Source organism: Phoxinus phoxinus, assembly GCF_949152265.1.
Source record: "Phoxinus phoxinus genome assembly, chromosome: 5".
Classification (NCBI taxonomy): domain Eukaryota; kingdom Metazoa; phylum Chordata; class Actinopteri; order Cypriniformes; family Leuciscidae; genus Phoxinus; species Phoxinus phoxinus.
Window position 1 is genome coordinate 10,218,672 of NC_136880.1, and position 72,089 is coordinate 10,290,760.

Genomic DNA, 72,089 nt, shown 5'->3' on the forward strand with positions numbered 1-72,089 from the left:
GTAGTTTTTTTTAAATGCTTTTGCAACAACTATAACGTTATTAAAACTACAACACCACACCGGATCTAGCTAGACCAGAAACAAAACAACAGACACGCCGCACACACTTGTTTGGGCTTGCGATCCGACCAAACGAGAAGCGCAGCGCCGAGCTGCGTCTAGGACAACTGAGCGCGTCTAGCATATCGGACGCGCACTTTCTCAGTTTATGGCCAACAATAAAAACGCTGAATGGCGCCGCCGGTGTGTGTACACTCAGAGAATGTGTTCGAATTTTAAATACGAGGTGCTGCGCGACGCGGCGCTTCTCGTCTGAACGTTACGTTTTGAGTGGATGAATGATGAGCGTGAGACGCCGAAATGGATGCCAATAAGATTCTGAATGGAAAGTTTACTTTTAAAAAGATGCCAAATGGTTCAATTGACAAGACCAAAGTGATCTGAGTGTTTTGTCGTTGTGAACTGAGCTATCATCGCAGCACGTCCAGTCTGAACTTGATGGCCAAGCACACACAAACAGCTGATGCGTTTCTACATCAGTAACGTTACCTCAGTTTTTCTTGCACCCTTTTATTGATGGACATTGTTACATTGTGTGAGAGATTATTTGCTCCAAGTGAGAATGTTAGTGTGAAATTGAACACAGTATATGCCAATGTTGTTTTCAATAAAAAAAAAACATTTGCACAAAGCAAGCCGATCCACTTTTCCATGTTGATAAGAGCATTAAAATGAGAAAAAATAATGGGACAAAAAGAAATCAAGAGACATTTAGAATAGATAAAAATGTGCGATTAATCGCGAGTTAACTATGACATTAATGCGATTAATCGCGATTAAATATTTTAATCGTTTGACAGCCCTAGTAAATACACATGTAGCGGATAGGGTGGAACAGACGGGAAGTGTAGCTTGAAGGCCTGCTCACTGGCACTGATTATTTGGATCAGGTGGCATAAGTGGCGCTTCTCTTTAACCATCAGCTCAAAGATGCCAGCAAAGATGCAGTGGGACTCCCGGGAGACTTGGGATGTCTGAAATAATCCACACATTCAGATCGTTATGGATGTGTGGAGTGGCAGCCTGTTATTGAAGGTACAGATTAACTAAAATCTAAACAAGATGAATTGTAAAGTGCCTTTATATCCCATGATCTTCAGGAGTCCTGCATTAGAAAAATGATGGGTGAAACATATTGCATCCAGCGTGCAACCATCAACAAAGGAAGCACTGTAAAAACTGTAATGGAAGAGTTGCCTTTCCTTTTTGAACCCGTTAACCTGTTTGATCACACATGTACAATCGTTGGCTTTCCGGTAAAAATAAAGCTGCCTGAGGGATTAACAAAAAAAGGAAATACCATCAAAGACTTCCTTAATTCATTTATTTATGTATATTGTTGTACATTTAAACCACATATCTGTGCTTATCTCCCCCCTCTAGACATTTCTTTACCACCTCCCTTCCCATTAGTTTTTTGATTGGTCTGACTGAGTCTGCTGGACACAACAGACAAAAAAATAAAATAAAATTTGAGAAAAAAAAATTGCCCCTTGTATCAATCACCTTCAGTGGTCCCTCTCTAGACTCTGTAATGAAAATTGAGCTTGCGACTTTTAAGCATATTGTAATTACTGTAACAAATTTAAAGGCATATGTGGCAGGTGGAATACAATTAACAGGGCTTAGGCCCAGGCAGTTAGCAGACTACGCCACGATGGGATTTACACCCAAATAATTCGTTATTTTGTTCTAACAAGGCACACAAGTTCGTTGATGGATCAGCCAGAGACAGTGGTCCAGTACAAAAATATAATTAAAAAATTTTCACATTCAGACTCAATAAACACACACAAAACAAAGTTACACACACAAATTACAATAAACAGTTGGCTAGTAAACCACCCGTTCTACAGCCCAAGGTGGTACTAGGGTTAGTAATAGAGACTACCAATCACACAATAAATCAAAATAAACAATTAAACAGGGACAAAACATCATAAATCATCCACAAAGATGGAACAAAGGCGCCCTCTGGATCGACCACGTCCAAGGTCTTCAGTCAGTGTGGACAAATCACAAAAACAAAAGGAAAATCACAAAGTCACTCTTGGATATCAGCAGCAAGAAAAGGCCTCCATACAAGACTTCAAGGAAAATAAATAAACAATTAGATAAGAACAAAAACAATTAAAGTGGTGTCAGTCCATCAAACACACTCTACACTCAAACAAGTTCACAACAATCAATGACCGCAAGAATGATCAAACGGAGTTAAACAGACACAGGCGTAACACGCCAGCCAGCCACCTGTTAACTTGAGCTAACCACAGGTCCAATAGATCTCAGGTCCCGTGGGAAAAGAGAGCCGGGTACGACGAAAATCCGTGAACAAAACGTAACAGGAAAAGCACAAGCAAAGCAGCAGATGTTCAGCACCGATGTCGCCAATTGGTGGCTGCACCCCGGCTAGATAGCACTCCCTATGATTAACAGCGTTGAGTCACAGCCTTCAGTTTTAATCGTCAATAACAGGTGCACACTCAGCTGGTAAAAGGGCTACTACCGCACCAGGGATTCTGCGGCGCTATGATAGAATGGATGACCAAGGCAGACATCAGATAGTGAAGCAGGTAAGCAACACAGTTGCGTGCCGGTGACGTCACTTATCAAAAGAAAAGTCCCGGTTTATAAAGGGGCTTTGGCCATCGCGGTTGGCTCACAGTTAACTGCCCAGAGCCACTCACAGCACAGTAAATTAAATACCACTTGGGGAGGCATGAGCCAGACAACTGCATCCTGCTACACAGTTCACCCAAAAATGAAAAGTTCCTGTTGATTTACACACCCTCAGGACATCTGAGATGTTGGTGGCTTTTTTTTCTTCAGTGGAACAGTGAAGAAGATTTTTGCATATGAGCAGAGATTAAATAGTCTAGATTAAATTGTGGTCCTTGCTGGTTTACAGTATATAATGCATGCCAATGTGTGCCGTCACTTTGAGGCTAAAAAAAACATTTATAGATCAAACAAAATGAACACCCGTGACTTCTGACGATACATTGAGGTCTAATGATTGCGTGGATTTTACTGTTCACACGGTCATGACAAAAACATCATGCATATGATGTAATATACATATGTATAATATGTGCATCAGCATACAGGTATTAAAAAAAGGAGAAAACAAAACATATAGGTTTTAAGTGGTCTTGTAGTTTCAGTCTACGTTCAAAGTAAACTGCACGTAAATCTGGATCAAATCCGATTTCTCTGCTGTTTCTACATGTGACTCTGTGACTATGTCTTGTATTCGTTGGATTGCCTTTTGATTTCGACCCTTGCCTGGACTGATTGTGAGTACGGATTACCCTTAAATAAACACTGCATCTTTGGATCTTCTCGTCTTGTGTGTGTTCATGAGACGTACATGAGCAACAGGAACGGAAGTGTGGGGACTAAATACAAGGACTGCGTCACCAAGTGATCAAACAGACAGGGTATAAATAGACAGACACTAACAAGGTGAGTGGGAACAGCTGAGTGTGATGATGACTAATGAGTCCAACAAGAGTGATGGGGATTGTAGTCCAACAGTGACTGACACCTGTGGGGGAAGAGGACCTCTAGTGGACATACACCAACCCGACACTGTGACATTACCAAACTCGGTCCTGTAGGGCCGCGGTCCTGCAGAGTTTAGTGTAGTTCACGGTGACACATATGGATGCATGCCATGTCCAGTGCTACTACAGCTTATACCAAAAGACATGGAGCTAACAAGACTCCAGTGGTGAGTGGAAAGTCGACCAGCTCATCCAGTTTCTGCAAAACGAGGTTGAGAGCAGAGAGAGCACTCCAGCTGAGCAAACCAGGTAACAAAAGCCGTGTTTCCACCGCAGGAACTTTACCCAGGAACTAGGAACTTTGGGCATTCTATGCGAGTGAATGTGGGGCTGAAAACCCTTAGCTCCTCAGGTCGACGCTATTACGCAAACATGTTGCAACTTTGTCACAGATCTTGAACCTCAAGAATCATGAGTTGGACCAGGTTGCTGACTTCCTTGGCCAAGATATTCGCGTTCATCGGGAATATTACCGACTTCCAGAGGCTACTACCCAGCTGGCCAAAATCTCCAAACCACTGCTTGCCATGGAGAAAGGGTCTCTCAGAAGCCTTAATGGCAAAAGGATGAGGCAATGGAGATGTTCACCTCGTGCTTAACATAATACTTTTTGTGCCAGGACTCGTAGCAAACTAGACAAAGAAAATGAAGAATTAATAAAAGAAGATAGTTAATGATGTCATGGTAAGTACTTAAAGTAAGTGCAGCTGCAAATGGCTTATCTTGAACATATAGCAGTTACACATGGAACTTTTTTTTTAATTGTTCCTCTGGCATCATGTTCAAAAGATATGGATGGACTCCCCCCTTCCATTCTCAAAAAATTACCTTTACACCTCACACCTGACCATTTCAGAGGTGAAAAGGGTCCTCCACATGTGACACATTTTTCTAAACTTGACAATTCTTCAGGGACGAGATCATGATCACAGTCCTGTTGATCAAAAATCAGTGTAATCACAAGATAAGAATTTGATCCTAACTGACACTTGTGTGATGTAGAATATCAAAACCAATTAATTGTTTGTATTCTGTTCCTCTTTGAAAATGAGTAAAATATATATTTTTTGTTATTAACCCTGTTATGAATGAAATAGTTTAGAAATTAAAGGACAAGTTCGGTATTTTACACTTAAAGCCCTGTTTACAGATCGTATCTGATGAAATAGAACAGTTAAGATTAAAATTTGGACACATGCTGCTGTCGCGAGAATTTTAGGTTTATTTCGCGTTTGTGGACCTATTTTGCCAAACGTGTCACACCCGTGATTCTTCCGTTGAGAGCTTGAATAATAGACACTCCAGTGGCGGAGTAATACCGCACCTCACACAGCACATTCAATACAAGTCATGGAGTTGGACAAAAACTACGATAAAACCTGTTGGAATGCATCTTTTTCAGCGATTTTTTTTTGGGACCGTATCAGTGAACACCCCTGACCACTCGGTGAGTTTCACGTCTTTGTAAACGAAAGTTTAATGTGTTTTAGGAAGGAATCTTCCAGTGCACATAGACTGCCATTGTGGGGGTGGGAGAGGAAAGCGATATAAACCTAAAATTCTCGCGACAGCAGCATCTGTCCAAAGTTTAATCTTAACCGTTCTATTTCATCAGATACGATCTGTAAACAGGGCTTTAAGTGTAAAATACCGAACTTGTCCTTTAACTTAAAACTTTTAAATCTAGATTTATAACTTTTTGCATAGTAAAAAAAAAAAAGTTTATTTCAGAGGAAAAAAATATATATACATGGTGTATAAAAATCTAGTCTCAACACAGCCTGTTCTTCAACAGTACACAGTATGATAAATGTTACAAAAACAAACAAAATAAAAGGGTACACTCACTGGGGACTTATAGAAAGGCATTGTATAGAACCATGAACATATGGTGTCAGTCCATCAAGAATATTAATACAGATAGGAAAAGATTCTTCACACCACAACTGTGTGGGGGCATTTTGAAGGGGGTCACCACAATCACATTTCAAAAAAGTGACAGAAGAAATATTGTGATAAATCAAGCAAAAAAAAAAAAAAAAAACATCTTAGAATACAGACCTTCAGAAGACTAGACTGGATTTACTCAATCCTCCTAGCGTCTTTAACTTGTCAATTTGAAGATTACACAGGACCTGTGTGTCTCAATGCTACTTAATATCATTCTCATGAGTTCATACGTCTACAGTAAAGTCATTGGAGACTAAAGTTACCTCTGGTATGATGACTGCAAAGGAACCGCATTCGTCCACATCAGCAGCCTGACACGGCATCTCTTTGGAAGGCTAAAATGAAGAGACGAACACTCAATGAGAATTTGTAACTAACAGACCTGCTAATGTCTGAACCTTACATGGTGAGGATTACACAGAACCTGTGTGTCTCGGGGTCCACAGTGTTTTTGGGGTCCTTGAGATGTTTTGACATGCCCTGATATTTGTATTTTTTTCAGTTGCTTATAAACATATTAATGGCAAAGGTGTAATTACACTATTTAGCACGAACATGGCTATCATAATATGTGAGCAACATGTACATGTTTGCATTTTTGAGAGAATATTATTTATGCATAGTTATTCAAAAAAATCAAACTTAAATTTTCTGATATAAGACCACATACGACCAACTTCACATATTCCCACAATACTTTTGACTAATGGAAGTTGTCGCCTAGAGTTTTTACTTCAAAATTATCTGAAAATCATCCGGGCTAATCGTTCATATTAAACAATAGATTGATTTAAATTTTGTAAGACACTTTTTGTTTGGAAAGGCAATATGCAGGTGGACGTGAATGATCTAACACGTACATGAATAATGACCCTGATTTCTCATTCACACCTGAGAAGACAAAGACCTGCATACGAATGAGCCGTTCATTCAGGTGTTACTGAGCCACAAGAAAGAATATTACTACAGAATTGGTTCAGAGTTGGAAACATCTTGAAAAAAAAGTGTATTTTCCCACAAACTGTGTATGCTTGCAAATTGTATAATATCCAAAGTAAACATTTCTAGTAATAGTGCAGTTAATTCTCATTCGTATTTTCAGAAAGTTTTTGAATATGTAGGCCACGGGTCGGCAACAGGCGGCCCGCGGGCCAAAACTGGCCCGCCAGCAATATTTTCTGGCCCGCCGGATTATTTTGGAAGTCCGTTTTTTTTTTTTTTTTTTTTTTTTTTTTTTTTACTATAACGGTTTACAAATAGTGTATCATTATTATCATTCGTTCAATCGTTTTTTTCTTCTAATTAAAATAAAAAAATGAAAAACAACTTGTTTTTGAGATTCTGAAAACGAGATCTAAATTTTTAAAGCAGGTGAACACAGAGTGTATTTTAAGCGGTTGCTGAATAGAACCTTGTGGGAGCGGGACGAAAAAAAAACAGTCCCGCGCAGACCTGCTTAGGTGTGTAGCCTAGCTATGTGTGTCCCGAATAAATAATAATTTTAAAAAAAGGAATAAAGTTCAAAAGTTGGACTGTAAGCGAATGAGGCATGATTGCTATTCACACCTTTATTAAAATGGCTGTAATCTGTTACCACAATAGTAGGCCTACTACTTGATCTGTTTAAAATGATTTCATTGATATATATGGCATGCTTATTACTAAGGTGTTAAATTAAAAAGCAAAATTAAAATTAAAATTTGACTAATCCAGTAATTAATTTTTTCTATTTTTGATCTGAGCACACAATCAGAAAATCATAAAACCCGTCGTTATTCGTTTTTTCGTTTTAGTTCAGGAAATAAATAATGGAAAAACAAGTCGTTTTTTTATTTTATTTTTATTTTATTTTATTTGAAAAAATTATTGAACGAATAAAAAATGAACGAATGATGAACGAATGATACACGGACACATCATATTCCACGATTATAGGCCTACTGCGGGCGCAAACAGACAAAGAAACACCAGAACAACCATTTTTGTAGCAATTTTTAATGTCGTCTTTTAAATCTGAAATAAAGACAATGTTGCTTGACAAAAGATTGGATAGCCTATACTAGGCTAATTCAAAAGTTGGGGTAATTATTGAACGAATAAGACACGTATGTGTGGCAACAGCAGCTTAACAGTAGCACATATTTTGGCCACGGCGCGACACACATGAACAGAAACAAAACTATTCGGCCTAAAAAAACGGAACATGGATTATCCAGGTCTATCCACCTGAAACGACATAAGGAATAATATTTCAGAACAATTATAGTGACATTTCAAAATGCAATCTGACAATTAAATATAATTTGCTATCGATAGTTATGGTGCGTTCACACCGGACGCGAATAGCGCGTCAGGCGCGAGTGATTTCAATGTTAAGTCAATGCAAAGACGCGTTACGCGCGTAAAACGCCTGACGCGCTATTCGCGTCCGGTGTGTAGGGACCGTTATGGTGCGTTCACACCGGACGCGAATAGCGCGTCAGGCGCGAGTCATTTCAATGTTAAGTCAATGCAAAGACGCGTTACGCGCGTAAAACGCGTGTAACGCGTCTTTGCATTGACTTAACATTGAAATCACTCGCGCCTGACGCGCTATTCGCGTCCGGTGTGTGGGTGCAGTCAGGCTACTCACTTAATGTGAAAACTGGCATCCTTGCCTGGCATTCGTCACAATGCTTCGGATGTCTGGTGTTACAGTTGTCACTGAAATCCGCAGGCAGTTCTCGAGGTTTTTGTGCGTCAGTCGATTCCTCTCATACGTCTTTATTGCATTCATTGATGAGAAGGCAGACTCGCATGTATAGGTGGAAGGGAACATTGTCAACACATAAAACGCAAGGTTCTTGATTGTGCTGTACTCCTCTGAGCATGCCACCCAAAAGGCACTCAGGGACTCTGCCGATCTGAATGCATCTTTGATCAGAGAGGTTGTTTGGAAATCAATTAACTCCATCTCAAATTTAGCCTCATCCAAGGAAGGGACGATTGTTTTGACCAGGGTGGAGAGTTCTCCGCTAGATCGGGTTGTGAGAGGGTCACGCACAAAAGCAATTACTTCATTCGGGACGGAGAAGTCCTCCAACCTAGAAGAGAAGTTGGCTCGGAGTTGCTTGATGAAGTCTACCATCAGTCCCGTCACTCGTCTTGCCTGTGTTTTTAGAGTACTAAAATGTAGGAGCCTGCCAGTTGATATGTCGGTCTCTAACAACCCCAGCTTGACGGTGAATGCTTGGAGCTTTTCAACCATGTCCACGATGGTTTTGTCTTTTCCCTGTAGCTGCATGTTAAGGTTGTTTAAATGGCCAAATATGTCAGCTAAAAATGCAACATTGGACATGAACTTCTCGTCCTCCAGAAAGGCAAGGTGATCTGCTGCTGCCTTACTCTTGCTAGATATAAGGAATGCCTTCACCTCACCCAGTAGCGCACAGAAGCGCTCCAACGCTTTGCCCTTGCTTAGCCAGCGCACGTCATTGTGCAGCAGCAGGTCGTCGTGGGTGGCCTCCTCTGAATCTGCCACAAGCTGTCGGAAAAGCCGATGCTGGGTGCTTGATGTACCCCTGACAAAATTGATGACACGCATCACTTTATCCATAACTACCTTCAGCTCACCACTGAGCTTTGCACAAAGTACACTCTGGTGGATAAGACAATGCAGCCCATGCATTTGGGGGGCGATCTCCTTTAACCTGCTCACCAAACCTCTGTGTTTACCCACCATAGCAGGGGCCCCATCTGTCACGAGTAGGTTGACTTTCTCAAATGACAATGAAAGCCGTTCAAACACTTTTGACAGTTCAGTGAATATAATATCTCCAGTGGTGTTCCCCTCCAAAGGAATAAGAGACAGCAAATCTTCTCTAAACTGCTTCCCATCAAAATACCTGACAAAGACACACATCTGGGCAACATCTGTGTTGTCAGTGCTCTCGTCTACCGCTAAGGAGAAGTAATTAGCCTTATTGAGATCACTGATAACGACTCCCTGCACAGCATCAGACAACGCCTCTATGCGGCGGGTAGCGGACCTTGCAGAAAGGGGCACCTGTTTGACAGAGGCAATGATTCCATCCATGGACTTGTCAACAGCCAATTCTTCCAACACTGCAACCATGACTTCTTTAAAAAGCTCTGCGTCGGTGAAAGGCTTGTTGTTTTTTGCGAGCAACCAAGACGCTTTTAGAGACGCACTTGTCGCTTTTTGTTGCGAGGTGAAACCTCGCAATAGGATCCTGCTGCCCTGAGCATAGCCTTGTGCCAGCGCTTCGATTTTGCGCTTTCGTGCCTCTGTTTGAAGTGGATAGGCAACCTTGAAGCTGCCATGCTTTGTCTCATGGTGCCGTCTTATGTTATATTCTTTGCAAACAGCGACAACTTCTTTGCAAATCAGACACACCGGCTTTGCATTTTTGAAATCCGGTAAAACGAACGCAAAACTCTCTTTCCATTCCTCTCTAAAGACTCTATTTTCATCGTCAACTTTCCTCTTAAGACTTTTGGACAAAGACATTTTATCCCAGCTACCTCTTAGCTAACTTGCCTACGTAACAACCAGGGTTCGAATTATAATATAATCTTTGTGGGGGTCTCTTTTAAAAAAAGAGAAAAAAGTAGCCTATGAGCAGGCGCGGTGTGTGTGAAAAAATAAATTACTTAACACTGACGTAACTTTGTTTTAAAAAGTGAGTGAGTGAGTGGGGGTTGGTAATACAATGCTAAATCAGATATATGTACAATAACATGTCCAACAATCGATTTAAATAATACATGGGGTTTAATTTATCGTTAATGAGATGTATTTGTGGCATTTTCCGCGGCATTTTCTCGTGTGCTTAAATGGGTCAGTGGTAGAACTTTCGTCAAGTGTTTAAAAGGTTCAGGGTTCTAATCTGCATTCATATAGTTTTTTTTTTTTTTTCATCAAAACCGATTATGCTCATCAGTGGTTGTATATCAAGTAGTAGGGACACGTTTGTGTGCATTATATTTTGTGCTTTCACCGTAACGAATAGGCCTATTCCATATAGCTGGCCCGCCATCTACTGGATAAAAAAAATATTGGCCCGCGGCCAAAGTTACTTGCCGACCCCTGATGTAGGCTATCCTCTCCCCAAATTTGTCACTAATAAAACAAAAATAATTTAAAGAGAAGGCTTGACCTTTTAAGATTTTGTTTGCATCTACCTTGTAAATATAGGTTTTGATGTGGCAGTAGTCTATTTTACAGTAAAAACTTTATAATCTATCGAAATGTTGATCTTTTATATTTCGTCTGTAACATAGTTTGATATATTAGGGCATGTAAATGTTCATTTGCAGTTTAATACGTTGCTAATTCAAAGACATTTTATTTCAACATATTTCAGTCGATTTTTACTCATCTCAGTAAGCAATATAGTTGGTGAAAGCTAAACTAAAAGTTAATTCATTCAGACACAGACACGCAATCCATATTTAAAGAGTCTTTTTGCAAGCTGTAGTAAACAACAGCGTGCATCGCTGCCGTTCATTCATTCACACACAGAAACGCGATTCAAATTCAAACAGTCTTTTGCGGTCTACGCGATTATAACAAAGCACTTAATCTGCAGCTCCATCCATTGTTACTCCAGCACTTTTGAGGTAAAATTTCCAGGATTATTATCACGATAGTATTATTCCTCAGAGCGTCTAGTAGGCTAAACGTAAAGTGTTTACAGTGGCTACAGTGTTTTTTCCAGCTGTTGTGGGCGTTGACTGGTTTGCATGGATCGCCTCAGGTCATCTGCGTTTGAATAGTGCGCGCTCTCCATGGGCGTGGCTCATTAACAGAATAATGGTAATGACTAATATCTATCTCTTTTCATACAGATTACATAAACAGAAAATATTTGCTTTAGTTTTGAATTAGATTACTTAAAAGCAGACATTTAAATGATTATAGAGATATATAACTCATGTCTGAGTTAGTATTCGCTGAGTTGTTTAATTTTAAAGACGTGCACCAAAAAAAGCCAGAACGCACACCCTGTTTATTTTCTTTATTTTACAAAAGCACAATGTTTTGTTTCGCTTGTAAGTGGACACATAAAAAAATAGACATTTAACAGTAACAATTTTCAGAATTCTTAAGCCTGTATGACAAAAAATGATGGAGTATTTCAAGTCCATTTTGCTGCTATGTGAAAAAGCACGAGGAATTTACACAGGACCTGTGTGTCTCAATACTACTTAATATCATTCTCAAGAGTTCATACGTCTACAGTAAAGCCATTGGACAGCAAAATTACCTCTGGTATGATGACTGCAAAGGAACCGCATTCGTCCACATCAGCAGCCTGACACGGCATCTCTTTGGAAGGCTAAAATGAAGGGACGAGAGTTAGTTTCTAATGCACAAAACTAACAGACCTGCAGGGAACTACACTAACCTTTTCCACTGGTGGCACTTGCGCTACTAACTTTTTCAGTTACTGGCGCAAAACATGATTTGGTCGCACAAATTATTTATAGTAAGCCGCTCTGGATAATAATGAACAATAATGAAACTATTGCATACAGATGTGCTTTTTATTTTACTTGCCATCTTTTACACCACATGCCTTCTTGTTTTCTTTAACATTGGTTGGGATAGATTTACTGCAATAGAAAATACAGTGCAAAATTAATTTCTTTTGGATTTCAACATGCTATGGTTGGCACAGATGGGCAGACTCCTGAACTCTTAAGGAAAAATAAAATGCATATAATCCATTAAATAATAATATAATAATATAATTTCAGCAGCTATTGACTTTTACACTTCGCATCCTTCATACTGTCATAGCTAAGTTTACATGGACACCTTTTGGTTCAATCGGAATGAAATCAATATGATTGATGAATCCGAACATGGTGTTTACATGAACGATAAATAAAGTAATCGGGTTGATGTGCGCGTTTCTATGTCACAAGTTTCAAATCGGAATTGATTTTTTGACATGCGCACACTGCACAAATATATGCTGTTCGCGCATAACTATTCTCCTCTATTGGCTCTTTATTTGTTTTAAACAGCAGACGTAATATTAATCTTTCTCTGGTCATGATTTGGAGACAATGAGCATTGAACCGTTTTGCCGTGCTGCTTATCACGCAGTAAAAATGCCCCTCACCGCGGCCAAAACCAGTCGTCTGTGGATGAGAATCCAAAACAAGGACTGGTGGGACGTTGTCCGGCTTCATTTCACAGAGGCTGAGTGAAATGAGAATTTTAGAATGACGGGTCACGGTACACTTATTTATATGACACTTTATTCATTCAACAGGAAGAACAGCTCGTTCCGCGCGTCATCCATCATTGCGCTATTTAACGTCATTGCACATGCGCAGTCCTTTCAGTTTCGGTTTTCAATCCGATCAAGTGTTTATATGTTCTCATGTAAACACTCTCATGTACATCGCATTACAAAAGGAATAAACCACCCCTTTCAATCCGATCGAAATTTCATTTGGATCAAGTAAGGTGTTTATGAAGTTTTTTTAGTCCGATTGAGCCTCAATGATTTGTGTTTGAATTGTTTTGATGCAGTTACAAATTTGGACAGTCCTGCAATTGAAGGCCCACAGAATTTACAGTAACGTTACACACAGTACATTGCTCCGTCTTGGTACCTTAACCACTGGTATTCTTTGAGCCACTGGTGTTGAAATTCATATGTCCGTATTGTTTTTCCCGCGTGTGCTTTTCCTGACGAATCCTTCTCAGCCTCATCATTCTCACTCACAGGCTCCGTTTGACATATCGAATCAACATCAAGTGATGGTTCTGTTACACTTGAACTTCCCTTCTTAAAAAATGTTTGTCCGCTTCATTTCAACATGTGCAGATTGTAGGCTATGTTGAGATATATACGATTGCTGCATGTCTTAACGAGAGGTTTTTTTTTTTTTTTCGGGAGGGGGCAGGGGGTCGCGGGGCTGAAGCCAACTTGATGTGTTGAATGCTCAGAGCACGTTATAAAACATATTCTTAAAATACACATTTCTGTTTTAATAAATGCTCAGAGTAGGCTAAATCATAGCATATTGCCTAAAACATAAGGTAGGTACAAAAATAATCAGTGATACATTTGCGACCCATTAAAAATTAGGGTCGCAATGGCATTTCAAAAGGTCGCATATGCGACCATTTTGGTCGCAGTGTAGTTCCCTGACCTGCTAATGTCCGAATCTCATATTAGTTTATATTCATAAAAATAAGGTCAACAAAACTATTTACTTGTCATAGTTTCTAACATTTTGAATATGACTGAACAAGTTGAAATAGTCAAGTCTAATTAAGGGCCCTATCTTGCACCCAGCGCAATTGACTTTGTACACCGACGCATGTATCATTCCTATTTTGCACCCGCGCACAGCGGACTTTTCCCTCCACAGACGCACGTCGGTAAATTAGAGAATGAACTTGCGCTCGCGGGGGCGGTTCGGCGAAAAGAGGAGGCGTGTTCCGACGCAAAAGTTCCCTGGTACTATTTTCCTGTTTTAGAAAGCAACTGCTCCACTGACCAGGAAAAACCCAGTCTAAAGACAGTGGCGCGTTGCGTGTTAGTCATATGGTATTTTAAGGGCACGTGCTTGGCCATAATGTAGCGTGTTAACGCGCATACACTTTGATTCTCTAATATAAACTGACGCAGCAGTTTTCATTTTTGCAAATCATACATTATTACAAAGAAAAATATTAACACACGAAGGAAATCATTGTTGTGTCCGTTAAGATGTGAAAAAAAATCTATCTAGATAAAAAAATTAACAAATCTAGATTAAGCTACACATTTACCCAAATTATACGCCTGTTTAAAGCTGCCGTCGGCAAGTCTGGCAGATTGAGTGGACTTAGACAAAATTTTGAATGTTTACAACTCTCATGCCCCTCCCCCACTACCAACGAGCACCCACCCATCGTCAGTGCGTGTGTACCTGATTTTCTGTGAACGCGTCCGTCTTCAGCGTCGATCAACACCATATACTCGGAGGTAGGCTGCCCTGGCTAATCTATCCATAGATAGCAATAACCGAGGAATTGGAAGCTTGTTATTAGATTTTCTCTCTGCCATCACACTTCGTACAATCTTCAGGCGAACTTCAGGCGTGTCGTGTGTATGTGATATTGTAACGTCCGAGTCTGCGCGAGGGAGGGGGATATGTGATTTGTGCACGACCTGTGATTGACAGTCAGATCTCACACCCCCCTGCGCTGATTAGACCCGATGAACCGGGAGCGGTGGATTTTTGCAAAACAAAATAACACGCTCCAGGTGGAGTTAGAAGCTCAGGTTTTTTCTAAAACCACCTTATTTATGTTGTTCTGTCGGATTATAGTGTCAATTTCACTGAATTTGATCAAAAAAATGTTGCCGACGGCAGCTTTAACCGAAGCTAATTTGGGTGGGTTTCTCCCATCATCCCCAATGTCACTTCTCTGTGTTTTACGGCCCTGACGAGAACGTCACTCGTGCCGGGATCCGCCCACAAAGTTACATGGCTTTGACACTTGTGTTTCAGATCGTTAAAATAGGGCCCCTAGTCTCATCTTGCAAAATCTGCTCTCTTAAGCACTCTATGCTGCTATTTCTAACTACCTTGCTTCTCCATGACCAGTCGGAATCACCATAATTATAAGTGATTTCTTCCCCTGGACCAATATCTTTGAGTGCAAATAAACACAGATGGGGTCTTCCATCCACTCTTGTAACTTTCATTTTGCTGTTTGGGTCCACTTCTTCGTCATTAACCAGTCTCTCTAGCGATGTGTCCTCTCTGGTAGCATCAACACGAAAATATCAAGTATACAATAACAATGATACCTTGGACTGTAAGGGAACAGATTGAGCATTTTTTGTGTTAGCATGAAAATACACCTTAAAACAGTTAGGCTACATACCATAACTGTTGTCCATTGAACTGGAAATCAATCATAAAAACTTTGAGTGTGTCATGGTAAACTTTCACTCGGTTTTCTTGTTCCTTTTTAGAAATGACTTCCCCTCTGTACTCAATGAGGAAATCTCTTTTTTTCAAAGGGCCGGCAGCTGAACACCCCCCTACCTAAAGACACATGATAAGCAAAGGAGAGTAATAAACTCTTAACAATGCAGAGCTGTCAAATAAAAGCAAATGAAATTATTAACTTTTTTGGAACAGTTAATTAATTTAATTTGATGTTTTTTGTGGTTATTTAACCCTCTGGGGTCTGAGGGGTTTTTGGGGCCCTTGAGATGTTTTGACATGTCCTGACATTTGTGCTTATTTCAGCTACTTACAACATACCTTTGGCCAACTCATAATTCTGCTGTATTCAGCACAAACTCTGCTACAATAATATGTGAGCAAAATGGAAGTTACATGTTTGCATGTTAGTAAGTTTTGGGAAAAAAATTGTCACTGCAATGAGCCCATATAACTCATACTGAATAGTTTGGCACAAGACTTTTGAGTTACCATTCTTGTAGGCTAGAATGTTTACTACAAAATGATGTGAAAATCATTCTGATCACTCTTTCACAAAACAACAATATAATGATTTAAACTTTGTAAGTCTGTTTTTGTGCCAGCACTGCTGTATGCGTAGGCGTGTTGATGGCCATGAATATGAATGAGGGGAGACAATAGACACTCCCCCAATGGCTAATGCCCCATCACGGTGCTGTGAGGCAGAGAGGAGAATCTGAGAATGAGAGGAGATTCAAAGGTTTTGTTTTTCAATCTGTTTTTATTGTAATTCCTCTATGTGGAGGAACTAAATGTTGTGCCTCACAAGACCACAGTGCTACCGTACATATATAAACATATAATACCAGTCAAACGTTTAGACACATAACCATTTTTAATATTTTTGATAGAAGGCTGCATTTATTTGATCAAAAATACAGAAACAACAGTAATATTGTGAAATATTATTACAATTTAAAATTATGATCTTCTATTTTAATATACTTTAAAATATAATTTATTTCTTTGATCAAAGCTGAATTTTCAGCATCCTTACTCCAGTCTTCAGTGTCACATGATCCTTCAGAAATCATTCTAATATCATGATTTGATAATCAGGTATTATCAATTGTAGTGAGTGGGTGACGTAGATGTCACTCATTGGTTATGTCCAATCAGGAAACGCGTATTTAAATAGGCTGCGCCCGTGTTGTGATGTGATCGGTTGTAACATCCGCCCTATTGTGTTGTCATTCCGGCTCTACGTGCTGTAGGAAAAAGGTATGCGTAAGCGTTCACGGGTGATCTATTTTCCTAGGATATGACTATTAAATATTCTCTGTTGGCGCTGGTCTAGACTGGGAGGTAGCAAGCAAATCAGTAGGACCACTTGGTACAGGAGCAGATAGGAGGGAGTTGGCTGGCTGTTTATTCAGGTGAGTGGCGTTCACGTGGGCTTAATGTTGGTATGCGTACGTTTATAATGTGTATTATTGCAGCGTTTTGTGGCGCGGGTCGTTTAGTGACGTCTGTGTACCAGCTGCAGTTCACCTAAGTGAACAGAATTATCATCCTCGTGGCGTCTGTGCACCAGTTATAGTTCACAGAGGTAAACAGAATCGCCATCGTCGGTATGTATTGAACATTTATTCCATTAGCATTTATTTTACTATATTCTGACCCTTGATTCCTTCGTGTTGGATAGGTTGGGCATGATGTGCTGCAATATGTGGCAGTAGTGCGAGCGGCCCGGCCAGCGCTGTTGTCTCGCTCGGATTTTTTATTTTATTTTCCTTTGTTTCCAGTTAATCTGGTTTGTGTTGTCTGTCTGAAAGGTGCAATGGTGAATTGATGTGTAGTTTCCTTTTTTTCTTGCCTTTAAGATACTTTGTCTGGTCGTTATTGTATGTGTTTGTGACTTAAGTTGATTGATTTTTGGTTTTTTTTGTTAAAGACTAAAAGGAGTTATTCTCCTTTGTTCGTATGTTCATTATTGTGATTTATTTTTTGATATGTGATTTTCATGACATTATTGGGGACGCTGGATTTTTGGGCTGTGTAAGTCCAGCTAACTGTTCCATTCTGACCCCATTTATTGTTGTTTTGTATTAGCCTACACCGCTAGTGGTGTAAAATTGTCTATTGTATTTGTATTCATTATTTTCTTGTATTTCCATACAGGAGCTGAGGGCCACTTACGAAGGTGTCCCGGGGCATGGTAGTGGGTCTCCCGTTCACTTGAGTGCTTTATTTCACTTTTGTGGTGTGGTGAGGTGTGAGTATGAAGTGAGCTTTTATTTTTTGCTTTCCTTATAGGCCACTTCCAGCCGGGGGTGCCCAACGTAGATGTCCTCCAGCCCTGTATGGTCACGTTGATGAATGTGTTTTCTTTTGTAATTTACTGTTGCCGTTATTGACATCTCAACTTTTCTATCTATTTCTTTGTAAATTATTGTGGGTATGTTAATTAGTATTTTGTCTAATGCTCCGTTGAAGGGTGGTTTTAGAGTGTGACTGAGTGTTATAATAAAATATCCTTTTGTAGAACCCATGACTCTGCCCATTTACTTGCTGATAACGAACCTGTGTGCTCTGAGTAGATAAAAGTCGGTGGCTTGTAATTCATTCTTAGGGTGCAAGTCCCTAGGTGGCGTAGTTGACAACCAAAAATGATATTAAGAATCATTCTTTAGGTTAGGCTGACTTCCGCCGTGTCGGTAACCTTCCGGTCACAATGTTGGAAACCGTTGTGCTGCTTAATATTTTTTTATAACCTGTGATACTTTTTTTTGGATTCACTGATTAAAAAGAAAAGCATTTATTCAAAATAGAAATCTTTCCTAACAATATAACTTAACACATCCTTTCAAAAAAAGAAATAAAGGTAGTGTATACTGTTACAATCAGACTCATGGGCGAATGTGAGTCAACAGAGGTCAGTTGCAGTCCAGTTTCCCGTGTGGGCAGGAATCGTGTAGTCTGTGGAACCATGTCAACATCAGTCTCGGTTTTCCATGACAGATAAAAGAAACTGTATTATCATTATCAATCACTAATGGCCATGGATTTAAAAAAAGACAACCGCTTTTGTAATTTCACACAAGAATAGGTAGGCCCTACTTGTATATTATGACGATGTAAACACAATTACATTTCATCAGTAAAATATTACGTCTGTGCACTTACTATGATTCTCGATTGAGAACTGAACGACACCTGCGTGTCCCTCTGCCGTGCTGGAGAAGGAGAACGTGATGCAGACACATTCCTAAAATAATAAAAACAACTGTTAGCATACATTAGCATACAACATAGGACGGAGAAATATCTATTTATGGGCCATAGATCGCGTCACCGCGAGCTGTTAATGGTCATATAGACAGCACGCATTTAGAGCATTTCAAACATTTACACCTGTATTCACAATCATCTGTGGCAATATTTTAGCAAGATAAGTGTGATAGGCGAACCAAAACCGAACATTTATATATAATGTCTAGTATTTAGACAGTATCACATTTTACCGGAGGCTGAAATATATTTGCATGAAATTATATTTACACCTAAGCAGATATTCGCAAATAAGCTACATTACGCAAAAGTCAGTATTTTTAGCATGATAATCAGTGTTATAAGCTAATCAAAACGGAGTGAAATATAATACAAATATGTTTAGAGAGTAATATCACCTTGAAACAGTTTACACGACCATATACACGAATGTTAGGGATATTGTAAGGCAATCTTTCCTGTAAGATGTCAAAAGCTAACAAAACTAAGCAAAATATAGTCTGAAAATTCATATGAGTTCTATATAATCAGAAAAAGAATTATATAACACTAAACAACTTACTCGAACTTGTATCTTCGGCTGGATCAATTCGCTCTTGAAAATGGAGCCGTTCGTCGTCTGAGATGCGATCTTTCTCTGAGGAAAAGGTGAATTCTTCCTCGCTATCCAGAATCATCTGGAGGACGACTTTACCGGAGAAGCGTGCCATCCTCAAAACGCGATGAACTATCAGGTGGTGTGCGCTAAAAGCACAGGTTGGGCTTCCCACTGATGCCGCAGTCGCGAAGATTCTACTAGACAGGTAAAGTTTGTCATGCTATTTGGAAAAATCCATTTAACCCCCTGGGGTCTGAGGTGTTTTCTGGGTCCTGGAGGTGTTCTGACATGCTTTGATAATTGTGCTTATTTCTGTTACTTGTGATATTTTCATGGCTAAGGTCTTATTACACTGCATTCATCAAAAACTCTGCTACAATAATATGTCAGCAGCATGTATGTAAAAGTTTGTAGTTTTGAGATAATAACATTTATGCGTGGTTTGTGAAAATGACACAAAAAAAGTCACTGAAATGAGGTTATGAAACCCAAACTGATTATTTATTCACAAGACTTTTGAAAATTGTATCACGTAGCCTAGAATATTTGCTCCAAAACTATGTGAAAATCACCTTGACTACTCATTCAGATAAGACAATATATTGATTTAAAATTTGTATGACATGACTTGTGTAAGAAAGCTTTATGCGAGGAGGCGTTAACCACCATGAATATTGAGTGTTTCACACCTGAGAGAGACAAAGACCCTCCCATAATGGCCCTATTAGGAGCTCTCAGGGCCTATGAGGAACTGTGAACAAAGAATGAGGAGATTTTAAAAAGAACGGCTTTTTGATTGTTTGGATTTATTTACAACACAACATAATCCAAAGATACACAACAAATGGCAAAAAAGCACATTATTTAACACACTGAACTAAAGACAGAGACTTAACCAGTCACACACCTTTGTGCCATTCCTGAAACATAGTACATACCTGTAATTTCCCAGATGTTTGATTTTTCACTTTACCATGTTCTGCTCGTGTTGAAGTCAGCAGGACTATACCTAAATAAAAAAATAAAAAAAAACCTGTGAACATGCTGATATCAAGAGAAACTAGGGCTGCACGATTTTGGGAATACATTTTAGATTTGTTCTGGTTAAAATTGCTTTTTAAAATGTATAAAATACACACACACACATATATACACACACACACACATATATATATATATATATATATACATATACATATATATATATATATATATATATATATATAAAATGAACACCAGGCATACGTGCAGGACTGCATAAAATAATAACAATAGTAGGCTATAGCAGGCATCGTTAAAAAGGAACACTTCAGTAACACTACACTAGAGAAAAATATATTTATTATCATATGTTACTTCAAATGTTTACATCGATATGACGTTACATCAATATGACGTTATGAAATGAGATTGGAGTAAAAACTTGAAGCCTATGTTTGGGGCGTTTTGCGGATTTTTCTGTCCAAGCCCGGCCCGCGTCCGATAGGCATAAATATATATTTTTCTCATACTAATTACACATGTACGTTTGTTTGTGTGGAAATTATTCGGAAATGTCAACAGATGAGCGCAGCAGCGCACAGAGCAACAAGGCTCTTAACACCGGCGCGCATTCACGTGTCTCGTTGTCACGGCTACATAAACAAATTTCCGCACACAGGAAGACAGATGTTATGGTAATATTTTACATGTATTTTAATCACAAAAACGAACGTTGCATCAAGTGAAAGCATCAGGCACATTGGCTACCTACATAATAAGATAAAATGTTCAATGCCGCGCTGATGTGGGCTCGGGTCGAACTATTTCAAACACACAGCGCGACTGAGAACATTCACTGAAGCATCGAGCAACAGTTCGACTGCAATGTGAAGTTTATGCAACAATACTAACTAATATAATTCAGAATTATTTCTTACCTTAAAATCTTTCTTGTCTTCAAATCGCGTTCTTCTTCTTCGGTAAATCCAATAATCTCACAGCATGTCTTCCAAACTCGACGACTGCAGGACTGATGAATTTTGGCGGCGCTTTGTTGTTGATGTAATGGGCGCGGTCGCGCGACGCGTGGACGATTTGCATCTCTATATGTTTTGCGCGTGTGGGTGTGGTCACATTAAAACTAATGAGGAAGGATTAGAGAACTTGGATATCTTGTTGGTTTTATACAAATTACTTAAACAGAGAATATTTGTTTTCGTTTTGAATCAGATCATTTAAAACTACACACTTAAATGTTTATAAATATATAGAGCTCACAAATGTGTGACAAGTATTCGCTGAGTTTTGTTTATGTTTAGAGATGTGCTCAAGAAAAAAAAAGTTCACGAGACGGAGAGACAGAAAGCACACCCTGTTTAATTTCTTTATTTTACAAAAGCACAACGTTTTGTTTTGATTGTAAGTGGACACATACAAAAGTAGACATCTCACAGATTATTTTTTCATATTTATTAAGTCTGTATGACCATATATGACGGAGTATTTTAAGTTTATTTAGCTGCTGTGTAAAAAAAATCGCGCAAATCACGCCGGCGTGATTGCCGACCCCAGGGGGTTAAAATCACTGCTAGTAGGCGTTCCCTCTCGGGAGCAAATAGAGTGTTGCGCATGTGCATTTTTAAAAAAATTGGAGAGGGCGGGTCTTTTCTAAAATTAGGAAAGATCCTCCGCTATACCTTTAAGTTATCCAAATCTGCATCATGCTTCTTATGAACAGGCGTTACAGCAGCAGTTTTCAATGCTGCTGGAACAACTCCAGTACGCAAAGAATCATTAACAATGCCAAGAACAGCTGGGCACAGTGAGTCAAAACAGGATTTAAACAAGCTTGTAGGGAGGGGATCAACTAAACAAGTGGTAACTTTCATACGTGATACCTCCCTAGTGAGCATAGTGCAGAAGAGGAAACAGGTATTGAATTAATAATTTTATAAACATTGTCAATTTTAGAGCTAAAGAAATGTAGAAAATCATTACACAACTGACTTGAGACAGGCAGAGAGGTACCAACGTTAACTTTGAGAAGACGGTTTATAGTACGAAAGAGATGCCTAGGATTATTTTTATTATTATCTATTATCTGATAAAAATAAAGAGATCTGGCAGACTCAATTGCAGCTCTATATTCCCCCAGCTGGACTTTCCAAGCTTGATATAATACATTCAAGCCTGAGTCCAGTTGGGTGATTGGGTGATCTTTTAAAAAACGTGTTGTTTGAAAATTTGCAGCAGGCGTAATGATCTGGACTACTGGACTAATCAGAATCAATGATCTATGCTAAGCTATGCTAAAAGTGGTACCGTCAGACCCGGAGTTCGGCTGAATGGATTCGAAAACGGTATAACTCAACTGTTTTACTCTGGGGGAGTTGTAAAATGAGCCTATTTCCAAAAAAAGTGGAGTATCCCTTTAACTTAAATTGGACAGGTTCTGTCATGTTAAGCTTGGATTTACAATGGTCTTTCGTCATGTATGGAGATTGAATAGCTTTTGAGGCCTCATCAAATAAATCATTGGACTGTATAACCCTTTTCAGTTCTGGACTTTTGTGACATATCAAAACCACTTTTCTGCAGGTGGTAAGCTATAAAACCATCATAGTTTTCCTTAAAAAAACACAGCAAGAAATTAACATAATCAACAATTTCTTCTTGATCTGACAATGGTAGGTGATTTTTCTCTCTACATTTCAGACTGAACTTGAAAAGACTTTCTTTATAATTCTTTAACAGCTCATCCATACATGGAGGATTTTCAGTGACAGTGTGTGTCCTAGGCTGATCAAAATCTTCATCGACTACCTCAGTATTTCCATCGTCATCATCATTGTCAGGACGTAAAACACGGTCTGGGTGTTTTCGATATACATGTCGCCTAAAAGATATATTTTGTAAATGTTGACTGGCAGTCATTAAGTCCACATGTAATAGTGAAATTGGCTTCATGGGAATGAATGAGTCCTATATACTGAATTAGTTTCATCAAGGTGAATGTCCTCCTGGAGCATTTGAAGCACTATATGGATGAGGCATGGTGGAGTCAGTAGAGGAGATTTATTTGCCTAGTGATAGTTATTGGCAGAGGCTGGTCACCATCCACAACTATTTTGGCAATGTACCTTTGGAGAAACATCAGAGTGTTCTTCAGATGTCTTGGATATGCAAGATTGAACATGGAACTATGTGCAGAAGGCTGAGATGATTCCTTCGTCGATTCCTGAGTTGTGAAACACCTCGATGTGGTCCACTTTCAGAATGTTTGGAGCTCTCCTGGCAAAGGCCATTTTCCAGTCTCGGTCGGTCAACTGAATAGTTGGGTACGGGTTTGTTAGAAATGAATTGACTCCAACAAAAGTGCCCCCAGTCTCTGTCTTTATTCAGGCAATGAATAAACAATCTTCCAGCGCTGGAGGAGAGAAGATTCTCTAAACTCAGACAATGGTTTAGCACAGATATAGAAAAGTAGAAGGGGGAGTGAAAACCCTTCCACCAATAAGACCATACACTACATCATATAGGATCATATAGCATAGTTATATAACACATTCTAAATATGGTCAGTTTCCTGTCAAAACCCCACACATACATGTGTATCCGAACGGGACCCTCCAATGGAAAGAATAGGAGACCCTCGAAACAGCTCTCCACTTGAGCAATAGGAACCCTCTTAATGTATAACAGATGTGACCATTACATTAACATAAAGGAATGCTTATGCTGCATATATGCAGGTCTGAGAGCATGCAGGGATATAGGAATATAAAACAGATATTTCTAACAATGGCCCCTTTGATAGAGAATTATCATATAATATAATTATCCTATCATATCATATCATTCTGCATGCCTATTCTTATACAATAAACATCCTTCAAACATTTCCTTCAAAGCATTAACACTTTACAGTTCTGTTCATCAAAGCATATTGAGAAGATACAAAAGTATTCATAGCACGATGAATCAAAATTCTGATAAATGGAATAATACAACAAATAATAAATGTAAGGATTAACAGTATAACCCCTATCGGGATCAAAGCAGATACAAGCATTTGTTTCCAACTTGTGATCCAATCACCGAACCCACCTCTGTCACTCACTTCTCTTCTTTCTAACTCTTGAGCAATTCTTGTCATGTTGTTTATCCCCTGGGAAATCAAATGACCGTTTAAGTCGTTTTCCGGGATGAAAGTGCAACAGGAAGCTCCAACAATAACACACACCCCTCCTCCTGCCGCAGTCAGCTGATCTAGGACCAACCTATTCTGTAGAGCAGTTAAGCGGAGTCCTCGAAGTTCCTCTTGGACAGCAGATAGTGTGTCCCTAGTAGTTTTAATAAATGAAATCAACTCATATCTTGTAACTTCTACTTCTATTTGAAGACTGGATATTCCAATTATTGGAAAAATACCTTCAAAGAATTTTTCCGTACCAGTCCAGAGTCGATGTTCTTTTGGTACTGGATTATCTCTACCCAGACTACTAACTGAACTGCGATCAGAGAGGGAGCGTGTGTTTCGTTGCTTCTTCATATCATCGGTTTTTGGTGATCTAATAATCATAGAATATTCTTCCAAAGTTACTAAAGCACATCGTCCACTCCAATTAAAAGGTAAGGTGGTATAGACCATATGTCCACACAACCAAAACCAATCTTGTACAGCTCTTGTTCCTTTTAAAGTTGGAACATACCTATGACAATTTTTACCCGAGTAAAGTTCACAATACTCGGCGCACAGTTCTTGAACTTCGGGAGTTGCCCATCCATAAGCAGTCATAGTGGATAGAGGGGCAGGAGATTGTTTCATACATTCTTCCGAGTTAAATTGTCCTTCTCCCGAAATACAACTCATACAACAGGGTTTGTTTCGTATTTTACAATGATAATATGTTCGATTACATTTACTCTCAGGAATTAAACCCATTTTCATAGTTCCTACTCTTCTTTCAAGACAGATCAATGAATCAGGAATTGAACCTACAGTTGCCACTTTAACATGTACTTGTACTGCAACAGTCATTGTCCTGTTACCACCACAACTCCATACTGAAGATGAGTTTCTGGGTGCAATCAATCCAGTTATACTAACGAATAAAGGACATTCCAATTCTTCATTCGTTGTTGGTGATCTAACACTTACGTGCGGTCCAGAAGCACTTTGTGGCATTTTTGTGCACACATAACAGTCACCTGTTTTTCCTCCGGACTTAGCAGTGAAGTTAGCTAATCTCCACCACATATTAGTTGCAAACGCATGTGGCTCTTCTTCGTACTTCAGCCAAGTTTCATTACCACTGCTAATAAAGGCTTGTGTGTGCATAAGTACATTTGTCAGCACGAAAAGGTACAAGATCAATTTTGCAGACATGGCTGACTGGATTCAATGATAATTATTGCTGATTCTTAATTAGCAATTTCTTTTCCTCGTCTTCTTCCACGTTTCTTTGTCCTTCCGCTCAGTGCTGGATGTCTACTTTGCATAGGCTTATGCGTTCCCCAGGGATGGAGCTGCCTTCACTCTGCTAGCATGGATCCACTGCGGCTGGAAATCAGTCAGCACACCGGTCCTCGTCACAGCAATCACCGTGGCAGGCCCCAGATAATTTGGTTCCCCGAGTTTCGTGGGTTTCAGACACCGGATCAACACTGGTTGTCCTGGAACGAAAGGATGAGTCGGCTTTTCTGATGGAAGAGGGAGAGAGAGAGAAACATCACCATTTATGCCATTCAAAGTTCTAACTAGGGAATCCACGTAATCCGCGATGATCACCTCCGTGTCACCTGTGGAAAGATTGCCAGCGCGACCTCTGACCCAAGGGGTCGGGAAAGGTCTACCCATAAGAATTTCAAATGGAGACATTTTTGTGGTTGCTGATGGGGACATCCTTATTTCTGTTAATACGGCCGGCAACAAATCAACCCAATTTCGACCCGTATCTAGACATGCCTTATTAAGACGTTCTTTTATTGTCTTGTTCAACCGTTCGACATTCGCTGATGACTGCGGTGCGTAAGGAATATGGAAATGCCAATTAATATTAAGCTCTTTAGCTAGTAATTGTGTGACTTTTGACGCAAACGGAGTTCCATTATCACTTGCTATAACGGATGGAATGCCGAATCGCGGTATAATTTCTTTTGCAAGAACCTTTACTACCGTCTGCGCGTTTTCTTTACCACACGGAAAAGCTTCAGGCCACTTAGTAAATCGATCAATAATCACGAGCAAGTATTTGTGATTCCCACATGGTGGCATGTGTGTAAAATCGATCTGCAAGTATTGGAAAGGAAGTTCAGGATGCGGAAGAGCGTCATGTCTGGTTGCCTTGTGCCTGTTTGTTTGTGCGCACACCAAACAAGCATCCAATATCAACAAAGTATTCCTTCGAACATTTGCCATGCAGTATGATTGATTCAAATTTTGTATCACTTTTTCTTTTGACACATGTGATACACCGTGATAATGTCTGCACAGCATTACAACGGCGGATGCTGGTAGTGCAGTTCTACCTTGTTTATCTCGTAAAATACCAGATTGATCTGGTTTTACTTCATTGGCAGCCCAATGAGTCAAATCAGCTTGTGTAGGATTAGCTTGTAGTACTTTAATGTCCAAATCATTAATCAGTGATGAATTCATCATCGGCACTTCGGTGCTTTCTACATGCGGACTAAGTATTACATCTTTTGCGGCCCATTTCGCTACTTCATCTGCAAATCTGTTTCCTCTAGCCTCATTCGATTCACCGGTTGCGTGACCAGCTACTTTAATGACAGCAAGTTTCGATGGTTGCTGTGCTGCACTAATGAGCTCGGAAACAATATTATGGTGTGAAATTGGTTTTCCATCGGAGGTTTTGAAGTTTCTTTCCTCCCATAATTTAGCAAAATCATGGACTACGCCGTACGCGTATTTGGAGTCAGTGTATATATTGATGCACTGACCTTTTGCCAATTGACAAGCTCTCGTTAAAGCTATCAACTCTGCTACTTGTGCTGATTTATATGGCAAAGAATACGCCTCAATTACACGATCAGGTAATTCAACAATAGCGTAACCACACAAGTATAAATTGTCATTTGGCTTGAAGCAGGATCCATCGATGTACCAATGTCTCCCCTCCTCCAGGACAGATGTAGACACATCTGGCCTGCAGGCAGTCGAGGTTTGGATTCTGGACAGGCAGTCATGGTCGTCACTCTGAAATTCACCCTGTGTCAGCAACCTGTGCAAATGTACAGTAGGGCCATGAATAACAGAAGTTACTTTCAACGTTAAATTAGCAGTAGCTAACAATATAGCCTCATAGCCTGAGCGGCGTTGGGCAGTCATGTGTTGAGTTGAAATGTTATGCATAATGGCTCCCACCTGATGAGAAGTGTGTACTGTGAGTGGATGTGATAAAACAACCCTTTCAGCGTCCTGTACCATGATCGCAGGTAGGTGACTTTTCTTTTCACCCACTGGAGTTTCTCTTTAGATGCCTTGAAACCAGCCTCAGCTAGAATGTTGCAGACAATTGTGGAGGCAGCAGCACACATGTCCTCCGAGGCACCAGTGACTAATATATCGTCAGCGTACAGGAGAAGACAGGTGTCAGGAGGTAGCTTGGCATCTTTCAGAGTCGCGTGCACGATCGCGGAGAAAACGGCCGGCGAGTCCTTTAACCCCTGAGGCAGTCTCGTCCACATGTATTGACAATTCTGAAAACAAAATGCAAACAGTGGCTGAGTCTCATGATCAACAGGAACACTGAAAAAGGCGGAGCTTAAATCAATGACAGAAAAGAATGTATGTTCCGAAGGGATAGAATTAATAATAGTTTGTACATCTGGCACAATAGGAGCAAGTGGTTTTATCAAATCATTAATTTTTCTCAGGTCTTGCGTTAAACGCCAAGAACCATTTGCCTTCCTGATTGGATTAATTGGTGTGTTATAAGGTGAATGAGTGCGGACCAGAATGCCTTGAGCCAGTAATTGATCAATGAGGGGTTTAATTCCCTCCTCTTTTTCCTTTGAAAGCGGATATTGCTTTTGAAACACAGGCCTATTCGTTGTCAAATTGGCCTTGTAGGGTGGTACATCGATGAGGCCTACGTCATCCTTGTGTCCCGCCCACAATTTGGGATTAACATCAGGTATTTCCTGTGTCAGCACAGTTGCAGGCAGATCGTTGAGGAGAGCACTTCCTGTGTCAGTCAAAATGGAAAAGGCTGCAGGAAACATAAGAGTCAGAGAATCAGCGTCAAATTCAAGTGTAATACCCAATTTATGCATCAGATCTCTACCTAGCAGGCAAAAAGGAGAATTTGGTATTATTGCAAAATCATGCATTTTGAACAATGACGGTATGTCGTTAGAAGTAACCGGCAAAGTTGGTGTCATTTCACATTTCACGGGGACGTTATCGATTCCCACAGAGTTGATTTTCTTCCCCGTGATGGAGCCCGAGTACCTAACAGATGAGATTGAAGATATAGAAGCACCTGAATCGATCAAAAAGACATATGGTTTATGATCAACGTTTAATTCAATAAATGGCAAAACATTTGTTCTGTTAGGATAACTCATGGAAATCATTGAGAACTCAGGCTCAGAGCTCTGTGGGCGACCTCATTGTTTCCTCCATTCCGTTGCAAACTGCAGGCCAGAAGAGCGCAAGGTGGGGGCTTTTGGCCCGCAGCCATCCGAGCGCTTGAACATCTGGTTCCTATTAGGCTGCTGCATCTCAGCTTTGCTCCTGCAGAACCTGGCGATGTGCCCAGAACGGCCACAGCAATAACACTTTATAGGGTTTTTATTATTCGCTAACGGACGGTTTTGAACGGCGTTAACTTGAAGCATTGCTGGAATTTTTCCTCTGGAGGAATCAAAGGCTCCGGCAGAGGAAAGTTCTCGGAGTCTCCTACCCAAATCCTCTATATTCATATTAGAAATGTTCGTTGTTGTAATTCTAATCAACTGTGCAGTTTCATTGTGCATGTTATTTAGAAACGTGTTCACAAACAACAGACAATTATCATCATCAACAGGAATGGCAGACTCTTCGATCCATGCACGCTTAAATCGATTAAAGAAAGCAACTGGACTCTCGCCAGCTCTTTGTTTAGTATTAGCTGCATGTGAAATGTCTTGTTTAGCAGACGACAACTTCAGCAAAAATGCAGTTAATTGTTTGAAAAAAAGTTTGAGCTTGCCCGGACTGGCCCACGCCCATTCATTAAGAAATTCATCATCTTCATCATCTACCAATCTTAATTCACGATAAGGTCTAGACAAATCAATCGGTTCTGAGTCTCTTATCACAATGTTGCGAGCAGGCGGTGCGTCATTTTGCGGGTTTAACAATTCCACTCCTTCAATTAGCTCCTCTTCGGTAATTTCAGCAGGCAAAGTTTTAGTCAGAATGAAGCGGTAATCTCGACCAGTCAATTGACTGTACGCTGTTAGACGTTTTAATACCGACACATAGTGGTGAGGAGACCGAGCAGGGTCTGGTAATTCTTTACAAATTGCCATCACTTCGGTGATATTAAGAGCGTGGACTTTAAATCCATCTGATGTTTCCACAAAGGGAAAACGCAGTCGCCGTCTTTAAATCTGGATACAACTTATTCTTTACAGGTTTAGAAACTGCTGCAGTCTGAATGCTCTCGTATTGGGGAGGGAGGGGCGCGAGTACAGAGACTGACTCTTCTGCCTTTTTTTCCTCTTGCGCTGCCGGTTTCACGGAAAAGGAGACATTCAGCTCTGTCTCAGACCGTGCAGCCGGGGAAGCAGAAAGTTTTTTTTCAATATTTCTGGTTGGACCACGGTTCCAATATGATTTCATGTCATTCCAAATTTTATAAGAATGTTTCATATATTCGTAATCCCAGTTTGGATCTCCCCAATTTCCACAGACCATATCTTTTGCTGCGCGCAAATCGTCATCTTTAAACGATCCCTCACTGGGGAACGGAGACAATTGTGACTTGCCAGCCGTCCAACCCACTAAATTTGACAAATATGGTTCTGTGAAGAACGCTTGATTATTTCTAATCATAAAATCTTTTGGCGATTCATCGAATAATGGTGGACTAATTTTATTCCCCATTGTTAACACACAAAGATTTCTCTTCTAAATCAATTCAACTAAAACAACTTTCAAAATAGCCAAATAGAAAACAAAGAAACAAATCTGGATTTTACAGATTAATTGTGTTAGTACTTTGGACAAAAAGGAGAGAGATAAAGAGACAGAGAGAAAGAGAGAAAAAAAAAGAATTCAAAGTATTATTCATTCATAGCCCAAAAGACAGAGACTTCACATTGAAACAGGCTTTGCGAGAGAGAAAAAAATCTCAGCTCCAAATCTATTTCCTTCTTACGTATAGCCCTATCGTAAGGATTTCACCAAACGGAGTGTGACGGCTCAGTGAGTGGTTGTGTGTTTGTCCCCGAGTTACAGGCTGATTGCTGGAGGGCGTGGCTTTACACCTGAAGGAGATCACTCGTTCAGTTCATCTACTTTAAAAGAGACTGAGTCAAACAGAGAAGAGAGACGTTTGCATCGCTGGTGTTGCTGCTCTGGAGATTTCCGGAGAGCTGACGGGATGTGTGGGTTACGGGAGACCACAGCCGCATCGGAGCTCTGATGTGATCCAGTGTCCCCTATGACGTTTTGTTTGGACTTTTTGTTGCTTATATTTGGTTGAACTGATGTCACTTGAACTTGCTACATACATTTACATGCTGACACGCTGACTAACACTTACACTGATCACTTGACATTTCATGTTTCTTACTTTAGTTAAATAAATCTTATTGTTTATGCAGCGGTTGTGTGGCGTCTCCCTTACTTTGTTGCGATCTAAGAACAGGATCGTAACAAAATGGGGGCTCGTCCTAAAGAGTTATTTGATAACAAATGAGAGTTTGTTCGGTTAGAATTTAAGTATTGTTTAGCTCATTTGGTGTACTATGTGCTCTGTTGGATGATAATGTGAAAAGTTAATCTTGTTTATTCATATTATTATGGAGGTGACTGTGGAAAACACTTGTTATACTGGAGTCGGTTCTCATATAAAAGAATGCTTTTGAAAAAAGGAAAGTATGATTTTTAAATGTCACTTTTGAGGGTTTTTTGAGGTGTTTTGAGAATCCTTATAAGATATAGGATCTTTTAAGGGGGGGTGTGTGACGGCTCAGTGAGTGGTTGTGTGTTTGTCCCCGAGTTACAGGCTGATTGCTGGAGGGCGTGGCTTTACACCTGAACGAGATCACTCGTTCAGTTCATCTACTTTAAAAGAGACTGAGTCAAACAGAGAAGAGAGACGTTTGCATCGCTGGTGTTGCTGCTCTGGAGATTTCCGGAGAGCTGACGGGATGTGTGGGTTACGGGAGACCACAGCCGCATCGGAGCTCTGATGTGATCCAGTGTCCCCTATGACGTTTTGTTTGGACTTTTTGTTGCTTATATTTGGTTGAACTGATGTCACTTGAACTTGCTACATACATTTACATGCTGACACGCTGACTAACACTTACACTGATCACTTGACATTTCATGTTTCTTACTTTAGTTAAATAAATCTTATTGTTTATGCAGCGGTTGTGTGGCGTCTCCCTTACTTTGTTGCGATCTAAGAACAGGATCGTAACAGGAGGAAAGTGATCAATTTCCCTACGCTCTTCCCACATTTATTCAAAATGCGAGGATAACCATCCCGTAATGATTACGAGGTAACCAAAAGAGGAGATCAAATCTCTTTTGCGTTCTTCCCGTTGTTTAGTTAAAAACACGAGGATACCTGAGTATACCAAATATGGCAAAAAAATCACGGCACTATAATTATCAAAAAATATTTTCTCAGCAGACAGTAAGAATCAACCTTCTCTTTAGAAAAAAATTAAATTCTTACCGTCTGGAGATATCTCGAACGAGCCCCCAAATTGTTAGAAATGAATTGACTCCAACAAAAGTGCCCCCAGTCTCTGTCTTTATTCAGGCAATGAATAAACAATCTTCCAGCGCTGGAGGAGAGAAGATTCTCTAAACTCAGACAATGGTTTAGCACAGATATAGAAAAGTAGAAGGGGGAGTGAAAACCCTTCCACCAATAAGACCATACACTACATCATATAGGATCATATAGCATAGTTATATAACACATTCTAAATATGGTCAGTTTCCTGTCAAAGCCCCACACATACATGTGTATCCGAACGGGACCCTCCAATGGAAAGAATAGGAGACCCTCGAAACAGCTCTCCACTTGAGCAATAGGAACCCTCTTAATGTATAACAGATGTGACCATTACATTAACATAAAGGAATGCTTATGCTGCATATATGCAGGTCTGAGAGCATGCAGGGATATAGGAATATAAAACAGATATTTCTAACAGGGTTGTTAAAATAGCATTGTGTTATTGGGTAGATACACTAGATAACTAAGCACATGCATCATCTACCGTATTTTCCGGACTATAAATTGCACTTTTTTTCATAGTTTGGCTGGTCCTGCGACTTATAGATCAAAATGAATTCATACTATGTTAAATAATAAATCAGTAGTTGAGCAAATTCGAATAGAAATAAAAAGATACTTAGAGGAAAATAACAATGGAGAGGTGGACCCCTTCGAGGAATCGAGGAAAATTAATAGCTATTACAAGCACTTTAAAAAAAGAAAGGATAGCTCATTATGAGAAACTTGTTTCAGAATTAAAACAATTGGAACTTAAACATAAACATAATGCAAATAAAGAGGTGGTGGCTCAAATGGGAGAATTGAGAAAGGAAATGAACAGCTTGTTGCAGTCAGAAGTGGAGAAAAAGGCCAGATTCTTGAAACAAACTTACTATGAATCGGGACCAAGAGCACTTCAATTATTGGCAAGACGAATGCGAAAGCAACAAACTGATAATTTAATCTCCAAAGTACGAGACCCTAAAACGAATCAATTTAAATGCGAAGCAACAGATATTAGAAATATATTTAAGAAGTACTATGAAGAATTATACAAATGGACTTCTGATATGAATAGAACAAAAGTACTAGAGTTCCTTAACCCGCTGACGCGTTTTGCTCGGTTTTTTTTTTACAATACTTAAAATACTCCGTCATTTTTGGTCATACAGGCTTAAGAAATATGAAAAAATAAGCTGTTAAATGTCTACTTTTTTATGTGTCCACTTACAATCGAAATAAAACATTGTGCTTTTGTAAAATAAAGAAAATAAACAGGGTGTGCTTTCTGCCTGTCCGTCTCCGTGAACTTTTTTTTCTGGTGCACGTCTCTAAAATTAAACAAAACTCAGCGAATACTGTTCACCCAGGCATGAGCAATATATCTTTATAATAATTTAAGTGTGTACTTTTAAATGATCTAATTCAAAACTAAAACAAATATTCTCTGTTTATGTAATCTGTATAAAAAGAGAGAGAGATCAGCCGTTCTCATTATCGTTCTGGCAGCTCATTACTCTGCTAATTTGACACGTTCATGAAGAGCGCGCGCGCTATTCAAACGCAGATGATCTGAAGCAACACATGCAAACCAGTCAACGCCCACAACAGCTGGATAACACACTGTAGCCTACTTTACGTTGAAGCGCTGTGAGGGATAATAAATCTCCCACGGAGAGCCCGTGCTTTTCAAACGCAAATGATCTGAGGCAATACATGCAAACCGGCCACATCAGCTCGATAAAACACACCAAGTTTAATCAGATGAATGTACTATGTCATCTTGCGAGGCTGTGAGGAATAATCCTGGGAAACTTACCTCAGAAGTGCTGGTTTCACTTCGAGGAGCAATGGATCCAGTTGAGGATTAGTAGTAAGTTTTTTATTCTTATATGCTTTGTTGTAATCGCGATATGAAATAGTATCTGTAAACCGTGAAAAGACTGTTTAAATATGAATTTGTTCCAATGTAACGTTAGGCTATATCAAACTAATGAATCCTTAACTTTGAAATATGTACCGATCTAAAGTTGGTTTGACGTTTGACATTAGACAGATATTCATCCGCTAAAAACTTCAATAGATCCTGATTGGGTGAGTATATAATGTATAAAATTTGGTTTACCTGCAAGGTATTAGGACGTAGAACTGAACACAGATGACAGTTTATTTGTTTTTAAAGGGCAATATTGCAGGTTAGAGTACCCAGTGAGCCAATGTATAGAACAATAATGTAGGAACTAGATTTAAATATAAACATATACTTATAAAACGCTATTTAGGCTTCTGGAGTCGTTTTTGTGAGAGAATTTTACTTCCGCATTTGAAAACCGCCAAACCGGAAGTGACGTATCATGAGGGAGCGCGGTCAAAGTAAACAATAGGAAAGCAATGGATCGCAATGACAGTTCGGACGCTGAGGAAATTGTAGCCTAAATGTTTACTCGTATGACAGACCTCAGCCATATAATTATGAGCCTTATATGAAGCCAAGAGAGTAGACAGGCCAGGATTAGACAAAACAACGGTCAGAGGAGACGCATTGAGCTGTGGTGTGAGGAGAACAGGGCAGGAGTCGGGTCTCGATGAGAGAACAGTGTTAGCTTATAGATGTATTCACGTTAGCCAACGATATGTATAACACTATGCTCAGATCACAATATTGTAATTATGTGTCAGGCAATAGCAAAGCTAGTATTTAGACCCTTACCTGCACGTGTATGTCAGCCATTAGGAGACAGTTTCCAGAGAAAGAGGGACATTATAAAGGCTTTGAATACCCCCACTTGGTGATAATGAATAAAAAAATGATCACAATCACAACTTTCTTACTGTATAAAAACGTTATATGTAGAAGCAGCCAACACAAACATTAAAATTCGGAGTACAGATTGAAAATGAACATAATATATTATATTATAATAATAATAATAAGTGTCGGCTGCAGACTTGCAAGACATTACAAGTTTATGGAGGATACGTTAATGAATTAAATTAAGACAAGGCACATTTTGTAAAACAAATGTACAATAAGTGATCTCTGACGGATCCGTGACCGTCATGTTTCCCACCGGTGGCCGACCCACATGCTGACGGCGGACCGGGCGACCCGATGAAGGAGCCGGGACAGTGTGCACATATCGCCGTCATCATATAACGTAACGTTAACTCATCATATCGCCGGGATTATAATCATGCAGTCCATAGTGAACGCTACACACTACCGCGTTTTTCAAAGCAGACGCAGAAGCGAAGGCCGTCTCTTACCCTGCACAAAACGCACACAAACATGGAAGAAAGCACCATCCTTTTTCTTGTTTGGAAACCTGTGGACTCGATGTCCTGACAGGCCATAATTCACAGTCATTTATCACGATAATTATTAATTGAAATACAATAACCACCGAAAACACACTGAATCACGACCGCTTCAACATAATACCAGCCTATTCTGCACTGAGCGAACGCAGCGCCCGGCAAACGACTCCCCATTGTGACGTAATATGACGCGGTGGTTTCCACTGAATTTGTGCCCTTATGTCTGGCAAAACAATTTTTAATCGTGCATTTACTTTTCATATGGTATTTTCATACAAGGTTATATATTAATTCTGAAAAAAAAAAACCTGCAATATGCCCTTTAATCCTGCTCAATGTTTTCAACACAGAAACGCTCCGGAAATGACTCACATGTGCTTAGGCCCGGTAGGGACCGTCTACGAAGTACGTGTACTTGGAAGCGGAGAAAACTGTCAATGGTTCCCCATCAATTTTTTTTTATTTTTTTATTTTTTTGTGAGAGCAACTTTGAAACGTACTAACACATAACGCTCACTGGCAGATTAAATAATAATGGTACAATTATTATATTATTATTATTATTGTTATTATTGACTAGGCTATATGTTATTACTACGATCTTAGAGCGTATAACTATACCCTAAATAAAATAATGAAACTAAAGCATTTGTATTTTGCCTTATTTAAAAAAATGTATAGGCTTTGTATTTTTCTTTCTTTTTAAGTGCATTTATTGGCAATTTACTGAAATCGGTTCATCTGCTTATCATTGTTGGCTGTTTATTGATATCAGTGCATCCCTAACAATACAGTAATAAAATATATTCAGTCTCTTTAAGCAAAAAAATCATCCTTATCTTGACATGTTTTCCAATCATGTTCATCTAATGGCCCATGCCTTTTCCATTTGTTCATGATTTACTGGACAAGGATTAAGCATAAGGATAAAAAATAAATTAAAAAACCCTGAAATTATTTGATTAATTTTAACTCCTTAAGTGTCACCGGCCCACCGGTGGGCCCAAATTCATTACATATTTAAAATAGTAATATCCTATACTAAACCTAAACTAATATTGACAAACTATATATCATTTGAAAGCTTACAATCTCTAGTTTTCATATTTGGTGACTGATTTTCAAAATATAATACAGAGGAGCCGTAATTTATCAATTTGCAACAATAATATTTTCTTACTCCTAAGGTGTTCAGTCCTTTATTTTGAAATAGTGATGAACATGAAAAATCATGAAAAAAATGGTAGAAACCTCAGTTTGTTTTCATGCCAAGAGTTCAAAAGATAGCATTTGTTCAATTATTTTAGAAAAAAAGGTCTGAAAATGATTTAGAAATAAAGAAAAACCATATATGGAAATACAGGCGCCCTTATATGGGCAGTAATGTCAACTAGTGAAAAAGTGTGGTACTGCGCCCAAACAAAATCTTACTGAAAGCTCATTTTTTGAGATATCAACCTAAAATTTAAAACACAACTTGTTCAGATTTTTGTCTTTGATTTTTGTGCAGTTTTAGAGTCACCAGGGTTTTGAAAAAATATATTTTATATAAAATATGAATAATTAATTTTTTATTATTTTTATTTTCATAAACTCAAACTTCTATAACTTTTTTTCTGTTACACTTTCTTAATTTATTTCACTTCTACAAAAATCTGCAAATTTTCTTCTTTAAAACAAGACCAATCTTACATCCATATTCCAAAGCATTCTTGAGTTACAAACATTTAAGTTCGGAAAGTGCATTTTCATGTATATTCAAAAAAAGGGGGGTGACACTTAAAGGGTTAATGTAGATAATATAGATGATGTAAAATAATAACTACATCAAATGTATAATGTTACCATATAAATTGTATGGTAAGTCTCTTTTTCAAAGGGAAAAAACCATTGTGATGGTGAATTAAAATAAGAAATATCATGATGGTTTTCTTTTATTTTATGCTTATTTTAATGCTTGTTTTTAGGCCCCCTGGTTGAGAACGACTGATCTAACACACTGCTTTCCATTTTCATTATTTTATTTTCCTTATGATTTATTTAACACATTTAATTATTAAATAGTCTCCTCATAAAGCTTTTAAACCGTTAAAGACGTACAAGAGTAAACAAAACAAAGAAAGTAGATATTGATTATATCTTTTGAATACTTTCTTGGTATTACTATAAATGTAATAATTAAAGTAAAAGTCCTGAATCCGAAGCATTTGCATTTGGCTTATTCCAGGAACTTATTTTGTGTTAACCTCCGGCAAAAGACATGCCATTGAAATTTATGACAATTTACATGTATTAATCAATTTAAAAGGGTCTTATAAGGGTCTTATAACAATAAAACATTTTATGCTGGTTGTCACAGAGCTGAAATATTGTATTGAAATGTATAATAAAAGTTTTTTTCCCTTGTTTTAAATAAAGATGCTAATCTGAATAAAATTCACATGTTACAGGCTACTACATTGAAGCACAAGGATATGAAACCAAAGACAATGTATACTAGTAATATACAAATACACATAAGACGGTGGGGTGGGGGAGCGGGCAGTAAGGCATACAACATTCTTACACTTACATGACATGTGAAGTATATAGTTTATACATTAAATGCAAAATGCATTAAATCCTAATTGTACATCAATTCTTCTGTTAAAAACCATGGATAATGTAGGAAGGAAATGGTAAATCCTGAAGACATTGTTACTGTTTTCTGTCACCCCATGTTGCTATTTTGATATAAACACTTTAAGTGTTCAGAAAGGGCCGCTCTTTGGGCTTTTACAAAACCCCTTGGAGGTGCTTTGACAACTAACTGGGTAATTACTTTCTACATATATTTTCCTTACTGCACCCACACACCGGACGCGAATAGCGCGTCAGGCGCGAGTGATTTCCATGTTAAGTCAATGCAAAGACGCGTTACACGCGTTTTACGCGCATAACGCGTCTTTGCATTGACTTAACATGGAAATCACTCGCGCCTGACGCGCTATTCGCGTCCGGTGTGAACGCACCATTAGACAAGAGTTGAACACAAATTAGCATTTTGTTCCAACAATATATGCCAAAGGGAGAAATTAAGGGCCCTTGGCAAAAATTACATCATGCCAGTACATCAAGTGATGACTAGCATGGAAATACTTTGGAGTGTCATTCTTGCATTCAATAAAGGCAACATTTCAACTTTTCATAGTATTACATCTCCTCATACATTGGGTAAAGGCACTGTGGCAATTTTTTTAAAGACTGAAAGCAACACTTTATATGAGTATGCAACTTACTGCTTTGCTTTGTTAAACAGCACCCATCTTGGTGATGCAATGTGGTGAGTGCTGCCAGAGGTACTAGATCTAAAAAAAAAAATCACCACAGCCAAATAAATCAAATGGAAACAGAGGCCATTGAAGTTTCCGCAACTGCAACAACAATGTGGAAGATCATCATCCACTCCAGTTTTAGGCCACCCCTGTCCACTTCAGTGGCAAGGCAATAACAGTTAAGGTTATTAGGGGAAATAACAGTTTTCTGTCCATAGCTCATTGATGTCATCATGGACACATACCAGGTTTCTTGAAGAGCTAAGCCGGTTTTTTGAAGTCAGCACAAAAGGAAGATTTCAACATGGTACCACATCATGAATCAGTCTGTTTTTGTGTTACTGTGTTTCATGGTCAATCTCAAAAGTGGATCTGAAACAAATTCAAACATTTCTGTACACAGCAGATCAGATTGATATTACTTTATATAATATGCTTTAAACTAATTGCTAAGCATTTTCAATCTGTCTAACAATAAATAGTATTTGCAGATCAAATTAGTCCAAAAATGAATGTGAAGTGGTTGTTGTGCAGTCGGCAGAAAAAGAAAAAAAAAACAATTACACCCTCCATCACTTAGAGTTAAAATCTCTGCAACAAAGTTTTGCTGGTAAAATATTAATAAAAAATTATTAAATTTTGGTAAGAAATAAGATTAATGATTTAGTTTATGAGGATGAAATCTTGATCATCTTAGTATCTTTTTCTTAGCAACAAATTATGTGTTTTGGTAAACACTGTTACAAAGACCACAAACTCGCACAATTAACCAAGAGTAAAACTGCCCAACCAAAGGAAACGCTCATCACCAAAATAGTGATGACCAAATTATTTCCAATAGACACATTTTTTTAATTGGTTCAACTACAAAAGATTTGTTACAGAATAGTTGCACTTCTCCAGAAAACAAATTATGCCAAGTTGACTCAACTAAACGTTTTTTTTTTAATGACATTCAAGCTTAATATGTTTTGCTGCTTAAAACGTATGCATAAAGTATACTTACCCATTTCTTCACCATTTTTTCAGATCCAAAGCCTTACTCCAAAAAGGTAGGCTATATGAGGTGGTGGATTTGACAACTGGAATTACTCCCCAATTGTTGGGGGTGGGGGTTGCATTATCCATTGGTTATACATAACAGATTCTGCTTAAAAAGTCGGGATGGGTGACACTTCACCCCAGCTGGTTTCAAATTCCATGCAAGTAAAGTTATGAAAAAAAAAATTCTCGGAATCCTCGGCCATCATCTGCCACAGCCAAAGAATATCCAAATAACAACGCAGGAATCCCTGGTTGTTAATTTTATGCACCTGATAAGTGATGCTCACACGGGAAAGAGAGCGGACACAGAAAATGACCTGCACTTGAAGTCCTAAAAAGGTCAGTAGGCTAGTCTATGCTATTTATACACGCCTGCTCCATAGGCGCTTCCACTCCTTTCTCGAGGCTCTCCAACTGAGTAACTTATTATCGAAACCGGGCAGGTAACTATATAATAATAATAATAATAATAAATAAAACAGCCAGTCCGCGCCTCCTGGATTACGGTCTATTACCTTCAGGAGCGCTATTTCACACTCTGCTTTATGATGATAATTATTATGTAGTTCATTAAAAACATAATTAAAAACATCACATTTATCATTTAATAATAGGCTCTCAACAATCAGGACGATAATTTTGAATGTGACTGATTGCTCAAAAATATTCATCAATGATATTTTGGTTAATTAAACAATATGCTTTAGGATTAGAATTAAACAGTTAAGAAAAATGCATCATAATTCAACAGAAACGAATCGTCTTTGGACTTACTGATAGACTGGCATTCTGACTCCACGGCTTTGTTTGATAACCCTGTCCACCTTATTCATTCGTTCGTTCCAGGGTGGGAAATTAACTTTTTTGTCCACCAGCCACAGTGGCTGGTGGATGCCCAATTTTACCAGCCACTTATATTTTTTACCAGCCACTTTTTCCGGAATTCAAATTGCAAGAAAGAAATTGCTTCAATACGTTTTTTATTTATTTCAGGGTACCCCCAGGATCCTCCAGCTTAAATTCAAGGCTTTTTAAGACCTTTTTAATACCATTTCAAATTAAATTCAATGCCAACTTCGTACCCATTCCAACATAAGTATGAGGGGAAAATGTCAAATCTGTATACATTTTAAACCCTGGAAAATAATGATGTAGGCTACTTGAATTAAATAAAACATTTTATTTAAATGATCAGTCATATTTAATACATACGCAACAGCGTTGTAGTGCGCTTGGTGTGTGTAGGCCAGTGTTCATTTTGGCAACCATTTTTGATTCAGTCTTAGTCTTCATCTTCAGACGAAAATGCTTATGAATGCAAACTTTTAGTCATTACTTTTAGTAAACTGCAGTTACTTTAGGTAGCTATTTTATATGTAGTCTTTAGACAGAAAATGTCATAATTATTCTCTCTAGGCCATTCAATTAAGCTTATGATGATAAATTATTTACATTGCACTCTTTAGCAGTAGCACTTCTACATATCCCTTTTCCTAAGTTCCTCTCTTCCACTTAGACTGCAGTCACACCTTTTCCATTATAAGGGACAATATTCGCCCCCTTTAATACATTTTTTCATTTAATTTTTAACCTTTATAATACCTTTTAAAAATAAATAATGCTTTAAATAAAACAATGTTCAATAAATATGCAATGTTAAAAAACGTTTTTAATATTAATAAAAATATTATATTAAAATAGCCAGTAGGTGGCGGTCGTCGAGTCATTCATTCATTGAATCTCACGATTCGTTCAAAGCCACAGATTTCGTTGCAAAATAGAGCAATAAGCCTGACTACTGTTTTAAATGCAGTACATCACTTAAATGTTACTTTTTTTTTACTGTTGTAGAAAATCAATGTCACATTTGAAATCGTGTGGATATTCGGGAAACATTGCATTCTTGCTCATATATGATCAACATTAAAAACACTGCTGGATATCAGCCTGCATTTTGATCGCAGATTCGCACAAACAGCGCAAGCGGCTCGTGACAGAACACAGACCGACTGAATGACACTTTAATTTAAGTAGAAAATCTCAAATAAAGATCGCTGAACTCCAGCTTGTCTGTGTTTTCAGATAATCCGCGCTTCAGCAGTGTAGAGAGCGCGCACGCATGGTTAAAAATAATTTCCCTTTCTTCTGCACCAGCTCAGCTCAGCTATATATACACTTTTTATTTTATTTTTATTCTCAGCTTAGCTATGTGTATAAGTTATACAGTATAACGGGCTCTTCAGCGCCGTGACACAGCGCTGAAAACCAATCAAAAGAGTTACTCGACAAAAGTGTATTATTGTTACTTAGCAACCGCATTCTTTGACAAAGGCTGTCCAATCCGTAGAATGAAATCACTTGCAGCATGTGTTACTACTTAATACATTCAATGTTAAGTCAATGTAAAGACGCGTTTATGCGCGTCTGGTGGTCCTGTCCTGGTCCCTCGGTGGATGCGAATTTTTGCGAACTGTATTCGCTTTTGGTGCGAACGCAGCATTATTATAATCCACCCGCCACTGTGGCTGGTATACACGGCAAAGTGACCCGCCACTTTGAAAAAGTACCCGCCCTCGGCGGGTGGCGGGTGCTAATTTCCCACCCTGGTTCGTTCATTCATTCACTTATTTATTTGTAGTGTTTTTTTGTTTGCTTGTAGGCCTCTGCTCATTGTGAAAGTAAAATAGGCCTACAGTAGCCTAACTTAGTGACCACAAAGACACAGTAACCAACCAATCGTGATGTGTAGCCTACTGTAGCTGTAGCCTACACTACTGGACCACCGTACATTTTACACCAGAATTGCATTGTTTAAAACATCTGATGTTAATTAACAAAGCATTCCGAAAAACCACATGCTCCAGAGGTAAATGGTTATGGTAAGTAGTTTTTATTTTATTTTAAATAATGTATTCCCTATTTGATGAAAAATAGTAATTGTTAGTTAGGCCATGTATTGTGAAGATATGTCTACATTCATTCAGATTGAATGATATATGTCAGTGTCAGTAGCCTATCATAATGAATAGACAACCTGTAGTTGTAAGTCTTGAAACTACTGAATAACAACACCAAAAATAAACAATAAAATAATACGATTAATAAGACCAATGAGAACATGGGAATCTTCTCTTCCTTCCACCGTAGTAGCGTTTTTGCCGTGTGCATCTCCTTCCATGTATGCGTGCGCGGCGCCACGTGGCGCCATCTTTGCAAGGAGAGCTGCTCTATTGGGTAAGTGTCGTCGTGTGCTATATTGACCCACATTTTTCAAAACCTTTAATGATGAGTTGTGAAGAAGGAACTGTTGACTGTTGATTTGTCTATATATATATATATATATATATATATATATATATATATATATATATATATATATATATATAAAATGTATTATTATTATTGAGACAGCACTGGTAAGTCTGTTTTTCTTAATTGATTTGTACCTATGCTTATCTTAAAATTGATTGAAATGTGGACTGACGTAAAACATTTTTTTAAATAAAAATCAGTAGGCTACATTGTAAGACTAAGTAAAATAAAAAAATACAAAAAAAACTTAAGATAAACATATAACGTTAGGCTACTGAATAACGTTAGTCAGGCAATAAACCTGTGCAGACATGATCGAGGTGACCTAAAAAATAGGTTACCCAATTAGGTTATCTAAGATACGGACCATTTATTATCAAATGAAAAGTTTTGTAGCCTAGTTAAATCATGGATGTTAATTAAAATACTACTGAGTACGTAAATGTAATGGTATGTTTTCTGTTTTCTGGTTTATTGATTGTGCTCTCACATTAGGTTTGGGGACAATTAACATGTCAGGAGATAATTATTACCAGGCCTGGTTCTGTCGGAGTCCTCAAACCAACATTTTAAATCAATCTTTACTGAATTTATGAACTTATTCATGCACATATATTCAGTCAAGATTTATTTGAAATGTTTGTAAATTATCAACGGATAGGCCTTACTAAATTTAGCCTAGATTTTTTTTTTTTTTAAGCATTGAAAAATCCTTTAAAAGTTCCACTACTTGCAAAAGGTGTCATAAATTAGATGCAGCATTCCATTCTGGTGTATTGGCTACACGAGTCCCTGTTAATTACCTCCACCAATAGCGCATTATGATTTCGGCTGTTAGTTTTAGATTTTGGCTTCAGGAGAAAACAGTCCACACTAGAATATTTTTCGCAAAAAAAAAAAAAATCAAACCTTCAATATTACTGGCACGCGGAGACTGACATTGAACGAAATTTGATCTAATACTTCTTACACTAGACTGACGTTTTTTTGCTAGCCTTCGATCCAGCGATATCATGGCAGTTCACCCAGTGTGGACATAATGTGTTCCAAATTATTATGCAAGTGACATTATTAATAGGATTTCTGGATAGAAAATTGAAGTGTTTGTTTGTTTCATTTCTCATATCTTTTTAGATAACTGGTCTAAATCTGAGACCGGTTTGTTCAGTAGTTTGCCAGATCTTTTAGGGTAAATGGAAAACCTACTTGAAGAGGTTGTTCCACATTGTTAATAAGGACATCACATTTATCATGCACCATGGAGGAAGAAAGATCTTTCTGAAGATGGAAAGCATGAAACTGGCAAAAGGCATGAAAATGGATAATATTTTGTGATAACTGAATAAAGATAATTGAAGTGTTTTCTTCTGTGCTCCAAGTCAATCACAAACCTTTTGACAGTTTAATAATCTCTGTTCAGTTTTCACAAAGTATTAGTTGTTGTCATACCTTTTGCAAGATATTGCACTGTTTCATGCTTTTCATCTTCAGAAAGATCTTTCTTCCTCATGTTGCATGGAACCTTTAACTTGCTTAACAATGTGGAATAACCTCTTTAAGTAGGTTTTCTATCATTTACCTGAGAATACCTGGTCAATTACTGAACAAACCTGTCAGAGATTGATAGGTTTCTAAAAAGAAATGAGAAATAAAACAATAGCTTTATTTGAAAAACTAAAATCATAATTTGTATTTTCATGAAATCCTACTGATGTCACTTGCATAATAATTTGTAACACAGTATGTACTGATACAGATAAAAGATTCAGACACAAAACAATTTTTTCTTATTTTTTTAGTTGTTACAAGTCGGAAAAAAAGTAACCAATCAGGTATTATTAAAGAAAGTAAAAGGAAAAAAATGGTGTTATAACTAAATTAATTATTGCAAAGATCGCAAGCCCAGTTAGTGTTTTGTTGCCTTCTCAAAGTCAGGAGGAGTCATGTTAAGGCATTTCACATGAAACCATCGTTGGCATGCATGGCATTCAATCTAAAAAATAAAAATAAAAACATTATTTATATATATATATATATATATATATATATATATATATATCATTAAAGGGATAGTTCACCCTCAAGTTGTTTCAAACCTGTATGAATTTCTCAAGTTCATCAAGTTGTTTCTAACCTGTATGAACACAAAATAATATATTTTGAAGAAACAAACAGTTAACTGGTCCCATTGACTTCCATAGTATATTTTTTTCATACTTTGAAAGTCAAGGGGAACTGTTTGGTTACTGACATTCTTCAAAATATCTTCCTTTGTGTTCATACAGGTTTGAAATAACTTAAGGAACTTGAGAAATTCATACAGGTTTGAAATAACTTAAGGGTGAGTAAATGATGACAGATTTTTCAATTTGAAGTGAACTATTCCTTTTAGTTGAAAGTACTTACCCAGTCAGTTGTTCGACCACCTCCAAGGGGTTGTGTCAAACCGCAAAAAGCACAACACTCATCCTTTTTGAACACTAAAAGTGTATAAATATTAAAATAGTAACAAGGTTACGGAAGACAATAACATTTTCATGGTGTCTTTTTTTTCCCCATTCATGTCCATCACCTGACGCTGTCAGGATTTCCCCAGCCATCTTCTGACGCAGTTCCCTCATGTTGCTCACAGAAGAATTGATGTTCAAGTGGGAGGGAACTTCAGGGAAACTATTGACAGTCTCCCATGCCATCTTTGAACAATAGTTGTAAGTGTAAGAATGAATAGTATTCAGTGTCTCAACTATAAGGTTGATTTTCGAAAATCATTTTACAAAAAAAATACCTGCATAACAAACACACCACAGCTGTATCCATCCTGCTGGATTGTATGTTTAATTGTGGCCCCTCTCCACTCAATATCCACCCACTCTTTTTTTTCTTGCCTCATTTTGAAGTATTGACTTGATAAATATATGACAGTCACAGTTAGAGGTAATACAGTTAAAGTGATTGGAAGTAATTTGAGCTGGGCTTAATACTTTTATTTAAGCATTGCATTTTACCTAAATCTGATTCCTTCTCTTCATCAGTTCCTTGTGGGTTAATAATAAAAATCTGACTGGAAGATGCATGTAGATACTAGAAAAAAGAGAGAAACACATTTCAAATTTCAGTTCAGCTTTGACTACATAGCCATAAAGAAGGACTTATTGGTATTGTAAAAGCTTTTACCAAAAACTTCCAGTGGTTATCATCCACATTCAGGAAACTGATAACTGCATCATACTTTCCAAAGTCCACCTGAAATGTTAGATAATTTCACATTAGTACATCTTTTTAAACGCGTGTTTTCAAATCTTCAGTGTATAACAATACAATGATACCTTCCGCAGACTCTGTCTACATACTGCATCTCTCTTATGTCATGATGACTTCAGCAGTGTAATGGTTGAGGAGGTAAATGCTACTGTCTTCCCATTTTGTTTAGTATGGTTTGGAAGTAGCATTCAATTATCTTGATGAAAAGAGCAAATGTACAAAACATGCATATTAGACAAAGGTCACTGACAGCTTTTCAGATGTGCACAATATTTATGGTGTACTTTGGTGATTTAAATCATGCCAATTTTAAATAATAATAATTCATGAATATGCTTGCCTCTCCCACAAGCCACATGTGAGGTTGCAGAGTTTTGAACTCTGAGTGATGGACGGTGTACGTGGTGGTCTTTTCTGCCGACGACACAACAGCAACCACCACTTCTGTGTCTTTTTTGGACCAAAGGTATTCGATCTGCAAATTATATTTTTATTGTAAGAAAGATGTTAAATTCATTGCAATTATTTTACAAAATATAGTATTAACTAATACCTCAGTAGTTATGTCCTTAGATGTTTGTTGTGGTTTATCAGGCTCAGTATTGTCTGTATTTCCTTTGGTTGACAGGTCCATGGGTGTATCAGGAATGACTTTGGTGTTTTCCATCTGGCTGGTATTGATGTAGATGTGTTTGTTTTTTGGACTTTGTGATGGCTTTGGCAGTATATAAGGTGGGTCAAAGTATTTTGTCCTACGTTTGTGATGTTTCCTAGATGTTTTCTATGCCCACTCTTCTTTCTGGCAGAAGAAGTTTTCTTTTGGCTGTGGATAACGGCAAGGGAGTGACAGATTGTTGTTAATTATGTGTTCTCTGTATCTGGCTTGTAGGGATCCATACATTTTGTGGATAAAGTCAGCAGGACGCAGGTACTTTTTTGTTTGAAGGATGCTCTGCTTGACAATCCAAAACCACTCTTCCACATGGCAGTTTGTTTCCCTGGTTTTGGATTGTTGGCTGACTGTGCTGATTTTCGAAAACCGGCTTAGATCCCCAAGAAGCACTCCACTCCAGAAGGGGAAAATGTTCATGTAGGTGTTCATGAGGACGTCAATAAGCTCTGGACAGAAAAAGGATTTTTTTCCCCCTGTGTTGCTACCCAGGTTGAGGCTCTTGACCCTTTCCAAAATGGCACTAAACACTGATTTGAATGGTGATGTATCACACACAGGGGTTGCAATTTGTGGTGTTTCTGTGGCCTCTTGCATTGTTTCTGACTCATTGATTTTTATTGTTGTCTTCATTATTCTCAGGTCCAGCGAAGCTTTGGCTGCATTCACCACATCTGTTTCCTCTGGCGATGTTAACAGCACACACATGTCCTCAAATACTGCCATTGCCTCTTCTAGATGTGTGCTGTTTAACAACAAGGCAAAGCAGTAGGTAGCGTACTCTTTTACAGCCTTGCTGTCGGTCTTTTTGGAAAATGCCTGGCTCACTGCCTTAATAATATGTGAAGAGCAAAGATGTAAAACACTGAATTGATGATCACCACTGTTTGCTGTGTTTGAAACAATTCGGTGTGCTCTCTGGAGATAAGTCAAAATGTTTTCTTTGTTGAATGCCAGAAGGACACTTGACATTAATCCCCAGCTGAAGTCAGTCTCCACTTGATGTACCTGGCATGATGTTATTTGACCAAGGGCCCGTAATGTTTCCATTAGCCAATATGTCAAGGTAGGAATTGAGTGCTGATTTGTTAGGAGCTCACTCACAGGAAGTGGTGGCATGTTTTTTCCCATTCCCGGCAGTACAAGAGCATAGTAGAGCACTTTCTTGGGCTGACTGGGAATGCGTGAGGTGACACTACCAGTGGCATCCAAGTGAAGTGTTACTGTTTTTCTTTTTTTCAGATGCTGGGCTAAAATGTGCAAACCACATTGTGTGTACATGTGTACAACAAATGGGTCCACCTGCAGATGTTGTAGGTAACCAGCAGTCTCAGCACCTTCAGATGTAGCACATTCTTTTATTATTTTTTGTGTAAGCACCAGCTTCATGATTATGTCATCATGTAGCCTGGTGCTTTTTTTCAATACACTGGATATAACCCTTAACACGTCTTTAGTTAAGCATCGTGAGATATTGCCTGCCACAATCTCTTCTGATGGTGATTTTCTCAGGGCTTGATAGTAGTAATTGCTTACACCGGCGGGTTGAATGCTTTTAGCAATTTTTCCCCTTCGGAAATATTTGGCCTGTCTGAATTTTTTGTCACTTTCTTTGTGTGTTATGTCTCCTTTACGGGCTACAAAGACAGTAATTTTCTCTTTTGATTTTGTTGGGGGTTTTTTTTACTGTAAAAGTAAAGACTGCTGCACAGCCTTTAAAGGTGCAGGTGGCACGTGCTCTAAAAAAAGGCAGGGATCGTTTCCGACTATTTTTGCATTTAACATGTTGGTACTTAAAGCACAGCACACAACAAGGACTGATCTTTGTAAATTCTTTGTACAGGACATCTGTCCATGGACTCTGGAGTTGGTTTGACCCATGCAGTGGCTTTTTTTTCCCCACCTCTCCCATTTTATTTTGAAACTGAATTTTTTGGGGCCTGGTGTTGTGGCCCTCCACTCTTTGTTGTTTCTGTCATGTTCTTTTCCCTGTTCATTTTCATGTTCATGTTAATTTTCATTTTCATGGTCATTTTCCTGTTCATGTTCATTTTCATGTTCCTGTTTTTCTTCCTCTTCATTTTCAGAATATGTGGACAATGAAAAACAATCACGCTCCTTAATTTCTGTCTTCAAATCCACACCATTTGTATTTATTTCTGAGTTACATGTATGTTCATCCTCATTTTCAGTACACTTTTGTTCTTCTAAAACAATGTGTTCTGTCTGGTCATTTTTTTGTTGTCTGGTCTCATCCTGATGATGGAATTCTTGTCCATCTAAAAATTTAATTATTATTAGTAGTAGTAGTATTTCAGTATAATTCTACAAATTGTAATGTTTTAAACCTACACAGTAAAGGGTTTTTTTTTTGTACACAACTGTTTTCAACATATATATTAATAATAAATGTTTCTTGAGCTGTATATTAAATTAATGATTTTCTGAATGATCATGTGACACTGAAGACTGGCGTTATGATGCTCAAAATTCTGATTTTTTAATATATAATTTAAATAAATGCAGCCTTAGTGAGCATAAGAGACAGGGAAAAAAAATATGGAAGTCATTGGCTACCAACAACTGTGTGGTTACCAACATTCTTCAAAATATCTTCTTTTGTTTTCAACAGAACATATAAATAAATTATATAAGTATATATATATATATATATAAGTATATAAATTAAAGTTTCTGTCCTGAAATGGTATGCTTGCACACTATATACTTTAGTATGGTTCCTCATCCTAAAAACATAGAAACCCTCACATTATATAAATTGACATTAAAAGTCACTATTGATCAATTAATTTGGATATAATGTCTAAGTAACAACACTGCAAGTTCTTGTAACGGCATGCTGTATTTTTTTTAAGCGTTTGGACTATCCTGAGCTGAGGTTTACCTTACATTGAGATATTCCTAAAATGTGTTGTGTGTCATGACACAAAGTCAGCCACTGTGGTTAAACAAAGTAAAACACTGGTGGTTCTGCAATACCAAATACATAGAGGTAATTGTGCAACACACTTTAAAATTTTGGACCTCTTGATTTACAATGACCCATATACAAGTATGTGCCAATAAAATAGCCTCAAGCTCACCACACCTGTAATACCCCTAGTCATTCTTTCAAAACTGGCTTTTATTTTTTTACACGTACACATTGTTTCTCAACACAAGATTATTGTAACTTGTAATGAGAAATTTTGATTTAATCACACACGATCATGGTTAAATTTAATGTATTGTAGTACATGTATAAAACAATCTCCCTTACCTTTACAAAGGACTTCAGTCTGTATACCTCGCCTGTTGTTGTTCCAAATCATGCTCAACCATTTGCATAATTTGTCATCTGTCTTATTAAAAATATCCATTGCCAGGTTTGACCATGTTTGTGAACATATTTTCTGCTGTTTTTTGCTGATATTTTTAAAGATAGGCCTAAATGCTTTTATAATAGCATCCCTCCCACCAGCATCTGTCCATAGATCTTTGTTTTTTAATTTGTGTCCTTTTTTAAATCGACCCATGTTTCTTAGAGAACATGTGTGAAACAAATGCTTATCCTTTTAAAATTTCAATTTATATGCATGCCATTATGACGTACTGCCTCCTACAGGTGTGGGGAACAATGTAATTCCAATTTGAGATTTTATATATATATATTAGGGGTGTGCAAAGCAGCCGGTATTTGTATTTGTATTTGTTGAGGGGGGAAAAGTATTTGTATTTGTATTCGAGTAAAATTGCCGTAAAAATGTGTATTCGGGAAAAATAGGTGCTAATTTACGTTATAGTGTAAGTATTCTTTAATTATATCCATTATAATAATTATGAATATGCAATATTGGTTGATGTTGTTCCATAAATCCAGCAATGAACATGTAACAAGGAACGTCATTGAAAAGAAAATAACATAACAGCCATTACCTCATCCATGGTTAAACCAACAACTAATAAAATACCATTGTGAACATTATGAACCCCACCACCACCCGTCCTTGTTGGAGGACGCTGAACAGACAGAATAAAAACAAATAATACTTCAAAGAACTGTAAACTTCTGAAACTGTAAACTGTAAACTTCTGAAATAACTTCTTTCTAATGCACAGAATTCTAAGAACTAAACTTTATCAACCCCTGAATGGAATATCTGGCAGAACAAAAGTTGTATTTTATATAGTACTCTTATAAACTAAAAGATACAGCCCTGCTATTGTCAACTGTCTGCCAAAAAACAGACACGTTTTTTTTTGCTTTTGTTTTTTATGTTTTTAATGTTTTTTAATTTATTATTATTATTATTTTTATTTTTTTTTGTGTGTGTTAACTGTAACTTAACCATATTTCACTTGGAAGAAGATATCTTCTGCTAACATCTCAGTTAAATTTCTCCATGTTGTATTTTGTGAACACAAGCTCCTCCACATGTGAGGGGAGCAGTCTGGAGCGATGTGGGGACACAATATATCCTGCTGTGCTAAAGATCCTCTCAGAGGAGACACTTGTTGGGGGGCAGGTGAGATATTTCATTGCCACATGAGCCAGGGCTGGCTGTGGCTGCATCATTTTTGACCAGAAGGTCACTGCAGGATCTGAGGTCAGTGATTCAGTGCTGTCCTCAGCTAAGTAGCTCTCAACTATCTTGAGGGAGGTCATAGCACCAGATGAGGCAGATTTGGCTTTTGGTTTAGCAAGATTGTGCATTGCCCCCCAAAAGAGGCTTTTTTGCCCACTGGTCTCACTCTCAACTGAGGATGAACTGGCAGCTTCAGGTACCCCAGAAACATCATCCGCTTGGAGTTCTGCATCCACCTCTGCCTTGAGCCTGTCAAACTCTGATGTACTAAGTAGTGACATGGGCAAGCTCTTAAATCTGGGATCCAGTAGGGTGGCTTTAAAGTAATGACCCGAGGAGTTATCAAAGAGAGCCTGGAAGCGCTGAGCCAACTGAAACTGCAATGTGGTCACCATTTTAAGTACCTCTGGAAGAGCCTGTACATCTGCATCCATATTTAAGTTTGTTAGTGCAGTCTTGAGAGCCTGCACACAAGGGATAACAGAAGACAGAGAAGCCACATCCTCACACACAGTGCGTGTTGCCTCCTCAAATGGTTGTAGTATTTTCACAATGGCCTGCACTAGTTCCCATTGATGGTGTGACATTACACCTCCCAGATCCATCTCTGCACTCATGGTAGTCAGTGGTCGTCTCTGCTCCAACAGCCGCTGGAGCATGTGGAAGGAGGAATTCCACCTGGTTGACACATCATGCACCAAAGTGTTCTTGGGAAGGCCAAGCTCTTCCTGGATTCTGTGAAGTTTGTTCACAGCTTTGTTTGATCTGTGTACAAATCCAGTGATCTTGCGAGCAATCAATAACACATTGGTCACTCCCCGGCACTCCTTTAGAGCAGCTGTTACCACTAGGTGTAAGGTGTGAGCCATACACCTAATGTGCACATAGTTACCATCAGCCATTGCCTTAACCATGTTAGTGGCATTATCTGTGACAAAATACTCAACAGAAAATTTCGCTCCAACATCATCTTGCCATTGTTTCACAACGGCCTGGAGGTGATGTAGAATGTTGGCTGCTGTGTGATCTTCATTAAGAACCTCCATCTTGAGAAGTGCTGTCACACGTTTATGTTCATCTATTCCTTGTGGATTCTGTTTGCATTCTATCCAGTGGCCAGTGAGAGAAAGATATGCATTTATGGAAAATTTGCTCGTCCAGATGTCAGACGTGCAGTGCAAAAATTTCCCTTCAATTTTTGAGAGAGTTTCTTTTACTTTTATTTTCACATCATGGTAAAGTTGTGGTACAACTGTGCGAGAGAAATGCCAACGAGATGGTAGTTGGTATCGGGGTGCAACCACATTGAGAAGCTTGCGAAAACCTTTATTCTCCACTACTGAGTAGGGCATCAGGTCAAGGCAAATCATTTCTCCCACTGTGTTTGTTATTTGCTTTGCAGTGGGGTGGTTGGGTGGATAAGTCTGTTTTGCATTAAATGCAGCTAATATAGGTGATTGAAACTGACTTGCAGGGGCAGAAAATGGCTGTGATGATGATTTGGTGCTGATGGGGGGATTGGTGCTTGTGGGGGGGTTGGCAGACAGTACCAGGAGAGGATGCTTTAAGTGCAAGTGATTATGCATAGCAGATGTTGACAGATGTTTGATATCTCTGCCTCTGCTGATTTGACTTTTGCACACATTACATATCACTTTGGTTTTATCTGCAGCACTGACTGTAAAATGCTTCCACACAGAACTTGAGCACGTTTTTTTGGCTGGTGGAGGACCAAGAGATGGCTCAGCAGCAGCCACACTCTTTTCTATTTGGTTGCCCAAATCCATGTGGGGAGTTTCAGCTAAATTAATGCGTGACGGGAAGCTATGCTAAAGTTAACTAGCCTATAGCCTAATTACATCTAGCTGTCTGCAAAAGACAGAGTAACTTAACGTACCATATAACTCCCACACGTGCATACAATTCGACATACAATTCGACACACAACTACACAATAATTTTTAACCAAACGTTAACGTTACTTGGTCAAGAGCATAATTGTCTAAATGACCGCGCTGAACAGAGCTACGTAAACAGAGCGAACATGAGAGCACGCGACTGCAGACGTAATGCAGCGTAATGGAATAATCTCCCGATCAAACTGCGCTTCCCGAAAGTTATAAACTGCCTCAGGAACCCAGTTAAGATACAAAAATCTGTTTAACAAAAATAGTGACGCAGTTAAGTGTTTTTTTTTCGCTCAGCCGAGCGCTCTCTGTTGCTGTGTGGAGCAGCCTGTGTCCGTCACTCACTCACTCATCCGGGCATGCACTGCGGTCTCATGAGGAAACGCAGCTATTTGATATAACGTTTTTCTTTTCCCGAATACAAATATTTTTTATAAGTAATAAGTATTTGTTCGAAATAAGTATTCGTAAAAAACACGTTATTTGTGCCTTTCCGAATACCGTATTCGGGTTCGGCTCCACCCCTAATATATATATATATTAGGGGTGTGCAAAGCAGCCGCTATTTGTATCTGTATTTGTATTTGTTGAGGGGGGAAAAGTATTTGTATTTGTATTTGTATTCGAGTAAAATTCAAAATAGGCGTAAAAATCGTAATCGTAAAAAAAAATTTCCGTTACACTTCTAATTTACGTTATGTGTAAGTATTCTTTAATAATATCCATTATAATAATTATGGATATGCAATATTGGTTGATGTTTTTTCCATAAATCCAGCAATGAAACAAGGAATGTCATTGAAAAGAAAATAACATAACAGCCATTACCGCATCCATGGTTAAACCAACAACTAATAAATTGTGAACATTATGAAGCCAGCCTACATCTTGCTGTCTGCAAAAGACAGAGTAATTTAAACGTACCATATAACTCCCACACGTGCATATAATTCGACACAACTACACAAGCATTTTTAAACTTTTTAACCGAACGTTAACGTTACTCTGTCAACAGCCTAAATTACCGCGCTAAACAGCTGACGTAACGTAAATAGAGCGAACATGAGAGCACCCGACTGCAGACGTCAATAATGCAGCGTAATGGAATAATCTCCCGATCAAACTCCGCTTCTCGAAAGTTATAAACTGCCTCAGGAACCCAGTTAAGGTACAAACATCTATTCAACAAAAATAGTGATGGAGTTAAGTGTTTTTTTGCTCAGCCGAGCCCTCTCTGTTGCTGTGTGGAGCAGCCTGTGTCCGTCACTCTCTCACTCATCCGCGCACGCACTGCGGTCTCATGAGGAAACGCAGCTTTTTGATATAAAGTTTTTCTTGTTCCCGAATACAAATATTTTTTAAAGTATTTGTTCGAAATAAGTATTTGTAAAAAACACGTTATTTGTGCCTTTCCGAATACCGTATTCGGGTTCGGCTCCACCCCTAATATATATATATAGTGTTGCTAAAATCAATGTCTAGATATTCTTCTATTAACCAGTAACGACACACACCGTTTGAAGTTGAGTTAGAACACTTTATTTATTATAAACAGTGCTTTAAGTGGGCCGGTACGCGCCGGTACTCAGTACCGCCACTTCCAAATATAGCTCTTGAGCGTACCGCCACCTCTCCGTGCGCCCAGAACGTGCTTTTAGCGTACCGGTACTCTCATTTGCACATCTGTTTTAATCCTTTGGCTGCGCTGCCACTTTTCAGAGCGCCCTTCACAATGCACGCTTCCTAATTCGTCCCACCGAGAGCAGAGACTACAATACCCATACACCCTTGAGTTTTACAAGTGAAAAGCGCATGCGTCGCTTTTGCCGTTGTCATGTCAACAACTCAACGTGGTCCGGAGAGGGTGTGTGAAACGCGCAACCATATATATAGTAATATAAACATATAATAGCTGCAGTGATCGGTTAAAATACAATGAACACTTAATATGCTCTCATGGCTTCAGACTAGTAGTAAAAGAACAAGGTCAGAATCAGAGGACTCGCTGGCTGACACCCCACCAAGCCAGAATGATATCGCTGCATATTTTTCAGGGGTAAAGAAATGAACCATCTTCAAGACTCATGTTTATGTCCTACTGTTCTATGGTTACTATGTTATATAATTTATTTTATGTATATTTTGTTAAAAAAAATTTCAATAACCTTTTGCACATTTTATTTATGTTCAGTAGCTCTTTCTAGCTCAAGCAAATCCACAAACTAATAAAAGGATATATTATTTTGTATAAGGTCGTCTGTTGACTTCTTTATAAAAAACCCATTCAATATAATTGTTGTTACCCTTAGGGGAGGAGGGGAGTCAGCAAAAAAAAAAAAAAAAAAAAAAAAGAGTACCGGCACCTCTTTTGGGCCACTTAAAGCACTGATTATAAATGAACTTATGTCTTTCTTTAAATACCAATATCATAACTTGTGCTGTGATTCTGTGAATAAACACAACACCAAAATGTTCTTCTATTAACCAGTAACGACACACACCGTTTGAAGTTGCGTTAGAACACTTTATTTATTATAAATGAACTTAGCCTATGTCTTTGAATATCAATATCATACCTTGTGCTGTGATTCTGTGAATGTTCAAAATGGTCTTATACCAGCAAAATGCACAATCTATGTTCAGAAAAACGCATATATGTATTTTACACAAATTTATTTGCACATCTCAATTTTTGCAACAGCTTTTTAAGAGTAAAGCATATATGGATGGAACAATTGAGCGTTTTTCCTCTTCGTTTTGTACTTTTTAGACTGTCCCTATCTGCTGTTTTACATTACAACATGTATAGGTTGTGATACAGTAAAGCCGATTAAAACGCGTCAACTACACTGCGTGTTCTCGTCTACGTTTCAAAACAGTTCGAACACAACCTGTTTTTCGTTCTTATGCCAAATCGTTATTGATGTATTGAAGTGTTTCGGAGCTCGAATCTCTGTCTAATGTCTAATGTCAAACGTCAAACCAACTTTAGATCGGTGAAATATGTATGATAAAATGTATATTTAAAAAAAAGAAAGATTACACTTGAAATATTGTTAAAATTGTAATTGTTGTTGATTTACATGTGAACACTTTTGAATAAAATAGCAAAACATATATTTACAAGTGAAGACTGAAAAATTTACTGGTTAATGTAATTTTTTGTATTATTTTCCTTTATTAATTTTCTTTATCATTTCATAATATATTTTGTGAAGTCAGACTATGTGTGCTGAGGAGAGAGCTGGTAGAGCTATATTTTGCTTAGAGGTATGTGTGCGATGTAACATGTTCTTTGCAGGGAAAGGAATGTTTCCACTGATGCCAGTGTATCACCAATGTAAACAACAAGGATAGTTCTTAATATGGAAGTGGATTGCACCATGTTTAAGCATGACGTGTACATATGACAAATACGTTCCAATTTTAAGAAGCTCAAAGCAACATCCTTGTTACCTTACATGGAAGCTGTAAGTCTGTCTGTGATGTATATAAGCTCAATCTTACTGTACCACCTCAGAGAAACATTAAGGCATGATGAGGGGGTGAGAGAAAGGAGGAAACATAGAGATTATGGGGTAAGAAAGAAGAAACCCAGGAACCATTTACATCTAGCATGATGGGGTGAGAAGATAGAATAATGGGGAATAGAGAAATCTAGAATGAAGACTTCCTCTCATGTAGCCTTATTCTTATATCCCTGTATTTCTCTCTGTCTGACACATACATGACACGTTTAAATAATAAATCTCTTGGCAAAATATCAGATGTAGCTTTCGTGATTCAACAATAATGGGGGAAGCATGATTTTTCAAATCTACAAGGTAGATGTAAAATAATCTTTATAGGTCAATATAAGCTTTCTCATTAAATTATTTATTATTGTTTTTTTATTAGTGACACATTTGGGCAGAGGATGTATTCCAAAACTGTCTGAAAATACAGTATGAGAATTAACTGCACAATTACTAGAAATGTTTACCTTAGATATTATACAATTTGCATGTATAAAAAAAATTGTGCAAAAAAGTTTCCAATTCTAATTTTGAACCAATTCTGTAGAATGGCTCATATAGCCTATTTGAACATGATTTGTTTTCAGGTATGACTATGTACTAAAAATGTGCTTTTGACTTTAATTTATATTTGGATTTTATATATATATATATATATATATATATATATATATATATATATACATATATATATTGTCCTCACATTCTTTCTTGTGTGACACACCTGAATGAAAGGCTCATTATGCGGGGTCATTATGCGGGTGATTGTCTTCTCAGGTGTGAACCACTTACTATTCATGATGGTGTTGGATCATCCACGCCCCTGCGCATATTGCCTTTCCAAACAAAAAGGGTTTTACAAAATTTAAATCAATGTATTGTTTTATGTGAGTGACTAGGCAGGATGATTTTCAGATCATTTTGAAGGAAAAACTCTAGGCGACAACCATTCCTCAAAAGTATTGTGAACACATATTTACAACCGTATTTTCCGGACTATAAGTCACAGGCTGCGTTCCAAACCGCATACTCAATGAGTAGGTACTTAATTTCAATAAGTACTTACTTAACGAGCGCTAAAAGAGTAGGTACTTTATAGCCAAATCTCGTTGAGTATGAATGAACTAAATTATATAACATTTTCTTAATTAAAATTATATATTTTGGTCAAAGCAAACTGTTGTATTGTCATATGACATAGATGTATGAATACACACTAGACAAATGCAGCTGATGTGAATACATACAATTTCATTCAAGCAATGATTAATGCAAGAATTCATGAAATGAATATTTTATTGAAACATGAATAAATATTTAATATGAAACATGAATAAAAATAAGTAAGTGAATTAATAAATATATCATATCATCACAATAAATACATACATATACAAGTCAATACCATATGAAACATTGCTTGATTCAAGCTTTTTGTTCTAACAAACTATCATGTATTTACAGGCAGTGACCCGCACATCCTACTGCCATCTCAACAGAGGTGTTCTCATTCTGCGGCTTTATCTTGATGAAGCAGCTGACCACCGTGCCCACCTTCGCCTGTCTCTGCCATCCATCAGGTCCCTGATTGCTGCAGTCAGACTGGGATCTGACCATGGATGGGAACGGGAGATCGAGGTCCTTGTGTTGGATTGCTCCTGTCTGCCTCGCTGTGACTGCTGCTGCTGTGAGTTTGTTTGCTGCGTCTAAGCCTCGTATTAGCTTCGTATTTCTTTCTGTTTTGAACCATAATTTATTATAAATTAGTTGTTTATACTACTAAATACAGCTTACTCAACATCTCAGATTAACCTGACATTGCTAGCTTCCGTTATTGTCAGCACAACACGCTAACTCGCTAGCCTTTTACCGCACCACCCGTGCGCTCAGTTATTTATTTTTCTCTCGCGCGCCCGCGCCTTTGAGTTCATAAAAGCCCAGGTGAGTAAGAATCAGTCAACAAACACGGTGAGTAATGTCTTCTCCTGTTATTGTCACCTGCACTTCATGTCACATGTTTACCATAGCCTTCTCTGTCGGCAATATAGGATTTATATGTGATAAATGCAAGGAGACAGTCAGGCTGACAGAGAAGATTTCAGAACTAGAGACACGCATCCAAACTTTAATCGAGAATAGTAAGAAGAGTGCTAGAGCTTTAGATACTATTTTGGATGCGCCTAGCCTAGTGAACTCTTTACATGAGTCGGTTCCGGCTGAAGTAGAGCCCGTGCAGCAGGGCAGATGGGTGACAGTGAGGGATCGCTCTAGTCGCGGATCAAAAAAACACTTTTCCGTTCCGATAACAAATCGATTTGCCCCGCTCAGTGAAACACCCACTGAGAATTATTCTGATTGTGCCCTAGTTATTGGCGATTCTATTACACGGAACGTGAAAATAGAGACACCAGCCACCATAGTCACATGTTTGCCGGGAGCCAGAGCGCCTGACATCAAAGCAAATTTGAAAGTGCTGGCTAATGCTAAACGTAAATTCTCTAAGATTATTATTCACGTCGGCACTAATGATGTTCGACTCCGCCAGTCGGAGATCACCAAAATTAATATTAAAGAGGTGTGTGAACTTGCAAGTACGATGTCAAGCACTGTAATTTGCTCTGGCCCCCTTCCTGTTCGCCGGAGTGATGAGATAGTTAGTAGATTGTGTTCACTCAATGGCTGGCTGTCTGGGTGGTGTCCACGAAATAATATAGAATTCATAGACAATTGGAAAAGTTTTTGGGGCAAACCTGACCTGTTGAAAAGAGATGGTATTCATCCCTCCTGGGATGGTGCTGCTCTTCTTTCTAGTAATTTGGCTCATAGTCTTAGAGATAAAACATGACAATCTGGGCCTCAGGTCAGGAAGCAGACAGACTGGCTTAACCGACCGTCTGCTAGCGGCCTCACGTCACCAAGGTCAGATAAATCCCATCACATAGAGCCTCTTTCACCTAGATATCATCATATAGAGACTGTGTCTGTTCCCCGAACTTGGAAATCAAAAATACGTTCAAACCCATCTAAGGTTAAAAATTTAATTGATCTTCAACAAATAAAAAACAGATATAATACAAATGAGCAAATGATAAAGCTTGGGTTGCTGAATATTCGATCTCTTACTTCAAAAGCGCTAATAGTTAATGATATGATTACAGATTATAACCTAGATGTGCTGTGTTTAACAGAAACCTGGCTAAAACCAAACGATTACATTGCTTTAAATGAGTCAACCCCACAAGATTACGGTTATAAACATGAACCTCGTCTGAAACGCAAAGGAGGAGGTGTTGCTGTAATTTATAGTAATATTTTCAAAACCACTAAGAAATCTAGTTGTAAATATAATTCTTTTGAAGTGTTGGTGCTTAATGTAAAAATATATAGTGTAAACGATAAATCACGTTTGAAAATTCTGCTGGCTACTGTATACAGGCCACCTGGGTACCATACAGACTTTATCAAAGAATTTGCGGACTTTCTATCAGAATTAGTATTGGCTGCAGATAAAGTACTAATTGTTGGTGACTTTAATATACACATAGATAATGAAAAAGATGCATTGGGATTGGCATTTAAAGACATTATAAACTCAATTGGAGTTAGACAACACGTGTCCGGACCGACTCATTGTCGTAATCATACTCTAGATCTAATACTATCACATGGAATAGATGTTGATGCCGTTGAAATACTGCAACAGAGCGATGACATCTCAGATCACTATCTAGTCTCGTGTAAATTACATTTAGCCAAGGCTGCAAAGCCGACTCCGTGTTATAAATATGTTAGACCGATCACTTCTGCTACTAAAGATTGCTTTATCAATAATCTTCCTAATCAGTTTCATCATCTCAGCATCCCGGATAGCTTAGAAGAACTTGATATTGCAACAGAAACTTTTAACTCTCTCTTTTCCAGCACTTTAGACACAGTTGCTCCGCTGCGCTTAAAGAAGATTAAAGAACATAGTCCAACGCCGTGGCACAACGAGCACACTCAGGCCCTTAACCCCCTGGGGTCTGAGGGGTTTTTGGGGCCCTTGAGAGGTTTTGACATGCCCTGACATTTGTGCTTATTTCAGCTACTTACAACATACCTTTGGCCAACACATAATTATGCTGTATTGCAGCACCAACTCTGCTACAATAATATGTGAGCAAAATGGAAGTTACATGTTTGCATTTTATAGAAAAAAAATATTATGCGTGGTTAGTACGTTTTGGGAAAAAATTTGTCACTGCAATGAGCTCATATAACTCATACTGAATAGTTTGGCACAAGTCTTTTGAGTTACCATTCTTGTAGGCTAGAATGTTTACTACAAAATGATGTGAAAATCATTCTGATCACTCTTTCACAAAACAACAATATAATGATTTAAACTTTGCAAGTCAGTTTTTGTGCCAGCACTGCTATATGCGTAGGGGTGTTGATGGCCATGAATATGAATGAGGGGAGACAATAGACACTCCCCCAATGGCTAATGCCCCGTCACGGTGCTGTGAGGCAGAGAGGAGCATCTGAGAATGAGAGGAGATTCAAAGGTTTTGTTTTTAAATCTGTTTTTATTGTAATTACTCTATGTGGAGGAACTAAATGTTGTGCCTCACAAGACCACAGTGCTACCGTACATATATAAACATATAGTACCAGTCAAACGTTTGGACACATTTTTAATATTTTTAATATTTTTGGAAGATGGCTGCATTTATTTGATCAAAAATACAGAAACAACAGTAATATTGTGAAATATTATTACAATTTAAAATAATGATTTTCTATTTTAATATACTTTAAAATATAATTTATTTCTTTGATCAAAGCTGAATTTTCAGCATCCTTACTCCAGTCTTCAGTGTCACATGATCCTTCAGAAATCATTCTAATATCATGATTTGATAATCAGGTATTATCAATGTTGGAAAAACAGTTATTATTATTATTATTAAAAAGAAAAGCATTTATTCAAAATAGAAATCTTTCCTAACAATATAACTTAACACATCCTTTAAAAAAAAGAAAGAAAGGTAGTGTATACTGTTACAAACAGACTCATGGGCGAATGTGAGTAAACAGAGGTCACTTGCGGTCCAGTTTCCCGGGCAGGAATCGCGCAGTCTGTGCAACCATGTCAACATCAGTCTCGGTTTTCCATGACAGGGTGGACTTGGACCTGTTGCTTGTTTGCCTCGGCTCTCTTCGGGACCGGTGCTTGGACATGTTCATTGTCACATCTGTTGATAACACAATCAAAGAAACTGTATTATTATCGCTATCAATCACTATGGCCATGGATTAAGAAAAAGACAAAATGATTTTGTAATTTCACACAAGAATACAGGCATGAAAACAGGTCAGGGGTAAAAAAGGTGAGAAGGATGCGGCATATATACCATCCCCCGAACCCCCCCCCCCCCCCCCCCCCCAAAAAAAACAAAAACAAAACAACAACAACAAAAAAACAACTTGTAATCTGCATTGGCATTGTAGTAGGCTACCAGTGTTTCTCACAGGATTTTTGGATCACTGTGATGAGTGGTCCTCTGCCACTCTAGGGGGGTTCGGGGGCATGCTCCCCCGTAAGAAAATTTTGTGCTTTTTAATGTGAAATTCATCAATCTGGTGCAAATTAAACAAAGAAAATTTCAAAACTCTTTTAGTTACAGTGTCTGTCTACATTACTACTACAATAATAGTTATAATATTAATCCCATGATAGTAATAGCCATATAGCCTATTGTAAAACAAATGCACTGAAAAATAAAGGAAACTTTCATAATTAGTTTTGTACTAATTTCTATACTTGAAAGAGTATATTTCTATACTTCACATTAAAGATGTGATTGGGCTAGCCCAGTGTCAATCAAGAAAAGAACCAATGGGCCGCTGATCTACGTATTTCATCGGGTCTCAGAGAAAAAAAACTATTTACTACTACTATTTATCCCAAAAATGCCCCAAACCAGTCGTCTGTATGATAATCTGAAACAAGCACTGGTGAGCCGTTGTCCTGCTTCACTTCACAGATGCTGAGTGAAAGGAGAATTATAGAATGAAAGGATATTAATTTATATGACACTTTATTAATCAGGAGAACAGCTTGTTCAGCGCGTCATACGTCGTCCTTTCAGTTTCGGTTTTCAATCGATCAAGTTTTTTCACGTTCTCTCGATAAACCACCCCTTTCAATCCGATCGAAATAATTTGTAATAGAGCTGACACTTTGAGTTTTTAACGGGTTATGTTAAAGCCCTACTTGTTATGTTTTTATAAAATATCTATAGTGAATGCATTATCATATCACCGTATTATTTACCGCCATGCAACTGCGAGCCACAAATTAAAGCTTGGCGAGCCGCGTGAGGCTCGCGAGCCGCGCAATGAATACTTGTTCCTGCTCGCTCAGCGCTCACGGCGCCCGCGCCCACTCGCGATATTATCTCGCCCACTTCTATGTCAAAATAAAAAATAATGACATTGGCAACATCGCTGTCTGTATCTGACAGGACAGTTAACATTGTAAGCTAACTTACCTCAGGCTTGCTTTCCGACGTGCGGTTCTTTGTTCGGCAGTGTGTCCAGTTCTCAGACTCGCGGTGTAAAAGACTTTGAAAACATTTCTGCCCTAACGTTACTCTGACTCGTATTGGCTGTCATGTTTCGGCATTCGGAATGATGATTGTTTTTTAAAGCTTATAGTTTTGTAAAGTTTATGGTAACTTTATAGGGGATAAATGCTGGCCTCGACCTCGAACACCCCCCCCCCCCCCCCCCCCCCCCCCCCTAAAATATTTTCTCATCGGATCTGCACAAATCACGTAGGTGACCCTTTTAGGTTTTAAAACGGCGAATTTCGCCGAAAGGTGAGGAGTTTTCATGCCTGAGAATAGGTAGGCCCTACTTGTATATTATGACGAGTATATTATGTATATTGTAAACACAATTACATTTCATCAGTAAAATATTACGTCTGTGCACTTACCATCATTCTCGATTAAGAACTGAACGACACCTGCGTCCTCTGTGGTGCTGGAGAAGGAGAGTGTGATGCAAACACATTCCTAAAAAAATAAAAACAACTGTTAGCATACATTATCCAAAGATGGGCGATTAATGGGTATGGACGCACAATGCATGTAGTCTATATATCTGTTGATGGGCCATAGGACGGAGAAATATCTATTTATGGGCCATAGATCGCGCTGTTGATGGCCATTATCTGCGCACGCATTTCAAACATTTACACCTGCATTCACAATCATCTGTGGCAATATTTTAGCGTGTGTCATAGGCTAACCAAAACCGAACATTTATATATAAAAATATAATGTCTAGTATTTAGACAGTAGCCTATCACATTTTACCGGGGGCTGAAATATATTTGCACGAAATCATATTTACACCTAAGCAGATATTCGCAAAAGTCAGTATTTTTAGCATGATAATCAGTGTCATAAGCTAATCAAAATGGATTGAAATATAATACAAATATGTTTAGAGAGTAATATCACATTGAAACACGACCATATACGAATGTTAGGGATATTGTAAGGCAATCTTTCCTGTAATATGTCAAAAGCTAACCAAAACTAAGCAAAATATAGTCTGAAAATTCACATGAGTTCTATATAATCAGAAAAGAATCATATAAACACTAAACAACTTACTCGAACTTGTATCCTCTGTGGGATCAATTCGCTCTTGAAAATGCAGCCGTTCTCCGTCTGAGATGCAACCGTTTCTCTGAGGAAAAGGTGAATTCTTCCTCGCTGTCCATAATCATCTGGAGGACGATCTTTACCGGAGAAGCGTGCCATCCTCAAAACGCGATGAACTATCCGTGAATCTGACGAGAAACTGCGTGTTTTCTGTTTTCATCATGGCATTGATCGGAGGGCGTGTGCGATGCGTATAGATCACCTCAACTATTAGCATGTGAATAGCGCCGGGGGGCGTGGCGGCATCAGCTCATTAAAAATAATGAAGAGAGAACGAAAAACTGCGCCTCTCCTTGGTTTCAAACGGATTACATAAACTAAGAATATGTATTTTTTAATATAAATTACTTCATTTAAAAGAAGAGAATTCTAGCTTCATAAAGACAAATGTCTCGTTCCTGAGTGACAAGTATTCGCTGAGTTACAGTTCATTTTCGGACGCGTTTCAGAATGGACTTCCCTGACAGAGAGAAGGCAGAACTCGCATCATGTTTATTTTTCTTTATTTGGCGAAAGACACAACACTTTGTTTTTATTGTGAGTATACACAAAAAAAATAGAAACTTAACTGGATCGAATGATGTAAAACACTTAAATGTAAGATCAAAACCAACAAAGTATTTTGAATCTCTTTTGCACTGATAAGAAAAAAAGCGAGCAGATCACGCCGGCGTGATTGCCGACCCCAGGGGGTTAAGAGAGCAGCCAGAAATATGGAGCGCAACTGGAAGAAAACAAAACTAGAGGTGTTTCGGATTTCATGGAAGGAGAGCTCGATTGCTTACAGAGAGGCTTTAAAAGCTGCTAGATCTGCTTATTTTTCAACCCTATTAGAAGAAAATAAACATAATCCTAGGTATTTATTTGAAACAGTGGCTAAACTAACGAAAAAGAAAGCTTCAAGCCCAGAAGCTTCCAAGAAACACAGCAGTAATGACTTTATGAACTTCTTCACTTATAAGATCGATAATATCAGGGACAAAATTATAACTATGCAACCGTCTAATACAGTATCGCATCAGGAAGTGCATTGTAGTCTCCCTGAGGGAAAATTTGATTCATTCATTGCTATAGGAGAGGAAGAACTTTGCAAACTCGTCAAATCATCTAAATCGACAACGTGCATGTTAGACCCTATCCCGACTAAGCTGCTGAAAGAGATGCTTCCAGATGTCATAGATCCTCTTCTTAATATCATTAATTCATCTTTGTCTCTAGGATACGTACCAAAAACCTTTAAGCTAGCTATGATTAAACCGCTTGTTAAAAAACAGCAACTTGATCCTACAAAACTAGTCAATTACAGGCCGATCTCTAATCTGCCATTTCTGTCAAAGATATTAGAAAAAGCAGTATCCTCACAACTGTGTTCCTTTCTTGAAAGAAATGATATCTGCGAGGATTTTCAGTCCGGATTTAGACCGTACCATAGTACAGAGACAGCTCTCGTTAGAGTCACAAATGATTTGCTCTTATCATCTGATCGTGGTTGTATCTCTCTATTAGTATTACTGGATCTTAGTGCTGCATTTGACACCATTGACCACAACATCCTTTTAAATAGACTCGAACATTATGTTGGCATTAGTGGAATTGCACTAGCATGGTTTAAATCATACTTATCTGACCGTTATCAGTTTGTAGCAGTAAATGAAGAGATGTCTTATCAATCACAAGTTCAGTATGGCGTACCACAAGGCTCAGTACTAGGACCGCTGCTGTTCACTCTGTATATGCTACCATTAGGAGATATCATTAGGAAACATGGAATTAGCTTTCACTGTTATGCCGACGATACTCAGCTGTATATTTCTTCAAAACCTAACGAAACCTACCAATTCACAAAATTAACGGAATACATAGCTGATATAAAAAATTGGATGACTAGTAATTTCCTACTACTAAATTCAGAAAAAACAGAGATTCTAATTATTGGACAAAAAACTTCCACACGTAATAACCTAGAGTACTGTCTAACACTTGATGGCTGCTCTGTTAAGTCTTCGTCGTCGGTTAGGAACCTGGGTGTGCTCTTTGATACCAATCTTTCATTTGAAAGTCATGTGTCTAGTATCTGTAAAACCGCTTTCTTCCATCTTAAAAATATATCTAAATTACGTCATATGCTCTCAATGAATAATGCAGAACAATTAGTTAATGCGTTTATGACCTCAAGGCTAGATTATTGTAATGCTCTACTGGGTGGCTGCCCTGCACGCTTAATAAACAAACTACAGCTAGTTCAAAACGCAGCAGCTCGAGTTCTTACTAGAACCAGGAAGTATGACCATATTAGCCCTGTTCTGTCAACACTGCATTGGCTGCCTATTAAACATCGTATAAATTTTAAAATATTGCTGATCACTTACAAAGCACTAAATGGTTTAGCTCCGCAGTACTTGAGCGAGCTCTTAACGCATTATAGTCCTTCACGTCTACTGCGATCTCAAAATTCCGGCCAGTTAATAATACCTAGAATATCAAAATCGACTGCTGGCGGTAGATCCTTTTCCTATTTAGCACCAAAACTTTGGAACAGTCTTCCTACCATTGTCCGGGAAGCAGACACACTCTGTCAGTTCAAATCTAGACTAAAAACACATCTCTTCGGCCTAGCATACACATAACACATTATAGACTTATATAATTAGGCTGCATAGTTTAGAACAGCCGGGACCGGGAACACTTCCCGTAAATCCTGATGTACTTGGTACATCATAAGAAGGATGGCGTCTACGCTAATATTAGTCTCTCTGTCTATCCCGAGGTTTACTGCTGTCCACCGGAACCAGGCCGTATCCAGATCTGATGAAGGACCAGCGCCAGGACACGACGACGACGCCGCTGACCTGAAGTGTCAACCAGTCTCTCCTCCTCTCCACTCCGACTTCAACCAACCGGAACTGGACAAATACTCTGATTCATTCTGAACTTCATAAACTGTTCACTCATTGGCCAGAGGAGAACTGGCCCCCGACTGAGCCTGGGTTCTCCCAAGGTTTTTTTCTCCATTCTGTCACCTGATGGAGTTTTGGTTCCTTGCCGCTGTTGCCTTACCTTCTGGCTTGCTTAGTTGGGGACATTTAATATTCAACAATATTATAGATCTGCCTTAAAGGTGGATGATGATGAAATTTTTTTTTTTTTTTATTATTTTCATGTTATCACTGTGAAGCTGCTTTGATACAATCTGTATTGTAAATAGCGCTATATAAATAAAGATGACTTGTCTTGACTTCCTGCACTGGCTGGCCCATGCAGCATCCTACAGGGTGGTGTCGCAGACCTTTGATATCCCAAAGACCTCTGTGTATAACATTGTGCACAGAGTGAGCAAGGCCATCATGGGAATTTTGAGGAGGGTGATTTCCTTTCCGACCGAAGATGACCTGGAGGCAGTGGGAGCAGGATTTGCACAGCTGTCTGGGTCACCAGCTTTCAGCAGAGCAGTTGGTGCAATAGACGGCTGTCATATCCGAATTAAACCTCCAGCAAATAACTCCCACTGTTACTTCAACTGTTTCACTCCATCCAACTCCAGGCCATCACTGATCACCGGGGGAAATTCCTTGATGTCTTTGTGGGATATCCTGGGTCTGTGCACGATGCCAGGGTGCTGAGGAACAGCCCAGTGTATGCTGGCGGCCTTTATCCTCCTGCAGGCAAGTGCATCCTTTGGGGATGGAGGCTATCCTTGCCTGAGTGCACCCATCTGCCTCTTCACCCCGTACAGAGAGCCTGTGCAGAACCCTGTGCAGGCTCGTTTCAACAGCAAGCACTCCCGTGCCCGCAACATCGTGGAGAGAGCTTTTGGGATGCTGAAGACACGCTGGCGCTGCATTTTCTTTAAGGCCTTGGAGGTGAGCCCTGCCTTCGTGCCTGAGGTTGTTGCGTGCTGCGCTGTGCTTCACAATCTCGCTCTAGCCAATGGGGACATCGTTGAGCCAGAGGATGAGGAAGACCTTGATGACGGCCTCCCTGATCCCCACAACCTTCAAGCAAGAGTGGGAGAGCATGTGCGGGACAATCTGGCTGCTGCGGTGTCTGCTCCAAACATCCCTGTGCCGGCTCTCCATGAGCACGACTACCTTTAAAACATTTAAGAAGATTAAAATGTTTTAAAATTCATGTTGTCAGCATTCCGTTTCTTGCCAAATGTAATTTTATAGGTTTACAATTACATGCAAATATTTGTTAGAGCTTTACTACATTTGTAGTGTAGTGGTCTAAACCACTGAACTTGTTAGCAGACGATTGCTGGTCGATCAGCAAGGCTCTTTACTCCAGGCTGGCCCAGGGTCATTGTCCCTGTAATAAATGCATTTAGTCACTTTGGATAAAAACATCTGGCAAATGCATAAATGTGATTGATTTTTGTAAAGCTTTTTTTAAACGGTCTCAGGCATAAACGCTCAAAGCTGCTTATTTCGTCAAGGTATTACTATAATACAAATTGCATATATACATTTACTACAATTTCTATTTGGTGGGTGAAAGGGTTAGTTCACCTCAACATAAATACAGCCATTATTTATGTGCTTTCATGCTGTTAGATCCCTCTGTTTTTTATTGTTTAAATACAAAAGGGGATTTTTGTCAAGTTTGTTCTGTTGGTTTCATACAATATCAGTCAATGGAGCACATCTTTCAAAAGCTTCCTGGCATTTTGATGATGCTTTTGAAGCTTCTGAAAGTCTATTGAGTGGTATTGTATTAAACCAACAGTACAAACCTGACCAAAATCACCTTTTGTGTTCAGTAAAAAAAACAGAGGGATCAAACAACATGAAGGGGAGTAAATAATGACTGAATTATTTGCTTGGGTTCATTAACCCTAGTTAATACAAAACTTAAGGTAGTTTGTGTAAACAGTCTCAGGCCACATTTACACATAGCCGGGTATTTAGAGAAACGAATATTTCTCCCCCTCCGTTTTCAATAATAACATCGTGCACACAACCCGCATAAATACGCCGTCGAGCGCCTTTATAACTATGCTAAACCTATGGGCGGCAGTGTAGGGAGAAGGATAAAGCCATGCAAGCCAATCAGAATCCTCGGAATTGACAAGAGAGAACCTAAAACCCCGTTTCTCCCAGTTGACACAACAACATATAACCGGCGTTTTCAGAAATCTCCACTTTGGCCGGAGTTTTTAGAAATGATCGTTTTCTGGGATAAAAACGGCGTTTTCGTGTAAATGACAGGCCAAAACGCAGAGAAATATCTGCGTTTTCCCATCGTGTAAACGGGGCCTTAAGTTCAGCTTAGGTCATGGAGGGCTATTGTCCAACCCTAATTCTACACACCTGAATCAATTTAAACCAATTAATAACTGACTACTTGAAAATTACAGACAGGTGTGCAAGAACTGAACCCTCCATGACCTGCCTTGAAAATCCCTGCATGAGCTCTGTGTGCATTTAAAAGTCATATAATACACTCCAATAAAACAGTTGTTTTAAAGTTGTTGTTTTTTACATTACACCACACATTCACTAATTATTCATCACTTCATAAATATTTAATTTATGAATTTTATCACAATCTTAAAGTATCAATAAATTCCTAGAATTATATAATGTAGGCTACTGTGAATGCCTAGAAATTGTTTGTTTTATATACATAGTATTGTAGAAAAGTCTTAGGCCACCATTTGTTGTTGTTGCACAGTACTGTGTGTGTGTATGTATATATATAATTTAATTAATTTTAACCCAAATGTGTAAATGATCAGAAGATGTTTTTTATCATTGAATTTATTTTTTGAAAGGATTTCAAGGACAGAAAGGAATTTATCATTCTTTTCTTTCGTTTCTTTATCTCTCCTTTCCTCTCTCTCGCTTGCCTCCCGGTGCCATCTCTCTTCTCTTTCTCTTACTTCTCTATCTTGTCTTTCGTCTCTCTCTCGTCTCTCCCGTTCTCTTCTGTCCTCCTTCTCCTCCATTTCTCTCCACAGTCTCTCCTCCCTCTCAGCTGCTTTCCTCTCTCTCTCCTCTTCCCTCTCCTCCATCTCCTGGATCAGGTCCTCCAGATCTTTCACCCTTTTCCTGGCTCTTGCAGGATCTGGCCTCACGGAGGATGAAGAGGATGAAGAGGCCACAGCAACATCCGACCCACATGAGGCAACGAGGGCAGGAGGAGTGATGGAGGGTCTGCCCCCAATTGCCTCATCCATGGCAGAATACCACTTCCAGGATGCTGCTGTGGCCCCTCCATCCTCAGTGCTCACCCCTGTCTGCGGACATTTCAGATCCTGCAAAAATGCACAAGCATGATACAAAAGCAGTCATTTTAACATCACAATATTTAATCATTTCATTTCTGTATTAGAAGTAACAAAATTATCTTACTTTGTATTTTTGTTTAAGGTTTTCCCTTTTTTTTTTTTTTACAAATGCTGCCGTCACCCTGCCTTGTAGGTCCTGCTCCACCACAAAAGATCTGCAGGAAATGCAGAGAAATCAAGGATCCAAAAAGTGCTGTAATATTTCTGTTGAAATATACTACAAATAAACACTTAAATAGATTTTTAATTATTTCTGTATACTCACTCAAAGCCTTTGATGGCAGCATTCCGCTTTCCGGTGAAGAGGGCTTCATGAGCCACTCTCCACCGGATAAGCAGATGTGTATGCTCATCTGTCCCTGTAACATCCAGACAAGATTTACGTTACCTCTGTGATTTATAGGCTCAATACTAAATTTACATGTTGATCATAAATGTTCCACAATTTTTCAACAGTACTAATGGACAAATGAAATAGATTACTTATGTTTAGTTACTTTATGCACATTTATTAAACATTCGTCTAATGAAAACAGTGTTGACAACAGTGAATTATCTTAAACAATAGTACACATACATAACTCAGAAGTCTATTTCATATCTATTAGACGTAGAAATATGCAATTCTTATATTAGATTTTCTTACCAGATATTAAATAGACATTTAGTAATTGTATCTAAGATGCATACGGTTTAAAATGTATGCAAATCCACTTTGGAGACGTATGTGTCCTTACTGGAGCTCCTCTGTTAGCTAACTTATACATAATAAAATGT

At 38.5% G+C, this 72,089-nt stretch overlaps 2 protein-coding genes and 1 long non-coding RNA gene across 6 annotated transcripts; 1 reads left to right on the forward strand and 2 right to left on the reverse strand.

Moving 5' to 3' along the window:
- Positions 1-7,559: 7,559 nt before the first annotated feature.
- LOC306998319 (SCAN domain-containing protein 3-like) lies at positions 7,560-10,086 on the reverse strand (the record flags this gene model as incomplete). Its single annotated transcript, XM_079612284.1, has 2 exons — positions 7,560-7,802; positions 8,209-10,086. The coding sequence occupies one exon, from the start codon at positions 10,084-10,086 to the stop codon at positions 8,209-8,211; it is 1,878 nt and encodes a 625-aa protein (XP_079468410.1). The 3' UTR covers positions 7,560-7,802.
- Positions 10,087-18,447: 8,361 nt separating this feature from the next.
- Positions 18,448-46,262, reverse strand: LOC306999273 (uncharacterized protein). Its single transcript, XM_079613814.1, has 5 exons — positions 46,149-46,262; positions 45,936-46,056; positions 45,770-45,843; positions 18,714-18,795; positions 18,448-18,506 (listed from the first exon to the last, which is right to left on the reverse strand). Exons 1-5 carry the CDS (start codon positions 46,251-46,253, stop codon positions 18,454-18,456), a joined length of 435 nt encoding a protein of 144 aa, XP_079469940.1. The 5' UTR covers positions 46,254-46,262; the 3' UTR covers positions 18,448-18,453.
- A 440-nt stretch (positions 46,263-46,702) lies between these two features.
- On the forward strand, positions 46,703-49,610 carry LOC306999274. 4 transcript variants are annotated; one of them, XR_013797804.1, is made up of 8 exons: positions 46,703-46,762; positions 46,977-47,090; positions 47,253-47,356; positions 47,514-47,836; positions 47,937-48,066; positions 48,252-48,360; positions 48,537-48,611; positions 49,138-49,610. It is a non-coding gene; the product is annotated as an uncharacterized lncRNA (long non-coding RNA). The 4 variants fall into 4 exon arrangements; XR_013797801.1 differs by having other exon boundaries at positions 47,514-48,066; XR_013797802.1 differs by having other exon boundaries at positions 47,514-48,066; positions 48,537-48,607.
- The last annotated feature ends 22,479 nt before the right edge of the window (positions 49,611-72,089 follow it).

Excerpts from the sequence above, each read along its gene's own strand:
- LOC306999273 (XM_079613814.1), bottom strand. The coding sequence starts at position 46,253 with ATGAGGCAAGAAAAAAAAGAGTGGGTGGATATTGAGTGGAGAGGGGCC. Across the intron at positions 46,057-46,148 it reads GTGGTGTGTTTGTTATGCAG|ATGGCATGGGAGACTGTCAA; the intron begins GTATTTTTTTTG and ends TATTGTTCAAAG. Across the intron at positions 45,844-45,935 it reads GGAAATCCTGACAGCGTCAG|TGTTCAAAAAGGATGAGTGT; the intron begins GTGATGGACATG and ends ATACACTTTTAG.